The sequence below is a fragment of the Hevea brasiliensis genome, chromosome 1, assembly GCF_030052815.1.
Source record: "Hevea brasiliensis isolate MT/VB/25A 57/8 chromosome 1, ASM3005281v1, whole genome shotgun sequence".
Lineage (NCBI taxonomy): Eukaryota > Viridiplantae > Streptophyta > Magnoliopsida > Malpighiales > Euphorbiaceae > Hevea > Hevea brasiliensis.
Genome location: NC_079493.1, coordinates 54,899,586 through 54,971,674, shown reverse-complemented (window position 1 = coordinate 54,971,674; position 72,089 = coordinate 54,899,586). Strand labels below are relative to the sequence as shown.

The 72,089-nt window shown below is 35.8% G+C and overlaps 1 non-coding gene across 1 annotated transcript; it reads right to left on the bottom strand.

The window, feature by feature from the left end:
• Positions 1-34,347: 34,347 nt before the first annotated feature.
• LOC131169670 (small nucleolar RNA R71) lies at positions 34,348-34,454 on the bottom strand. The gene has a single exon (XR_009140566.1). It is a non-coding gene; the product is annotated as a small nucleolar RNA R71 (small nucleolar RNA).
• Positions 34,455-72,089: the final 37,635 nt, after the last annotated feature.

Sequence of the window (72,089 nt, the reverse complement as noted above, 5' to 3'; positions counted from 1 at the left end):
GAACCCTCTGTCCAAATCTTGGTACCTCAGCGTTGCAAAGCGACGCTAAGCATAAAGCTTAGTGGTGCAAATAATAAAATAGAAAGAAATAATATGCAAATAAAAATCATAATTTCTTAGCCATTGTGTTCATAAGAACTGAATAATTACCAACTTAATGTTTAGTCGAGGGCTAATTACGTTTTATGATATTAACTTCTTCATGAATTTTATTAATTATTTTCTTCATGATCTTGAGTTTCTTTGTATTCTATCGTAATCATTCCTGATATTTAATTTTCGTATTTTCTTTAACAATCAGTTCAATTACAGTTATACTTTTCCATGCCCAAGTAACCTATCTTTGGGCGATTGGGTGGATAACGGTCTTTGGCCTTTGGACACCGCGGTGCCTCGGGCCGTTATACTATGGGACGCAGAACGTCAACCATGTATGCAGTCAGTATGGCTAAAAAGACATGATTTCACATAATCGGGCATAAAAGCCATGCATACGGGCATAAAAGCCATGAATACAGGCATAAAGCCTTTCGCAGTACTGCTAAAACAATACCCTATTGGCATGCCAAACTATCCAAACCAATCACATTAGGCCTACTAGGGCATTTTGCACTTTTAAGTTTCACAATTTTTGAATTTCAAGTTTTCATATCACTATTCATTTCATTAGTCAACTAAAATGTTGACTTTTGCATAAACAATAGGTACATTGGTTTTAGTACTCCCAACATACCACATTTTGTATTCAAAACTTGTTGGTTTTGGTCACTTTCTCAAAGTTTAGGTCATTTTGGAAAAATTGCCAAATTTTGGTTTTGGTGTCACTATTCACCTCATTGGTCAACAAAAATGTTGACTTTTGGATAGAAAATAGGTGTATTAGTTTTAACACCCCAAACATACCACATTTTGTATTTAAAACTTGTTTGTATTGGTTGCCAATACCATTTCTAAGCTTAATGCTAATTGAACAAAATTTTCAGATTTGGTGCTTCATCTTTACTGTTACATTTGTTATTTTTACAGCGGGAATTTGAGGAAATGGTAAACATAAAAGTTGTTCCTTATTTTGTCTAGTTGAATTTCCTTTTTTGAATCACTCCATTTGGAGTTTTGTAGCTCAAGTTATGGCCAAAATAAGTTTACTGTTCACGTGCACTGTTCATGCTGCACTTTTGGGTTTTGGCAGATTTTGGTCCAACTTTGGTCAGTAATTTGATTAAGTTAAGTTTATAATTTGGCCTAGCTTTCTTCATATGAAATGTTCTACTATGCCTTAGGTTTTCATCGGTTCAAGAATCGCCTAAATCCGAGTTTTCTAGAGGGAGTTATAGCCATCCAAACATTACTGCTCAAACGAAAATTATGGAAATCTCAGTACAGTAAACTTCACTTTGCTCAATGATTTGATTAGGTTAATGGCATAATTTAGATTGGTGTCCTTCATGAAAGTTGTTTGTCTATATCTTATCTTGTTGCTTTAAAAATTTCAGGTCAATTGACCATATCTACAGTGAGTTATGGCCAAATGAACAGTTACTGTTCATTTGGTCATTTCTGCAGGGGCTGTTTGCAGGGTATCCGGATTGGGGCCAAGTTTTGGTCCTCTTGCTTTGGTCTTTTGGGCATGGTTTCTTCAGCAAAAATGTGCCATTATAAGCCTAGTTTCATGTCCAATTGGCCAAACACCAATTGGACCAACACAGCAAAGGATATGGCAGTCCAAACATGCTGGACTCACAGCCTCATTTCTGCTGTCTCTTGGCAGCCTCCCCATTTCAGTTTACCATGCATTAGCTCACTTCAAATTATGATTTACTTGCCTTAAATGGTCACTAATTGACCATTAGAATGTCCACTAATCATTCCATAAGCCAAATCAAATTTTCACTCCCAAAACCCTAGCTTAAATTCAAAATTTACACAATTTACCTTAATTAACCAACTACTTCATTATCCTTATGTTCATACACTTTAAACATAATCTCTAGTGCACTCCAAGTCCATCCAAACACTCAATCTTGTTCCTTCCTTAGGGGCAGCCAAAATCCATGGGCTTCATACACATGAGTTTAGTTCATTTATTTCACAATTTCTTACCTATTACACATCTCTAACATGGAATTAAGGAGTTTTAAATACATATGTGCACTAACCTCACTTTAACCTCTTGTAGGCAGATTTTTCCAAGTCCCAATCTTCACTTTCTTTCTTCTTCTTGGCTGCCAAACACTTCCCAAGAGGTATAGACAAGTTTTTAGTGAAAGGACTTAGGAGAGTTTGTGATGAAATAAGGATGAAAATGGAGCTTTGGTTGAGATTCAATGGAGGAAGAGGGGAGGGGGTGTAAAACGTTTTTCTAAGGAGAAGAAGGGCTGCTGATTTCTTTTGTTTTTGGCCATATTTATCTCTTTTTATTTATTAATTAATAGGTTGTTTAATTGTGATTGGTTGGAAGTAAGTGAGTGACATCATAATATGTCATAATTTGCTTAATTTTTTAGTTTTCTTTTCTTTTCTTTTCTACCACATTTCAATTTAATTTTTAGCAATATTTATTCATATTTTGAATCATAATAATTATTTACTTAACTGGACAAGTCGGCCAAAAATCACCTCTGAAGGCGAAATGACCAAAATGCCCTCCGTTTGGCTTAACGGGTAAAAATTGTCTGTACCGATTGAAAAATTTTTATAAGTATTTTCTTGGCATTCTAATGCCATAGGAACCTCAATGACCCTTCTCTGGAGTCCCAAAAATTATTTTATAATTTTTCCCCCGGGTCTAGGGCTCCTCGTTGCGAGAACCGCAACTTCCCTCTGAGTTACCCCTCGCTTGGGCTCCGGCTCATTTAACTTGGTTGTATTTTATTTCTAAAATTTTTCCTAAATTTTTCTTATTAATATTTGAGTTAATTATGGTCCCTCACTTTGATTTAAATATTTTTTCGGACGTTCTATCAGGGCCGACCGATCAAAGCGATGGTATGCGGAGTTGCTACCGGGAGGGTGTTACATTTAGATTGTTGATTATATGATTTAATTGTGTATTTGATCATGAGATCAAAAGATCATTGCTGGTTGCAAAGCAAGGTGGCGGCATATTTAAAAAAAAACACCATCAATGGTGCGCATGGTTTGGCTTCCATGGGTGGTTCAAGGTTTGGGTTTTAATTCTGCAATTGTTGTATGATCTAAGGCCTATTCTTTGACTAATTAAAGTTTTTAATTAGTAATTTTAATCACACAATTAAATTATGATTCAAATCAGAATTTTAAAAATTGTTTGAATGTGATTCAAATCTGAATTTTAAAAGTTGTTTGAATGTGATTCAAATCTGAATTTTTAAAGTTGTTTGAATCATATTTAAATCTGATTTTTTAAAATTGATTGAATAAAATTCAGATCTGATTTTTTTAAAAAATGTTTAAATGTGATTCAAATCTGATTTTTTAAAAAATGTTTGAATGTGATTCAAATCTAAATTTTTAAAGTTGTTTGAATGTGATTCAAATCTGAATTTTTAAACTTATTTGAATGAGATTCAAATCTGAATTTTTAAATTTATTTGAATCATATTCAAATCTGGATTTTTAAGTTGAATATGAGATATTTAATTTAATTTAAGGATGTATGTTTTATTTAATTGTTAAATAGTGATATGCATGATGGATGATCATGGACTATAAAAGACCAATGTGATTGGATTTATTTCTTTTATGTTTCTTTGGGATTGTAAATTAATTAATTTATTTTAATTTATTTTGGGCATGTATTATTAAGTTTGTAATAATTTTTGGGTTGTAATTTCATTTATTTAAGTTTTTGTAAATTCGCCTTGGTATGCCAAGGATTACCATGTAATATTGGATTGCAAGAAGTTCAAGGAGGTCAAGAGCATTGGTGGGACCAGTGGGAGGAATTCAAGATCAAGTGTTGATTATGTACTCCTTCAGCAACTCTTGTAAAATGAATGAATGAATGGAATGCACCTAGGAATGCCCTGATTCAATTCTTGGTGGCTCAGAATTGAATCCCTTAGAAAGTCCATGATCATACCATATTTATTGCTTATCCATGAATGCATGAGATGTATGGGAATGTATGCTATTATATGATATATGCATGCTAATTGGATAATGTGCAAAGTGAGACCTTAATAGTAATTAGAATGACCATAAAATCTTCCAAACAAATGATTAAGTTGGAAATGCTATAATTAAAGTAATTATGACATAGGCCCTCCATTGGGGCAATTATTTTAAGAAATTTTAAATAGTTGCATAAGATGCAATTAATTTAAGAGATTTTCTTAAGAATAATTGTTAAGCATGAGATGTTGTAAATATGTAAATGGTTTAGTGGCCAATATTGGATGTACCTGAGGACATTAAAATTATTTGCATAATTACTGGCTCAATGGGATCAACTTAACTAATGCAAGATAAGTCAATAATGGATGTACCTGAGATTTTGAGCATTAGGGGCTAGGTAAAGGATTGAACCTCACATGAGATGTGATGGGCAAGGAGTTGCTCACTTATAGTTTATTGTAATTCCAATAATGGATGTACCTGAGGATGATCAATAGAATTATAAGAATTCAATCACCCACTAGAAATCCATCCAACTAGGATTTCCGTTTTCTACTTTGGAAGTGTAGGATTCGCTAAGTTAGTGGGAGGACAAATTTAATTAAAAGACCATAATCATTTTGGTTAATTCCATGATACATTTACTAATTAATCTGGTTATTTCTGCAATTAATTTTCTGATAATAATGGGCACAGAACAACCACCACCATCCAATATCCTTGTAAGCATACTTGATCGCAATAGGTTGACAGGACCTAATCTCTCTGATTGGCTAAGAAATTTGAAACTTGTCTTGAACCTTGAACATATAGGATATGTTCTAGATTGAAATGTTCCTGGTCCCTTACTTCCAGAGGCCACACAAGAGGAACATGAAACTTTGGACAAGTGGAAGGAGCATGATATGAGAGCTAAGTGTTACATGCTTGCGTCCATGAGTAATGAGTTACAGAAGCAGCATGAAAACATGCAGAGTGTCAGTGAGATTCTCCTTCACCTACAAGAGTTGTATGGTGAGCATAGCAGGAATGCTAGGTATGAGATATCTAGACAGCTATTCCGCATGAGGGACAGAATGTTGGGGATCATGTCCACAAGATGATTCGGCTGATTAAGTAGTTGGAACATCTTGACTTCAACATGGATTTCTAACTACAGACGGATTTGATCCTTTAGTCCCTTCCTGAGTCTTTTGGGAATTTTGTGACAAATTTCCATATGACTAACCAGGAATGCACCTTTGCTGGTTTACTCAACATGCTGGTTATTGCCCAAAAGAATATGCCAGGCAATAAAGGAAAAGAGGTAGCTTTGATTGCATCTTCTTCTGCTGGAAAGTCCAACAAGAAGATGGGCAATAAGAAAAAGAAACCTCAGATTCCTGGTCCTTCCAAGAAGATAGCCAAACAAAAAAAAAAACAATGATCAAAGTTGACAAAGGTAAAGGAAAGTGTTTCCACTGCCAGCAGGAAAGTGTTTCCACTGTCCAGAGTATAGCAATCTAAAAGAATGTAATGCCATGATGAAAATCAACTCAAAAGTCAAAATATATTTGGCACTTAAGATTAGGTTATGTTGCAGAAGATAGGATTGCAAAATTGGAGAAAATGGGGATTTTATCCTCATTGGGCTCTGAGCCTACTCCAACTTGTGAATCTTGCCTTCAGGGCAAAATGACTAGATCACCCTTTGTTGGACAGGGGCTAAGAGCGAAAAGAATAATTGGTTGATCCCAAAGTCTATACTTGGAAAAGGCGTTAAAGAGGTTTAACATGCTTGATTCCAATAGAGGATTGTTACCAGTGAGACATGGTATCCATCTTTCTAAAGAGATGTCTCCAAAGACACCTGAAGAAAGAGATAAGATGGCCAGGATTCCATATGCTTCGGCTATTGGAAGTTTAATGTATGCAATGTTGTGTACTAGGCCGGATATTGCATATGCTGTTAGTTTGACTAGCTGGTATCAATCCAATCCAGATTTGGAACACTGGATAGCTGTCAAGAATATTCTTAAGTACTTGAGAAGAACTAAGGATTTATTCTTGATTTATGGAGGTGGAGACTTGCAATTGGATGGTTATACTGATTCTGATTTCCAATCAGATATCGATGATAGAAAGTCTACCTCTGGATATGTGTTCATTTGTAATGGAGGTGCAGTCAGTTGGAAGAGTTCCAAAGCGAGCACATTGCAGATTCCACTATAGAGGTTGAGTATATTCTTTGCATTAGATCTTTGCAAAGGAAGCTGTTTGGATAAAGAAGTTCGTGACAGAACTTACAGTAGTTCCTTCCATTGAGTCAGCAATTCCACTACACTGTAACAATAATGGAGCAGTCATACAGGCTAAGGAACCAAGGTCTCACCAGAAATCCAAACACATAGAAAGGCACTACCACATTATTAGAGAAATAGTTGGGCGAGGCCATGTAGCCATGCAGAAAATAGCATCAGCTGAAAATCCAGCTGATCCATTCACTAAGCCTATGTCACAGACTCAGTTAGACCGACATCTTGAGAAGAAAGGTCTAAGATATTGTAATGAATGGCTCTAGTGCTAGTGGGAGATTGTTAGTAGTATGCCCTAGAGCATATCATTTAGTATGTATCTTGTACATATTTTTATTAATAAAAGGCATTTCTACTTTTCCGTTTACATAATATATTTATGTGTAATAGAAAAGGTCCATTAATATTTTGTTATAAATATTATTCTTAAGTTGTTAAGAATATGAGTGACAATATTTCTAGCACAAAGTATCATAAATAGGTTCACAATCGAGGATACTTCATAATAAGGACATGACTTATCCAGAAAGATTATATTCATGTTTGTTCCCAAGTTATTTATATGAGATATAAATAAGATGGAATGGTGAGTCTCATGCCATATAACAAATATGATAGGCACTTATAAATGATAAGTAGGCCGAACCAGTGACACTTATGACAAGCACATGGAGTTTACTCTTGTCAATGTTTTGTCATAAATCATATCTGTGCATATAATCTTTAGACCTAAGATAGCACAGTTATCTTGTATATAGGTAGTTTGAGTTTGATAATGCTTTCATACTTGTACTGTGTATGGGTATATGGGCATGTGTTGGCTCCTACTAGTTATATATGGAGGTAGGTGTTGATCAAGATGGAATCTGTTCCTCTAAGTAAATAGAGATAAAATCCTATGTTCATTTAATTGTTCTTGATATTTCAAGTTCCTGGCCAGGACAGATAGATTTATTCAGAAAAGAGTTTCTGATGAGAAAATCTTTTTAATCAAGAACTGGAATTAAAAGAGAACATAATATTCATAGCAAATGGAGTTTGACATAAACCATGACTCCAGCTTGAGTTGGGATTTTGTAACAGAGAGATTCTAGTGCATGGTAACATATGATTATAGGTTCATTTAAGGTAAACCTTATTACTAATTGGATGGCCATGGCATGCTATGCTAGGTGTTAACCATGGTCTATGAGGTTCATAAAATGATTTAGAGAAATCATTTATGGTAAGAAAGAGTTCTGATGATATTAAGAGTTGATATCATGTCTCATTGCCAATTAGTGATGAGCCTAGTAAGTCACACACATACACAAGTTATCACCTATTTAAATATGATTTAATTAATTAATTAATTAAAGAGTTTAATTGATTAATTAAATAGGTTTGGTTTGCAATTAAATTGCAAAGTCCCTAGCATGACTTGAAACCAAATCTAGATTATTGGATGTATAATATAAGTTAAATTTATATTTAAAGTGTTTAAATATGAATTTAATTAATGAGAAATTAATTAATAGAGATTAATTAATTAATTTATATTTGATATAAATTAATTAGAAGAAGAAAAATAATTATTTTGGGTTGAGAACTCAAAATTAAGACACAGGGGCATTTTGGTCATTTTGCAGTGTGACACGTGACACCATGAGATGGTGACACATGGCATAACACATAAGCTTGCCAAATGTTTTTTAATCATGTAAGATGATTAAAATCAAGATTACATATAGGTTTGACAGTTGGCACAATGTGATTGGGTCACTTAAACCTAGAGCTAATCAAAAGGTGACATGTGGCAAGGGTTTAATGTGTTAACCTAGCTATTTAAGTGTTGTTATGAGAAAATAAAATACAAACAGCAGCCACACTCCTTGGTCACGCCATTTTGCAGCCCTCCCTCTATTCTTCTTCATCTCTCATCAATTCAAAGAGATTAGCCATCAATCTCTTGAATTAAGAACACTAGAAATTGTTTCTAGTGTCTTGTTTACATCTCTAATCTCTTAAAAGGCAGAACTTAAATTTCTAATTAATAGAAAAGGCTTTAGAAGTTGTTCAAGGGCTGCCATAGGTGTTCTTGGTGTGGACAAGCTAGAGGGACAACATCTGGTGTCCTGAAGATGAATCTCAAAGGCGCAGACACGCTGCAGTGCATTAAGAGGTTAGTGTAATTGTTCTTGATTTAATCTAGGGTTTTAAAATTAATCTGATTAATTTTAAAATCTTAAATGGAAAATACAGATCCAAAAACATATTAAAAGAGTTTTAATATGTTGTTTATCATTGAAATCAAATAGATAAAATAAATCTTGCATGATGCATGTGACCCTAGGTGAAAATTTTTGAATTCAATGGTATAAACTTGTTTTTTTCACGCTTCCATTCCTTCAAAGTTATGTTACTGAAACATTGTGAAATTATGTTTTTCAGTGGAAAAGAATACCGAGACAGAACCCGAGGAGTCGAGTCTAGGCCAACAGGCGACTCGTTTGAGGTTTGTGCACAACGTATACTTCATATAATCATCTTTTGCATACTGTTTTGAATAACGTGAAATATTGAATTATGGCATTCTTATGATGTTTTGATTTAAATTGTTGAAAGTTATTATGTATATTGAAATGACAATGTATAGCAAATTGTTAAGATAAGTTTTGAAACCACAGTGTCATGACCATATATTTGAACACCTCACTAGCATGACTAGTGGGGGTAATTAGTTTTGAATTTTGATTCCGTCTCTGGAGAAGTTTTGAGGTGTGCCAGTAGAAGAGGATGTGAATGGATATCCATATATTTGAGCTAGCTAGCCTTGTGATGTGATTTCTCTTTAGCCTCTGGCTATTGAGATTCTATTTGTTTCGAATGGCATGATCTAACTGTGGGTTTTATGAAATGTGATTTGATAATTCAAAATGGAATTGTTTGGGATTAAAATCTCGTAATGCATGATTTGTACTTAATTCTCATGTTTAGCAAAATTTTTTAATAAATGTGATTTAAGTTTTGCATAAAGATTATTTTAGTATGTTGTGCACCATTGAGTCCTAGTACACAGCGATAGCTTCTATTGCTGTCGCAGATATAGAGACTAGAGGAGTAGCAGACTGAGCTGCTGAGGTGTGAGGAGTTATCAGCTTAAAGTCATCGGGTATAATATATACCCTGATTGTAAATATTTATTTTGATGTATGTAATGCACAGAAATGTATGGACATGTGAAAATGGGTCTTAAGTAGCTTGTACAAAATCTGTATAAAATTCATAATAAATTTTAGTTTGGATTTTCATAATGTAAATTTTTGTATGATGTATATATAAATTGTTTATCTTTAAAGAAATATGAATGTATGAAATTGATTGACTGTACCTTAAGGATTATTGAATTTTGAACTTGAGAAATTGATTTAAATGATTGTGGAGTTGTTGAAATGGATTGAGTTTGATTGTGAAATTGAAGTAGTTGTTGAGGAAAATTTTTAGAAGTTCTTTTTACAGGTATTTGAAGAACTGGTTATTCAAAATATAGACAGAACTCTATCAAAATTTTCATAAAATTTGCGGAAAAATAAAATGGGCCAAAATTTCCAACTAGCTTTCAACTTAATTATATGTCTTAAATACTTATTTGTAAATTCCTACCAATTGTTTAAAGTAAGAAAATTGTTTTAAAATTCCTTGTAGGGTACTTAATGAGTTATCGGTAGATGAAGTATGGTAGTTCATTAGGTATTCTACGGGATCATGTTATGCCTTACAGAGGGGTAAGGTGTGATATAAAATTTTAAAACTAAGACTAGTGAGACAGATTAAAGAGGAAGTAAAGTATTATAATACACAAAAATGCGAAAAGACAAAGAGATAGTTGTTTCTCGATTATTTACACTGAGTAAATTTCGAGAACGAAATTTTTATTTAGAGGGAAAGAGTTGTAACATCCTCCCTGTACATAGTCTGTACGTTCTGTTGCTCTGGTGGCCTAATGTCTGTCCGAAAAAGTTAGGAAGTTTAGAACTACACTTTGGTGATAGTGAATAGACATATAATGATGAAATAAATAAAAAGAAAATACAAGAAAAATTAAAGAAAAATAAAAGAGAGAAAATAAAACTAAGTTAAACGAGCCGGCACCATAGCGATGGGTGACTACACCGAGAAGGCCATTGCTTACTCCAGGACGCGAGAAACCCTCAAAATTAAATTTTGAGACATAATTAACGGTTTATTGAAATGTAATTGACACTAGAAATATCAAAGAAAAATTAATAAATTAGTATAAAGAAAAATGAAAAATCGAGAAATAGACCAAAATTGGAGTTATCGCAAAATCAGGAATACAACTCGAAGAAGGGCATTTTGGTCATTTAACACTAAAAGTTACCTTTTGACCTTAATTTCCATTAAAAATAAATGATATTGCACTTTGAAAATATCATAAAAATTTAATTGTAGTACATTATATTAATAGTGAAAGAAATGGGGCATAAAATCTAATTTACGAAACTTTAAATAATTAAACATTAAAATGGAACTTAGTGCTCCACTAACTTGAATCTTAGGACACTAATATAAGCCTTGGGATAGCAGAAACCACTTCATCTTCAACCTTTCACAAACCAGCCAAATTCCACCATGGAAGAACTCCATTACCGTACCTTACTCCACCTCCATGTAATCATGTTCTAGCCATCCTTTCTCACTAATGTTTTCATTAAAACTTATACATTCAACATGAGGAAGTCATTGGCAACAAGAAAAAAAGGGATTTAGTGAGCTTTTAGCAAGCTCCAAAAGTGGTAAGTGTCCAAATCTCCTCCCTTGCTTTAGTAAACTTCATGTTTAGGTTGAGGTGAGTTGAAAGGTGAAGAGAATGGAAGAATTTATTGAGTTACGGAATTGTTCAATTTCGGCAGCCATGAGAACCTACATTGTTTGAGTTTTTCCTACCTCTAATGGATGGAAATAAATATTGATTTAATCATTTTAAAGTTGTAGTAATTTAGTTTCCATGTATATGTATATTGAGTACTTGAAATCAAGGGTTTGGAAAGCCATTTGAATACCTTAGCAAACTGTCACTTTTGGCAGCCTTTAAATTCATGAATTAATATTTGGCTTTATGAATTTTCTTGATGAATTATGATGAAGATGAATAGAGCGTAGTATATGTAAAGTAATGATTGGGAAGTATATGTAATAATTAAGTATTTTCATGTATATATTTTGTTGAATTTAACTTTGTGAATTAGGGTTGTATAATATACATGGAGCACTTGTATATTCTGTCCACCCAAATGGACATGATTGAGATATGATGAATGGTATAGAAGTGTTATGAATGTATATTTGTAGTTTTGGGAGGAGGAGAAGTATCATTTGAAAGTGTTATTTATGTGCAGATTGTGTATTGTGAAGGCAATAGGTAAATGAACCATAAGTGACAATTGGTGACCCCAATTGGTATGAGGCCAATGGGAGGTGAAACTAGACACAATTTAGGCGAAATTTCAAGTGGAAATATTGTCAAAATTCTGCCTAGAAATTGACCTTAAAAATGACCTAATCCAGAATTGGTAATGTGCAAGCCCAAATTTTTGACTATATGAACAGTAGTCACTAAGATGTCCATAACTCACTCAAAAGAGGTCCAAATGACCTGAAATTTTTACCATGGAAAGCTTAGACATAGAGCTACAATTCTTATGAAGACACCAAAGCCCAGAAATGCCAGAACCAAGTCAAATTGCTTGCCCAAGTTAGGGTACCAAAACTGCTAGAACTGAATTTGACCTAAAATTGACCAAATTTTGCACTAAATATGCAATCTATCCAGCTTTAGTAAATTGACCATATCTTGGTCTATACAACTCAGAATAACCTGAAATTTGTGCCAAAAGTTCAATAAGACATAGATCTATAATTTTTCTTCTTTGACCAAAAGCTAAAAACCAAGAGAAATAGGACATTAAGCTAGATCAATCTTGCACACTACAACTGAAAAATTTGACATTAGCATACAATGAAGCTTTGAAGTAATTTGGCAACAAATACCAACTTGTGAGAATTTTAAATTGCACTATATTGGTAGCATATTGAAATGCAAATTGTGATATGTTGATACTAGAATCAACTTATCCATGATATCTAAAAAGGTCAACATTTGCATTGACTTGTGAATTGCATAATAACTAGTAAACCCTAAAAATAAAGAATTAAACAATCAATTTGTAATATGCCCTAGTTTGCCTTGTTGACTAGTTTGGATAGGTTGGCATGCCAATAGGATTCTGACAGCTATTCTGTAAACAGCTTTACGTTGTGCTGTGTTTTCTGGCTTATTATGCCATACTATGATTTTAATAGCCTATGGCTATACGGATTGTGTTATTATACTCGGCTTAGTGCCTGATTTATTATATGGCTTTTTAGCCACATTGTTTGCACTCTGGGAGATACTTTGTGACCGATGGTGTGACGGCCTGAGGTACTATGTAACATTCCTATGTTCGGTAGTGCGTTCTACTGTTTGGGTGACCAGTGTCTGTCCAGACAGCTAGAATGCCTAGAACTAAATTTAAATATTAGTGAGGAGACATAAAATAATGAAATACAAGAAAGGAAAATATAAGAAAAACAAATGAAAAATAATAGCAATAAAATGAAACTAAGTTAAACGAGCCAGCACCGCAGCGATGGGTGACTGCACAGGGAAGTTACAGCGCAGCCATTAGCTGACCCTAGGACTGCAGGGAACCCTCAGAATTTAGTTTAAAGACATAATTAAAGACTTATTGAAGTATAAATGACATTAGAAATATCAAAGAAAAATTAATTAATTATTACAAAGAAAAACGAGAAATCGAGAAATAGACAAAAATTGGTGTTACCGAAAAATTGGGAATACAACTCGAATAGGTGCATTTTGGTGAATTGACACCCCGAGTTGTCTTTTGGCCTAAATGTCCATTAAAAATAAATGATATTAAACTTTGAAAATGTCATGAAAATTAAAATTGTGATACATAATATAAATAATGAAAGTTTGGTGTATAAAATGTAATTTATGAAAGCTTGAATCAATAAACATTAAAAATAAGTTAGTGCTCCACTAACTCAATCCTTGGACACCTATAAAACCACTTGGGATAGCAGAAACATTCATCTTCTACCTTAAGAAAAAACCAGCCGTGAGCCTTTATTGAAGAAAATCCATGGCCGAATGAATGGACCTCCATGCAACCATGAAGTAAGCCCCTTTTTCCTCTTGATTTCTTCACTAAAGTTTGTCTACACAACATGGGAAAGGGATAGGCAGCAAGAAGGAGAGGATTTGGTGAAGTTTTGTCAAGCTGAAATGAAGGTTAGTGTTAATTTTCCTTCCCTTTCTTAATTAATCTTTGAGTTAATGTTGTAATGAGTTGATTTATGGAGAAATTTGAAGAATTAGATGGGTAATTGGTGGACTTCAATTTTGGCAGCCATGGTGATTAAAGGAGTTTGGTTTGTTTTTACATGTATTTGTTGGGGAATGATGTTGATTAGAGTATTTAAATGTATAAGAGTTTGATTACCATAGGTATAGTTTGAATTGTGTATGTGAAGTGAGGTTGTGAATTGAAATTGGAAGCTTGATGTATATATGTAAATTTGGACAACCTTGGGACAGCCTTGATATGCTTAGGAAGGCCTTAATTTCATGTATCTTTAATGTTGATTTAATGACAATGGGCTGTATGTTATTGATCTTGGTTAGTTGGATTAGGTTTGAGCAATTGAATTGTTGTTAGATATAGATTTGATTAATTGAATGTGATGGAGACTTACTTGAGTTGAATTGGTATTTGGACATTGATTAAATTGCTAGACACTTGATTAAGTATATTGTGGCTGGATATTGATTGTATTAAAGTATTGTTGGACCACTGACCTAGATACAATGTGTATGGTGTTCATTAGAAATGTAAAATTTTAATGCAAAGTGTGGTTAGTAAGGGCAGTGTGTATTGTAGGTTATAAGTGAATTTTTGTAACTCCAATTGGTATGAGGCAAATTGGAGGTGAAACTAGACATAAAATAGGTCAACTTTCATGTAGAAATATTACCATAATTCTGCCTAGAAACTAACTTTAAAACTGACCAAATCCGGAATGGCAACCTTGCAAACCCAGATTTTTTACCATATGAACAGTAGTCATTGGGATGACCATAACTCACTCAAAACAGGTCCAATTGACCTGAAGTTTTTACCATGCATAGCTTAGACCTAGAGCTACGATTCTTATGAAGACACAAAAGCCCAGAAATGGCCAGAACCAAGTCAAATAGCTTGCACAAGTTTGGGTACCAAAACTGCCAGAACTAAAAGTGACCTAAAATTAACCAAATTTTGCACCAAAGGTGCAATCTGTCCAGCTTTAGTAAATTGACCATATCTTGGTATATACAACTCGGAATGACCTAAAATTTTTCCTCGAGTGCAACAAGACATAGAGATACAATTTTTCTTCTTTGACTAGAAGCTAAAAACCAAGAGAAATAGGACTTTAAGCTAGATCAATCTAGCACACAAAAATTGAGAACTTGACATTTACATATAATGAGGCTTGAAATAATTCGGCAATGAATGCCAACTTGTAAAATTGGTAAATTGTACTATATTGGTAGCATATTGAAATGCAAAATGTGACATATTAGTAACATTAAAATTTATTCACTTAGAATGCATCAAAGATCAACATTATAGGTTGACTAAGGGAATAGTACTAAGAAAATTTAGTTATTGGAATTTATTGTTAGAAACAATTTAACTGAGTACTGAAACACTTTAAATTGTGTGTTTCAGTTGAAAAGGATATTGAAAAGCATAAGGAACATTGAGTCAAGGCCTAGAGGCGACTCAAACCAGGTCTATACACAATACTTTTTATATTCACTGCTTTTATCAGAAAATTTATTTGGAGAAATGAGTTATGAATAATTTTTTATTGTTTTGGCTTTGGGAATTTTATTTGGAAATTATTGTGTTGCCTACTTTGCAAGTGAAAATTTTGAGATAAATTGCGTTTAGTGGTATCAGAGCAAAGTAGGGATGGCGATACATAACGCCTACGATTCCTGGGAACTCTCACGCATGAACCTGGGAGCTCGCAGGGATGGCGATACGTAACGCCTGCAAGTGCTCTGATAGGTATACTATATTCCTCCCTCTTTGACTTGCCAGTCTGAGGTGAGTATGGATGAGTTCTCATTAGCTAGCTAGCCACCTCCTTCATTGATTTTGATTAATGGGGTCAGTATGACTTGTCGTGGTGTACAACACGGCATGTTCAGAAAATTTGTGTCATATGAGCTTTGAAAATTGTGACATGAAATTATAAATCATTTGAATTGTGAATTGTCAATAAATGTTTTATATACGGCATTTTAAATGGTTATTGTGCACCACTGAGTAAATTTTACTCAGTGATAGCTTTTTTATTACTGTCGCAAGTAGACAGACAGACAGACAGAGCAGCAGAGTAGGCTGCTTGTTCTACACTTTGGGATTTTGTTGGGTATATTGAGTGTACGACTTCCTTGTAAATGTTATTTTAATGTATGTGCACTGTATGTATGTCACACCCTACCACTCTGTAAGGCATAACATGATCCCGTAGTATACCTAATGAATTACCAACTCCGTCTACTGATAACCCATTAAATACACTACAAGGGATTTTAAAAACTTTTCTTACTTCTTTTACAGTGGTGAGCACTATTTACAGGTATTAAAAACTTTTGTGAACTGAAGTGAAATAGCTAACTCCTTTGGATTATTTTGAATTTCTGTAAAAATTTTGGCAGAGTGCCATCTGTATTTTGGACAAAACAGTTCTTCAGAAAACCAGTAAAAAGCACACTTCAATATATTTCCAAATCTCAACTCCAACATACTTCTCAACACAACATTTTTCTCAATTCAAATCCATAGAAATTTTTCAAAGTCTGAGATAAGGAAATATGATACAATTTTTACAAGTTAAATAACTCATAATTAATTTACAACTTCAAGGTACAATTTGAATTTACAACTGCTCAAAACCAAAACAAAATATACATACAGTGAATATACATTACAGTACAAAATGCCAACTGTGATATACTCACTATACCCAAAAATCTCTCGCTGGCGGTACTAGCAGCCTAGTCTGTCTGTCTACCTGCGACAGCAATAAAAAGCTATCGCTAAGACAATGTCTCAGTGGTGCACAACATTAACCAAATACAACTTTAAATCACAATTCATAAACCATATAAATAGTGGATACGTAAAACCATAGTTAAATTCAAGACAATGAATGTCATAAGGAATTTAAACTCCAATTCACAAATTATCAAAATTCATAATAACACAATTTAGTCAAATAGTTTAAGAATACCGTATTGCCAATTCATACACAATTTGATCAAATTACTGAATAACACAGTGTTGCCAATCAATATCACAATTTGATCAAATAACTGAATAATATTGTTTTGCAAATCAATAACACAATTCAATCAAATAACTGAATAATATCGTTTTGCAAATCAATAACACAATTCGATCAAATAACTGAATAATATCATTTTGCAAATCAATAACACAATTCGATCAAATAACTGAAGAATACCGTGTTGCCAATCAATATCACAATTCGATCAAATAACTGCAGAATACAGTGTTGCCAATCAATATCACAATTCGATCAAATAACTGCAGAATACAGTGTTGCCAATCAATATCACAATTTAAGCCATGACACAATTTTTTTCGTACATGCCGTGTTGTACACCATGACAAGACATACTCACCCCAATAATCGAAATCAATGAGGGAGGAAGCTAGCTGAATAATGAGTACTCATCCACACTCACCTCAGACTGATAAGTCAAAGAGGGAGGAACATAATCATACTCACCCCAGACTGATAAGTCAAAGAGGGAGGAATAATCACACTCACCCCATTAATGGAGGAGGAACATAGTATCAGTGTCATGCCAATTGTGAGTCAAAACAATTCCAAACATTTTATTCAAATGATCCGTAAGAATCCAATAAATTTCCAAAGTTATAATTTCATTCACAAAATGGCAACACAATTCGTAATTCACTTCAATTTCCAGAAAAACCATTTACAGTGCTTTTCAATCAATAAGTATCCATCAATATCATTCAAATAATTTTTCACAGTTTCAAACCATTCACAATGTTTTTCAATCAATAAGTGTCCATCAAACACATTTCCACAATTTAAAACAATAATATACAAATAGTCAATATTTATTTCAATTGAAAAATTCAAGAGAAATAGTTGTTGTGCACAAACCTCTGATGACTGTCTTCCTGGTCTGGACTCAGTGTTTCCTTCCCTTTCCCTGAGTCTCAGTGCTAATTTAATTTGCCTCTAACAATAATGTTCGATAAACAATTCACTGAATACCTTTATTTGCTTAATCAACCCATATATCGACCCTCAATGTGTTCTAGGTAAATTAGGTCTTAACGTTATCAATATGTCATATTCGATAGTATTTTAGGGTTGGTACGTTTTACCAAACTCGTTTCCTTGTTTAGTGCATTTTAATGCAACTTGCTGGATTCCGGAATACTAGTTTGACCTAGCCGGACGGCCTAGTTCCCTCGGTTTTCGGGTTTCGGTCAAAATTACAAACTTGTAGATCTATGTCTTATGGACAGCGGTGCAAAATTTTAGGTCGTTCCGAGTTAAGTAAACCAAGTTATGGTCATTATAGTATTGCTGGTCAAATGGCATCAAATTAGGTCATTTTTAGGTCAACTTTGGTCAACTTTGGTTCGGCCAGTTTTTGGACCCGAACTTGTGTAAGCTTTTTGACTTCCTTATGGTCATTTCTGGGCTTTGGTGTCTTCATAAGACTTGTAGGTATGGGTCTTAACTATTCATGGTTAAAATTTCAGATCAATTAGACCTGTTTTCAGTGAGTTATGGCCTAAACACTCACTGCTGCCCAATTGATTATTTTTCAGGTCCTAATTGCACCTAATCCGAATTGGTCATTTTCTTAGGTCACCTTGCAAGCAGAATTTTGGTATGTTTTCTCAATGAAAGTTGGCACATTTTGTGCCTAGTTTCACCTCCAATTGGTTTCATACCAATTGAGGTTACACATTTAAACTTATTGGCTAAAATGTACACTGCCCTTGGTTACCTTGCTTAAACACACATCCATGACACATTTACCTTGCAATATGTTTACTTTCCTACCATTTCTGTTTTGGTTCATTACCAAAACCACATCCCACTTCACATTAACATCTCTTTGGGCAGATTACAATTATCTTCAATACACCAAATATAACTCTAATTCCCAAAGTCCAAACACAATTACACATACACATAACATTACTAGTTTTTACATACTCTTTACACAACAAGTTCATATACATATCCATCAATCCTTCTATGTCAATATTCTGCCAACACTTCCATGAATACATACATTTATTCAAGTGTCCCCAAGCTGCCGAAAATTGTCCTTCAACACCAAGTGTCCTACAATTCATTAAATCCCATTCCAAGTGCAAAAATCACCTTATACATGTGAAGTAATTCACTAGGTTATTAAATCATCATGATCAACATCATTTCTCATCAAATATATGCACAATTATTTCATCAAATACATGACTCCATGGCTGTCCAAAATGTACACAACAATAACTCTTCAAACTCAAAAATTTTCTTCACAAATCCAACACCCATAACATGCACACAAAACTTAACAAAGCTATCTTCAAAAATACTAACTTACCTTATCGTTGAAACTTGCCAAACCTTGATTAAACTTCTTAAAATTGGTATCAAACTCTTCCTTATGATGTGTAGACAAACTTTCATGAAGCAACCTAAGAGATTGGAGTTGAAATGGAGGAGTTAAGAGAGCTTGATTGAAAAATGGCCATGGAGGATTTTTCTTCTTCAATTCGGCATGGGAGGACCAAGTGAGGAAGATGAACATTTCAGCTGCATTATGGACTTACACCTGCCCCATTATGTGTTTATTTTATTCCCTTAGTGGTCCACTTACTCACTTAATCATATAATATGTTAAACTTTCACTTAATCCCACATTAAACCCTTAATTCTCACTATTTACTTTAGGTACCACCAAATTAATTTTTCATTTTATTTTCTAAGTGTAATATTATTTATTTTTAATGGAAATTTAGGTCAAAAGACACTTCGGGATGTCAAATGACCATAATGCCCCTGTTCGGGTTGCATTCCCGATTTTTAGTATCTGGGTTTTGTCCGTTTTTCGATTTCTCACTTTTCTTTGTACTAATTATTTAATTTTTTTTTTATTTTTCTAATGATATTTATACTTCAATAAGGGTCTATTTAAGTCCTAAAAATATTTTCCAGGGTTCCCCGCAGTCCAGGGCTAGTCAACGGTCCACGCCGTGACTTCCCGGTGTGGTTACCCATCGCTAGGGTTTCCGGCTCGCTTAACTTGGTTACATTTCTTTGCTATGATTTTTCCTTTGTTTTTCTTGTATTTTCTTTTCTTGTATTTCATTATTTTATGTCTCCTCACTCATATTAAAGTGTGGTTCTAGGCATCCTAGCTGTCCGGACAACACTAGCCACCGGGACAGCAGAACGCACTACCGAACATAGGGGTGTTACAATGTATATATTGTACTTGGTCTTGAGCAGTTGTAAACTAAAGTTATAAATTATTTTAGCTTGTGAAAATGTTGTACTATAATTTTCTTATCTCAGCTTGGAAATACTTAGTCATTTTGCATTCTATTTTTGAAACTACTGAAAGTGATGTTGAATTGAGTTTAACTTATGTTTGAGAAAATTGATTTGTGTTAAGCCATATTGGAGTTTGGGACTGAAACAAATATATTGGAAGTGTTTTCTATAGGTTTTTAAAGAACTGTTTTGCTCCAAATACAGACGGATCTCTACCGAAATTTTTACAAACCTAATATGTGATTTAACTTCGATTAAATTTTTAACACCATTCAAAAGTGCTCACCACTGTAAAAAGAAATAAGAAAAGGGTTTAAAATCCCTTGTAGTGTATTTAATGGGTTATCAGTAAACAAAGTTTAGTAATTCATTAGGTATACTACGGGATCATATTACATCTTAAGGAGGCGTAGGGTGTGACATACTAGGTACCCAGTGCTAGTATATTCGTTTATCCAGTATGGTCAGTGTATAGGCTAGACGGATAGTTAATTTAAGTATTATTAAATTAAGACCGTTAAACTAAGTGTATTGACATGCAATACAACTAAATTAAGTGTAAATAAAATATTCTCAATTAAAACATGAAAAGCTTTAGATGAAAAATCTTATTAAAGATTTCTGATGAATTAGTCTACAAAGACGATAGGCATCGAAAATCATAAACAATTAATTTATTTTATTTTAGTTTATTTCTCTTTATAATTGGCACCACTAAGCAAAATTGCTTAGCGCGTTACTTTTGTAACGCATAGGTATTGGAGACACAGCTAGGGAGCCTAGCAGACCTACGACTAGGTGAGACATTAGATCTGCACAGGAGTCCAGAGTCATCTGCACTGCATTGCATAAATGGTAGGACTTAGAATATCTTGTATTTTGTACTTCTGTTGTATTTTGAAATTCGGCCCTATATTTTGTAATATTATGAAAGCTGTAAAGTTTGTAATATTTTGTACATATTAAATAACATGGAGATTTTCTAGATATATTTGAATTATTATGAGCTGTATTATGGAACTGTTTAATGACTGTGAAAGTCTACTGACTTTACTGAGAAATTGAGACAGTGAATGAAATTATGATTTTGAGAATACTATATTGAGACTATTTTTTTTAATAAGTGCAGAACGACTGTTTGTGCAATTTACAAACGACACTTTGCCAGATTTTTGTTAAAAATTTTGCAACACTTAGTTTTATCAAAACATAAAATAATAAACAATCATGATATAAATTTCACACGACGGTCTCCTAAATCAAATTGAGTATTCAAAAAATAAGATAATCACAGACTAGGTGCTCCAGCACGCCGTGTGGCACACCTTACACGGCTACACTGTAGACGGATGAGAGGTGTTACAAGTCTTATATCTAGTCTTTCCAATAGTATAAAATTCAGGTCATTTGGACCTGTCTAGAGGGACTTATGGCCAAATGAACAATATTCATTTGGTCAAATTTATGGACTCAATATTTGGTAAGCCGGATTGGGATAATAATTAGGTCAAGATTTGGACAAAATTTAAGCATAGTTTCTTCATGAGAAATGGGGTATTTTGAGTCTAGTTTCACCTCCAATTGGTCTCATACCAATTGGAGCAACACAACTTTAGTTATAACTCAAAAAGTATACTGGACTCATAGGTCTGAATTCCTGCATAAGAGAAGCACTCCCAAAATTCATTTCTCCTTACTCCCAAACTACAATTTATCATTCATAACCCTTCAAATGATCAACAAATAGTCTCAACAAGATCAATCTGAAGCCATAACACTAAGGTACCAAAATTAATTCAAAACCCTAACTCAACATTTCACAACACATGAAATTCCCATTCACTTTAATTTCTAACATATACAATCTCATCACATGTCCTCACTAACCAATTTAAAACCATTAAAGTCATTAATTTCTCACAACCCTCATGGCTGCTGAAAATTTAAGTTCCCATATTCTCAAGATTTCTTTTAGTTTTCATAAGATTTACACTTAGTTTGGCATGCTTTTACTAGTTAAAGAAGAAGAGAAAGTTGTTTAGTGCACTAACCTCTTGGATCTCTTTCTTGGCTTGTATAAACCTTGGAATTTCTTCACTTTATGATAATCAAAATGTTCCTCTTGATGTGGGGATGAATTTTTGTTAAGGGCTTTAGGGATTTTAATGGATGAATTTAAGCTTTAAAATCAAGAAAATGGTGGGAAATATGTTTCCACGGTGGATCAGCTAAGAAAGGGAGAAGGAAGAAGAAGACCAAAGGAAATAAGAAGGCATTAAATAAAATTTGTCTTATATATATATATATATATATATATTTGTTTTAATTTAAATGGGCTAATTTTTTTTTTAATTAATTTATCTCTATGTCATGCTCATATGATTAGTACATTTAAATTTTTATTTCTTTCCTTTTTCCTTTTCTTTTCTTTTCTTTTTCTTATTTTCCTACCATAATTCATAAATTTTAATTTATTTTGTTCTCTCTTATTTTAATTAACATTTAGGTCAAAATTGAACTCTGGAGTTGAAATGACCAAAATGCCCTTCATTGGACTTACTGGGTTATATTTGTCTTCATCAAATTTTTAAATTTTCTTAAATTTTTTTCTTAGCATTTGTAGTGCCTTTTAAACCTCCTAAAGCCTTCAATTTAGTCATATTATTCATCTTATAGGGTTTCCCTAAGGATCTGGGATTGGTAACTGTCTCTACAATTGCTTCCGGGTAAGGTCACCAACGCCGCGACCCCCTGCTTGTTTAACCGAGTTGCACTTTGCTTCTTTTATTTTTCCTTGATTTTTCTTAATATTTATTTAGTCAATTTATGCCTCCTCACTCTAATTTAACTATGGTTCCAGACATCCTAGCTGTCCGGGTAGACGTTTGTCACCGGAACAGTAGAATGTATGGACTACCTAAAGTGAGGGAGTTACAACATAACACACATTTATTTTTATAAGCTTGTACTTTTTAATAAATATTATAGAAAAAATATGTATTTATTTAATTTTAAAATTAAATTATATTATAATGTGATCAAATATATTTTAATAACATTATAATAAAAGTTCATAGAATTTATTATTTGTTTAAAGAATTCAAAGCCCTTTTTAGTCATTTTAATAAGACCAATTGTGATGTGCTTAAGCATGGGGCATGTTCAAAATTTTCATCTTGGAATTCTAATCAAGATGAATGAGAGCTTTATTGCATGAATGTGCATGGGAATTGTTTATTATGCGTAGATATATGTTGTACTAATATGGAAGAATAAAGCTTATTTGGGAACACACTAATAGACCAAGTTATGAGCTACATATGTAGGCTTAAGAGGGGAAAGATCAAGTCCATGTTGGGAGGATTTATTAGGCATGTACAGGGCTATCTAGAATGGTTTGGTGTAGAAAACTCAAGCCCAAGTGCCATGAGAAGGTTACTTGGCATATGGGCCTAATTGGTTTGGGAATTAAAGACCAAGTAAGACTTAGACTTGGATAAAGTCAAGGTGGTGTCCCAAAGGGCTCCTTGAGCTTGAAAGAGTTTGACAAGTAAACATTCTTTGCATTAAAGGGAGAATCTTACTTTTTTAATAAAAGAATATTAGGTTTTAATAAAAGGAATCCTAAAGATTTTCTTTCAATTAAAGAAGCATCAAAAGGGAAGTTGACTTTTCAAATTGCACTCTTTTATCTCTCAAATTCATCTAACATGTGGCAGCCTACTTTTGGAGACTTCTTTATTATGTGGGACATGAGTCCAAGGCCATTCTTCAAGGGATTTCAACCAGCACTATTTTTGTGATACCCCTTACCCGCCTACAGTGTAACCGAGCAAGACATGTCACACTTGGTGCCGGAGCACTCTATCTTATCTTACTTTATTATTTTAGTAATTTTGAATTCGTTTAATTTAATATCAATTATTTTTCGATGGAGAAATTGATGGAGTTTCCCCTATTATATTATCGTTTGGCTCATTTTACTATTCACCTGCTTGAAATTTTCAATAATATTTTATAATAAGAATACCATTCATACTCATCATAGTCATCTTACATTAAATTCTTGCAACTCACATACTCATTTGTACAAATCCATTTATTTTCATACATTCCAAATCATGCTCAGTTCATACACAAAATCTTCAACTTCATTAATCTATATGATTTACAAACTATTTACATAATTTATAAATTACATGATATACAAATTAATTACATATGAAATAATTAATTTATAAATTTACATCACATAAATATTACTTACAAATTCCTAATTTACATTATAACATACGAAATATTTATAACATACAAAATACCTAGTGTGATATACATGGGCCTTAGCTACATGCATTGCTGAGGAGGTAACAACCTTCGACACTCTGCAGATCTGGACTCCCAAAAATCCCAGTCAATTGTCCACTTAAAATTTAATATGTTTTATCCTAATTAAGTCTTCTTTGGAAGTGTTTATTTCACAAATGTACAGTAATAAAGTACAACAAAAAATTAATCTAAAAATAATAAATTTATGCTTATATTATTATGTAAGTTACATTTGCAATATTTATTTATGTTATAATTTCCTTTGCTAATCTTTTAGCATTTTCTCAATATTTTCTAGGTTGTCTCAGATTATTTCATAATAAGTAAATTTTAATATCGGTCCAGTTCATTTAGATTCTTTCTAATAAATAACTATTCTAATTTATTTTAGGTCATCTTACTCATTTATTTTATTTAATTTCTAATATTTTTAATTACTAATATTCTTAACTTATTTCAATAAATTTCACTGCCCAAGTAACCTATGATAAGCTGACTAAACTTGTAACACCCCTCACCTAACTACAGTGTAGCCGAGCAAGGCGTGCTACATTCGATGCCGAAGCACCCTATCTTATCTTACTTTATTCCTTTAATAATTTGATCTTGTTATATCTTAATATCAATTATTTTTAGATGGAGAAACCAGAAGAGTCCCCTATTTTATTATCAGTTGACGTATTTCACTATTCACCTGTTTGAAAATTTCAATAATATTTTAAAATTAAAAAAAATCTCATCCATACTAATCATAATCATCTGATCAGTTAAAATATTCTCTATATAATTCAATTTCACATTCATTTCCATACTTTATCATTAATGCTCATCATATTCATCTCACATTTAATTCTTGTAGTTCACGTACTCAATTCATATGTAAACATTCTCAAATTACATAAGCAAAATTTTCAAATTTCCTTAATTTACATGATTTACAAAATAATTACATGATTTCATAATTTACATGATCTACTAATTAATTACAGTTCCATAATCTATATTTCAACATACAATTCATAGTTTACATTACAAATAATAACTAATTATAATGTACAAAATACATAATATAATCTATATGAGCCCTATCTACATGCATTGCTGAGGAGGTGACAACCTTGAACACTCAGCATATCAGACTCCAAAACGTCTGTTTGGTATTCGTTGGGCTTTAACTTTAGTACCTGCGCGAGGAAACAAATCCATCACGCTAAGCATTACTGCTTAGTGGTGCAATAATATAACAAGGAAATAATATAACAAGTAAAAATAATTGGAGTATATTTTCTATACTTAAGAATTTTACTGGGTTTATATGAAATTTTTCATACAATATATCTTTCGTCATTTATGTTGCTCTCTAGAATCACTTATTTCATAAGTTTACAATAATAATTTATATCATGTACAAATAAATCTAAAATTTATACTTATATTCTTATGAAAGTCACATTTGTAATGTTATTTAAGTTATAATTCTTCTGCTAGTCTTTTTTATCACTTCCTTGATACTTTCTAAGTTGTTTACAATTATTTCATAATGTTTAAAATTTTTAGAACTAGTTTAATTTACTTCAGACCATTCTAAGGAACAAATTTTTGGAGCTAATCTAATTTATTTCAAAACTTCTTACTCATTTATTTGCTTTCTAGCATTTTTAATTGCTAACATTTGTAACTTATTTTAATAAATTAGACTGCCCAAGTAACCTATGACAGGCTGACTAAACTGGATAACGGGTTATTGGCACTGGACACCGCAATGCCTCGGGCCATCATACAATGGGACGCAGAACGTCAACCACGTATGCAGTCAGTATGGCTAAAAATCTATGATAATACGTAATCGGGCATAAAAGCCATGAGTGCAGGCATAAAGCTATGAATACGGGCATAAAGCCATTAATACAAGCATAAAGCCTTTCGCAGTACTACTAAAACAATACCCTATTGGCATGCCAATCTATCCAATTGGATATATAATGTCTAGGCAATACAAGGGCACATAATATCATTAAATATTAATATAGTATGTTTTATGACTTCATTATTTCATAATAATTTTCAATTATAATATATACATTCATTTGATCATATATATGATCACAATTCATATCAATTATCCTTTTATATCATTGTACTCAAAGTACTTTTCCTTTTTACAATAATGAGAACTAATGTCTCATTCATACATTAATATGGTTCATTTATTCATTCATTATGTTATTCATATTGATCACAATTCAAAACAATGGTTCACATGTACCATTGTATTCAAAACATTTTTCCTTTCTTTCTTGATGGGAACTTAAATCCCAAATGGCACTTTCATCTCATTTATACATTCAACAATCCATTCATGTAAAGAACATTTCATACTTCAAGTTGTTTTGCTAATATATTATGAATTCTACTGGTGTTGGGAGTATAAATCTCAATTACCTATTCCAAGTAATCCATGAACATTTCATGGATTCCAAATTTCATACCTTAATTTCCTCTACCAATTTAGTTCTTATATTTTGTGTCTTTGTATTACTATTCACCTTACTATTCACTCAAATTGTTGACTTTTTTATACATAATAAATTTATTGAACCTAAATTCTCCAAGATAACACCTTTTGCATTTTATTTTTGTTGGTATTGATTTTCAATACCATTTCAAAGCTTAGTGTTAGTTATTCACAATTTTCAGATTTCAAGCACTAAGTTTACTGTTCCATTGGTCAATTGTACAGTAGGAATTTGATAAAGTTGTCTTCATGAAAGTTGTTCCTTATTGTGTCTAGTTACATTTCTTTTTTTGAATCACTGCATTTGGAGTTTTGTAGCTCAAGTTATGACCATTTTACCATAACTGGCGGGGTTGACCTGTACTCAGAATTTCTGGACAATTTGGTTCTGCCAGATTTAGTGACCTAAGTTTGGTTGGCAATTTGACTAGGTTATGGTCAGAATTTGACTAGCTATGTCTCAGCTTTCTGCTGGTAAAATTTTAGATCAATTGAACTTTCTACACTGAGTTATGACCATTTGAACAAACACTGTTCATTTGGTCATTCCAGGGATAACATGTTGGTCACCCGGATTAGGGTAATTTTTAGGTTAACTTGGTTTGGCTTTCTAGGTAGGGTTTCTTCACCAAAGTTGTGCCATTATGTGTCTAGTTTCATGTCCAATTGGCCTTGCACCAATTGAACCTATACAACTCCATTTATGGCTGTCCAAACCTGTTGGACTCATAACCAGTCCTGCAGGTTACCAAGGGCAGCATGCCTAAGTTCAACTCCAACATTCTTACTCACTTCAATTCCTCCTCACACACATTCAAATGGTCACTAATTGACTATTACAAGGTTAACATACCATTACATAATCAAAACTCTAATTTTTCACAAACCCTAATACCCAAAGTATCCATTTCATGCTATCCATGCCATCTAACATATCCAATCACAAATACCTACTAAGCATCTCCAATAAGCACATTTTATTTCATTTAAATACATCAATTCCCATAGGACACATGCTGACCAAAATTCTTCTTCCATCAAACATGAATAATTTCTCAATTTTTTTCTTGTAATTCTTTCCATTTTCATGCTTAAATTTAAGTTTACTAGAAGAATATGAAAGAAAATAGCACTAACCTTAGTTGATGGAATTCCCAACTTGATAAACCTTCAATTCTCCTCTTATTTTTTGTACCAACCTTCTCCCCAAGGCCAATTATCAAAGTTTAGTGTTAGGGATTATGAGTTTTATGGTGTAAATTGGTGGAACTCAAGGCAAATAAAAAGGAAAAAGGAATGACCTCTCCCATGGAGATTTTTGGCAAGGACGTCCTAAGGAGGAAGAAACTGATTTTTCTATTTGTTTTTATCTCCTTTTATGCTTTTTATGAGTGCTTGTTAAATTTTATTGGTGGATAGGTTCTTAATGACATCATATGATGTCATAATTACGTATTTTCTTTCATTTTCTTTTCTTCTTTCCTCTACTCATTTTCAATTCAATTTTCAGCAATATTTATTCATATTTTAGATCATAATAATTATTTACTTAACTGGACAAGACGGCCAAAAATCATCTTTGAAGATGAAATGACCAAAATGCCCTCCACTTGGCTTAACAGACTAAAATTATCTTTAATGACTGAAAAATTTTTCTAAGCATTTTATTGGCATTTTAATGCCATAGAAACCTCAATAACTCTTCTCTGAAGTCCCAAAAATTATTTTATGAATTTTCTCCTGGGTCTAGGGCTCCTAGTTACGAGAACCACAACTTCCCACTGAGTTAGCCATCGCTAGGGCACCGGCTCATTTAACTTGGTTATATTTTATTTCTAAAATTTTTCCTAAATTTTTCTTATTAATATTTGAGCTATTTATGACTTCTTACTCTAGTCTAAATATTTTTCCAGACGTTCTAGCTATCCAGACCAACACTGGTTACTGGAAAAGTAGAATGTACGGAATTGCTACAGTGAGGGTGTTACAAAACTGGATAATAGGTCGTTGACACTAGACATCGAGGTGCCTTGGGCCATCATACCATGGGACGTGTAAGCTCAGTACGTGAACCACTTATGCAGTCACTATGGCTAAAAAGGCATGATAACATATCAGTATGGCTAAAAGCCATGATAACAAGTAATCGGGTATAAAAGCCATGAGTGCGGGCATAAAGCCATGAATACAAGCATAAAGCCTTACGCAGTAATGCTAAAACAATACCCCATTAGCATGCCAATCTATCCAATTTGACACACATGTCTAGGCAATACAAGGACACATAATATCATTATTTTATTAAATACTATGATCCTAATTTATAGTATTTTAACTTTTATTCATAGCAAAAGCATAAATACCCAAATTTCATTCCTACACAATTTATACAATTCATTATACCATTTATGATAATTTCAATTCACATCAATCAATTTTCATGTACCATTTGTACATCGAAATATTTTTCCTTTCTCTCATGAGGAGAACTAATGTCAAATTTATACATCCATTTATTTATTACCCTATTTATGTAAATTATCATTCATAAATTTCATTTATATAGTTCATTATTTATCAACCTCACTATCTATTTATCATTTAGCTAATTTATTACACCAATTTACAGGTGCCTAGGTTCAAGCATTTTCATTTATATGTACCTAGATTTAAGTAATTTCATTTGTATTCATAAAAAAAGCCTAAGTCTCAAATATTATTTGCACATCTTTTATACCTTTAATATTTCATCTATAGTCATTTATAAATCACATTTTAAATTAAATTAACAATATCCCCTAAGTTCTATTTGTGATGAGAATACAAACCTCATCTACACATTTACATAATTTAAACATTCATTAAATCATTTAAGTGGGGTACCTTTCACTACATTAATTTTGGTTGTTGCTATTCACTTGGCCATTCCTACACAAAAGTTGACTTTTTAATTCATAATAGATTTGTTAAGCTTAAGTTTACCAATATACCACATTTTACATTTTATTTTTATTGGCATTGGTTGCCAAACTCAATTCCTAGTCTCCTAGGTTTTATTTCAAATTTCAAAAATTTGAGGTCTATGTTTACTATTCCATTGGACCTTGCTGTAGTGAAATTTTGACAAAACTTTCTTCATGAAAGTTGTTCCTTTATATGTCTTCTTTAATAACCTTTTTGAATCATTCCATTTGGATTTTTTTACCTCAAGTTATGGTCATTTTACCATAACTGGCCGGATTGACCTGTACCCAGAATTCTGGGCAGTCCTGGTTCTGCCAGATTTGGTGTCCTGACTTTGATGGGCAATTTCATTTAGTTTTGGTCATAATTTAGAGTTATGGTCTTGAAGAAAGTTGTCCTAAATTGTCTAGTCTTTCCATGGATATAAAATTTAGGTCATTTGGACATTTCTACACTGAGTTATGGCCAAATGAACAAACATTGTTCATTTGGTTAATTTTCTAGGGTAGTATGTGTGTTACCCAGATTAGGTCAATTTTTAGAGCAACTTAGGTTAGTTTTCTAGGCATGGTTTCTTCACCAAAAATGTGGCTTAAGGTCTTAAATTTCATCTCAAATTGGCCTCACACCAATTGGAGCTGTCTAGCTCTACTTATGTTCATTTAAACACACTAAACTCATAGGTCTAGAATTCCCTGCACAAATATAACAATTCCAATACCAGCTTCCCACACTACTACCATCCGCAAATCACATTCCATGCAATTCAATTAGTCCATAATTGGTCTCAACATCAACAATTTATCAACATATCATTAAATTCCTAATTTTTATATCAAACCCTAGCTTCAATTTAAGATTTACTCAACACGTATCACATTAAACATACTAATCAATTTTTAATTGAAGTCTACACATCAAACACCATTTCTAAACCATTCAAATCCATCAAAACCCTCAAAATATCACTCCCATAAGGATGGCCAAAATTCCATGAAACCTAAGTATGCATATTTACTTCATTTTTCAACAATTTCTAACCTAACTTAACTTGAATTCATGATTAAAAGGGTATAAAGGCAAGAAATATGGTACTAACCTCTTTGGTGATTTTCAAAGCTTGTTCACACCTCACTTTCTTTCACTTTCTCTACTTCTAATTGCTGCCCAAGTCTTGCTCTAGTGGTAAGGGTAATTTTCAGTGAAGGGAGGATGAGGTTTTGAGGTGAATTGATGTGGGAAATGAAGCTTGGTTGGAAGATCAATGGAGGGAGAGGGAAGAGAGGGTCACGACTGGATGAGGAAGAAGAAACCAGAAATGGGTTTCTTAATTGGACTCATTTTTCCCTTTTTAAAGAATTTTAATTGTGTTGTTGAATCGTGATTGGTGGAGGGCATAATAATGACATCATGCTTACTTAATAAGTCAAATTTACCTTCATTTCTTTTCTTTTCTTAACTACTCATTTTCAATTTAATTTTTTATCAATATTTATTCATATTTTATATCATAATAATTATTTACTTAATTGGACAACTTGGTCAAAAATCATCTTTGAAGACGAAATGACCAAAATGCCCTCCTTTGGCTTATTGAGCTAAAATCGTTTGTACCAATTGATAAAATTGCAGAAGCATTTTCTTGGAATTCTAATGCCATTAAAACCTCAATGACTCTTCTCTAGAGTCTCAAAAATTATTTTATGGAATTTCCCTCTGGTTTAGGGCTACTGGCTGTAAAGAAAGCAACTTCCCGTTAAGGTCACCTATCACCGGGGCACCGGCTCATTTAACTTCATTGTATTTTATTTCTAACATTTTTCCTTAATTTTTCATACACCTATTTGAATTATTTATGACTTCTCACTCTAGTCTAATTATAGTTTCAGACATTCTAGCTATCTCGACAGACATTGGTCACTAGAATAGTAGAACGTATGGACTACCTAAAGTGAGGGCGTTACAATTCTTTCCCTCTAACAAAAATTCCATCCTCAAAATTTACCTGACATTAGTAGCCATGAAACTGCAACCTGATAAGTACATAATTTATTAATTTTACTTCCATCACACTTAATGTTTCTAAGATATCTTTATGCCTAATTCAGTTGATTAAAGTATAGTTATCTATTAGGCATATGTTTAGAGAGTTATTGTAATAATTATGTTAAATGAAGAAATTTTCAACATTTGTATTAATTTGACTCTTGCTATATTTTTCAGGGATTTTGTGAAGTCCCAGAACATAGAAGTGTGGAAGAAAGCTCAGAAAGGTCAAAGGATTGAGAAGCGTTGCTGATACAAAGTACACGAGTCGTGTAAGGACAACCACGGATCTGTGTAACATTCTGCCAGAAGAAATCCAGAGAGCCGAGGAAGAAACAAAGTACACAAGCCTTGTAACTTGACCCGTGTAAATCTTGGAGACCCGTGTAACCTTCTGTGCTAATGCAAGACATACCCATTCAGCTCCAGTAAGTTACACGGCCCTAGGCCGTGTAGTGATACACGGGCCCTGTATCCATCAATAATCAATTTTCTGATTTCACTTTAGTTGTAGTTTTTAAAAGAGAGAAAGATTCCTAATACCTCAGGGACTCTGGAAACCTAACCCTAGGCCATTTATTATAAATAGAAGAGGCAACCTTCATTCGACACATTCTAGATTTCTTCAATTTTCTACTTTATTTTTCTATAAGCCATAAACATGAGTGGCTAAGTTCTAAATTTAGTTCAAGGGATTCTAATTCTTATGCATGATTTGTGATACTAGATTCTTAATTTAATTTATGTCTTTTGAATATCTATTGTTTTCTAATTTCATTGTCTTTGATCTATTGAATGATTTGCTAAAAAGTCCTATTAGTTAATTGTTTGATGTGATCAATTGCTAGTTCATCTTCATAATTCGTAATTATTGTGAAAGATTGAATATGAGTAGCAATTAGATTTTATTGATTATGATCCCAATTTTCGATAATAAACTAAGGAAACAATAGGGTGAATTAAATGATTTATACTTCATAAATTGTTATTCAACTTAACTACTTCCTATTCTTAAAGCAGTTATTAATTTGATAAGGACTTCTTAATGCCAATGCAGTTAATAATTAGAGTCAACAAGAGTGCTGGGCTCGAATTGATGAGTATAAGGAAGTTAGAGATTTTACCTCGCTATTTTTGTAAATCTACGTTAAGTATTCAATAAGAGATAATTGTATTTATTTTGTTTATGATCAAATCAATGCATTAGAATGTGAATTACCTTCGACTGAAGTTTGTTTAATTTGAGAGTTTCATATTTAATTTTAGTTCTTAATTTCTGATTTTTTATTTCTTCTTTGGACGGCGAATTACCCCCCAACCTTTGTTTCTTTTTCCATTACGCAAGTGCACGAAATTTAATAATTCAGTCTTTAGGGTTCGACCTGGATTTACCATTTACTATAGAAAATATTTTATAACTTCTAATTTCAGTTAATTTAATTTCTGGTGGAATCGATAACCACCAAGAATTTTGGCATTATTACCGGGGATTGAAATTTTTTGGATTTCGTGTTTTAGTGTTAGGATATTCTGTTATTAATTTTGCTTGTGAGTTGTTGTTGTTTTCAGGTTTTAAAAAAAAAATTACGGTGTTACTATTCATTGACAGTTTTTTGGTTGAATTAGGAGGGCATCACATACTTATTTTGAAGAAAATGACGTTTTGATCAAGACCAATCAATCCATAGCATTCTTTGGCCCCACCCTCTTGAGGCCAAATTTCATCATTTTCTAGGGTTTTGAGGCATTTTTCTATTTTTACTTTGATTTCTTTTTGTATATGAGAAGAACTTCTCAATTTAATGAGTTGATCTTTGATCCAAAAGTAGAAAAAATAGCTAAACAGTTGAGAAAATTGGCTAAACAGCCTAAGTAGATTCCAAGTGCATCTGAAGGAGTCCAATCTCCAAGGGAATAAAGTTCGGATTCATATTCAAATTCCAAAAACGAAACCATGGCTGCTATAACTTTGAAAGAGCTGGCTGCTATAACTTTGAAAGAGCTGGCTGCTCCTGATATAAACCAATAGCCTTTGTGTATTCAATACCCTGCTTTAAATGTTACTTTTGAGTTAAAAGCTGGATTAATCCATTGTTGCCCAAGTTTCATGGTCTTGCAAGTGAGGATCCACATAAGCATTTGAAGGAATTTCATGTTGTGTGTTCCAACATGAAACCTCAAGGAGTTTCAGAGGATCAAATTAAGCTTCGAGCTTTTCCTTTCTCCCTAGAAGGCACAACTAAGGATTGGTTGTATTACCTTCCTTCCGGAACTATGAACTCATAGAATGGGATGAAATAGATATTTCTGAAGAAGTATTTTCCTGTTTCTCGTGCTGCCAACATAAGAAAAGAAATTTTTGGCATCTGACAGTACAATGGAGAGAGTTTGTATGAGTATTAGGAACAATTTAAGAAATTGTGCGCAAGCTCCCCCCATCATCAAATAAGTGAGTAGCTCTTGATTCAATATTTCTATGAGGGACTTCTACCAATGGACCGCAGTATGATAGATGCTACTAGTGGAGGAACTTTGGTTAATAAAACACCAGAAGAAGCAAGGAGGCTGATTGCTAACATGACAGTAAATTCTCAGCAGTTTGGTATGAGAATGGATCACACACCTCTAAAGGTTAATGAGGTAAGTACATCTAACCTTGAGAAATAGATTTCTAATTTAACTTCTTTAGTGAGGCAGTTAGCTGTAGGGAACATGCAAACTGTTAAGGTATGTTGAATTTGTTTAGGTTTGGGTCATGCTACTAACATGTGTCCTGCTTTACAAGAGGATGAATCAATGCAACATGCTAATGCAGTAGGACATTATGGACAGCCACAACGCAGGTATGATCCCTTTTCTAATACTTATAATCTAAGATGGCAAGATCATCCTAATCTAAGTAATGGGAATCAACCGGTGCAAAACTGATACCAGCAACAGAGACCACAAGTGAATCAACCACCTCCACCTCTCTCAAATCAAGGTATGTCACTTGATGAAATTGTTAAGGCTTTGACTAACAATACACAATAGTTTTAACAGGAGACCAAAAATAGCATTCAAAACATAGAGAGGCAGATTGGTCAGTTAGCCTCATCTGTGAGTAAGCTGGAAGCTCAAGGTTCTAGAAAAGCTTCCATCCCAAACAGTCATGAACCCCAGAGAAAATGCGAGTGCTATAGTGTTGCGAAGTGGGAAAGAAGTTGATAACCAGACTCCACATGAGCCAATGAAAAAGAAGAAGCAAAGAGCAAAAGAATCTGAAGTTCTTGAAGTTGAGGTAAGTACTGAACCTAAACTAAATAAGGTTAATAATTCCATTCTTCCTCCATTCCCTTGCAGGTTGGCTAAGACTAAGAAAGAAGAACAAGAGAAAAAAATTTTGGAGACTTTCAGGAAGGTGGTGGTTAATATACCTTTACTTGATCTGATCAAACAAGTTCCCAGGTATGCTAAATTCCTTATGGAACTATACACTACAAAGTGCAAGTTGAGGAATAATAAGAAGATCAATGTGGGGAGAAATGTGTCGGCATTAATTCAGCAAAAATTACCCCCTAAGCATAAGGATTCAAGTTTGTTTTCTATTCCCTGCAGAATAGGTAATTCTAAATTTGAACGTGCAATGGCAGATTTAGGAGCATCTATTAACGTTATGTCAAATTCAGTTTTTCAAATTTTAAATTTGGGTCCTTTGAAAGAAACTAGTGTCATTATTCAGTTAGCTGATCATTCTAATGCTTACCCATTGGGAGTAGTGTAGGATGTGTTGGTGCAGGTTGGAGAATTGATTTTTCCTGCTGATTTTTACATTCTGGATATGGAGGATAGTGTTCCCACATCAAAGTTGTATTATCCTCACTTTAGCTAGTCCATACAATCTACTGTTTCGATGACCAGTGTCGATCTGGACAGCTAGAACGTATAGAAAAATATTTAAACTAAAGTGAGGAACCATAATTAACTCAAATATTAATAAAAAAAAATTTAAGAAAAATTTTAGAAATAAAATACAACTAAGTTAAATGAGCTGGTGCCATAGCAATGGGTAACCTAGTGAGAAGTTGCGGTTCTTGCAACTAGGAGCCCTAGACCCGAGGAAAAAATTATAAAATAATTATTGGGACTCCAGAGAAGGGTTATTGAGGTTCTTATGGCATTAGAATGCCAAGGAAATGCTTAGAAAAAATTTTCAATCGGTACAGACAAATTTGGCCCGTTAAGCCAAACGAAGGACATTTTGGTCATTTTGTCTTCAGAGATGATTTTTGGCCAACTTGTCCAGATAAATAAATAATTTATATAACATAAAATATTACTAAATATTGTTAAAAATTTAATTGAAATTAATTAGATAAGAAATGGAGAAGAAATGAAAGAAAATAGCATTATGATGATGTCATTAAAGTTTTTCCAACCTATCCAATATGGACACATGGCATCAACTTATTTTAAAGAGAAACAATGGGTTGAAAATGAAACAAAAAATCATATTTCTCTTCCTCATATCTTCCTTGCCGTGAACCTCCACCATTGTTACCCATTTGCAAGCTTTTCAAAGCTTGCTTTTCCCTAGCTTCCACACCAGAAAACCCTAATCTAGCAACACAAAAAAGTGTTCTTACACCTTGGAGATTCTTTTGGGAGCAAAAAGAAAAGGAAAGAAAGAAATCTAGCAAGTGGAGAAACTTCACTCCCTAAAGGTTAGTGACCTAAACCTTGAATTTCACTTTAAATTCATGTTTAAGAACTATAAATGTGTGCAAATGACAAAGAAATTTGATGAAATACCATTGGTATGCTAACCCTAAATTTTAGTAGCCATGGTTAAGGTAATATGGTGACGATTTTTGAGAGCTAACATGCTAGTATGGCTGCCCTTAATGTGTATCTCATAAGTGAATTGATAAATGCAATTATAATGCATGGTTTTGTAATGTTGAGTTAGGGTTTGGGGTGGAAAAATGAGACTTTGACCATGTGATGATGGAAGTAGGTTTTAATGGTCAATTAGTGACCATTTGGTATTGTTTGAATAAAAAATGAAGTGCATTGTGTAATGGGATTGGAGCTTGGTGTGGCTGCCCTTGGCGACCTGCAGAATTAGGCATGAGTCCAGCAGGTTTGGGCCGCAATAACTTGAATTATAGAGGTCCAATTAGTGCAAGGCCAATTGGACATGAAACTAGACACATAATGGCACAAACTTTGTGAAGAAATCATGCTCAAAAAACCAAACCAAGTTGACCAAAAGTTTGCCCTAATCCGGGTGACCTGCAGTCTGCCTGGGCAAAATGATCAAATGAATAGTGTTTGGTTATTTGGCCATAACTCAGTGTAGAAAGGTCATTTGGTCATTCTGAGATATAGACCAACAACTTTCATGAAGAAACCTAACCCAAATTATGACCAGAACATTTTCAAAGAGTGTGTTGTAGTCACTATTCCTAACACTGTAGATTTGGTCAGTCCAGAAATTTTGGAAAAAATTTCAATCCGGCTAATTGTGGTTTTTGGGCCATAAATTGAGCTACAAAACTCCAAATTTAGTGATTCAAGAAAGGAAATTCAACTAAACCAAATAAGGAACAACTTTCATGTTGATCATTTTGCCAAACTCCCACTGCAAAAATGACCAATGGAACAGTAAAGACAAAGCATGAAAACTGAAAATTCTGCCCAATTGACATTAAGCTTGGAAATGGTATTGGCAACCAATACCAACAAAATTTGAATGCAAAATGTGGTATGTTGAGAGTATTAAAACCAATGTACCTATTGTCTATGCAAAAGTCAATATTTTACTTGACTTATGAAATAAATAGTAACATTCAAACATGAAATTCAAAAATTATGAAATTTAAAAGTGTAATATGCCCTAGTATACCTAACAAAATTGGTTTGGATAACTTGGCATGCCAATAGGATTCTGTTAGCAGTGCTGCACATGGCATTATGCCATTCTGTGATTTCATGGCTTTTAGCCATTCTGACATCGTGTTGAGACTTGGCCTTGTGCCTAATGTTATTACAGCTTATTAGCTGTTCTGTTACACACCGGGAGACACAATGTGACCGACGGTGTGATGGCCGAGGTACTTAGTACCCAGTGCCAGTTTACCCGTTTATCCAGTCCAGTCGACTGGTATAGGTTACTCGGGCAATGATAATAAACCTTGCCAAATCTTAATTGAATAACACTGCAAATAAATATCAAAAATTAAGTCTACCAAAAAATGTAATCATACATTCTGCATACTTATTTTTATTTTATTTTATTTTATTTTATTGTCACCACTAAGCAGAATTGCTTAGAGCGCCGCTTTTGCCAAGCGTAGGTACTGGAGACCTAGCTGGGGAGCCCAGCAGACATCAGACAGGGTGAGCCTTCAGAGCTGCATCCGGGGTCCAGAGTCACCTCACATCTGCACTGCATATGGTAGGACATTAGGATTTTGGGTAGCATTTTATATTTTGCATTAGTTTTGGGATTGTATCTATCAACTCTTGTAATTATGTAATAATGTAAATATATGAAATTTCATGTCATCGAAATTTTCTGTATAATGTATGTTGATAAATGAAATGTTGAGAAATATTTATGAATATGCTTTCAAGTGATGAAGTGAACAGAAAAGTTTTGAAAATAGTATTGTGATTTGAGATTGAGATTTTGAGATTGACTTCAAATGTGTATAATGGAGTTTGGATTTGGAAATTATATTGGAAGTGTTTTTAAACAGGTTCAGAAGAACTCTTTGTCCAATTTACTGCCGGCACTCTACCGGATTTTCTATAAAATTTGCAGAAAAATTCAAATTTATAAAAAATTATAAGTAAATGAATTAAAAGGGATAAATTGTAGTAGAAACATGAATTGGTGCTCCGGCACACTGAGTGGCATAACTTGCTCGGCTACACTGTAGACAGGTAAGGGGTGTCACATTTAGTGGTATCAGAGCATCGGTTTAGGCATTTCTGGGCCTAGATAGAGTGCATACCATTGCATTGCATTTGTAAGTGTTGAGGTGACACTGATGCAGATATGTTTTTTTTTCTTATTTTGAATAGGATATGGATCCTGCTTCGGAAAGAGCAGTTGATGAAGAGGTGGAGAGTCATGCTCCACCAAGGGCTAAATCTGGGGGCAGGGGAGAATCTGCTATACCAGCAGCTGAGGCACCTACCCAACCTCAGTTTGCTCTATTTCAGCAAATGACTGAATTCTATCGGTAAATGATGGGGACAATTCCACCACCACAACCATAGCCACAACCTCCACCAGTACCACAGAAATCTCATCTGAAGAAACTGCGAAAACATGGGGCTGTGGACTTCTTTGGGAAGAGGGAGGATGATCCCATGACTGCAGAAAACTGGTTGGATAGAACCATCGAGTCTTTGAAAGCGACTTAATCGCACCCCGAGCAGAACACGGAGGTCTTTGTGTCCCTACTTCAGGATGATGCATATTAGTGGTGGGACACAGTAACTAGTGAGGTGCAACCTGAACGGATCACCTGGGAATTCTTCCTCATAGAGTTCAGGAAGAAATATCTTAGCAAAGTGTATTTAGAAGAGCGAAGAAGAGAATTTATTAGTCTAAGACAGAGGCAATTATCAGTGGTTAAGTACGAGTGTGAGTTTGTTAGACTGAGTCGATATGGGAGGGAGATAGTCCCTACAGAGGCAGAGAGGAGTAGAAGGTTTGAAGAAGGACTCAATGAAAATATCAAAGTCATGATCACGGCATTGGAAATCACAAATTTTGGTAAGCTAGTAGATGCTACATCAAAAGTGGAAAGGGTCAAAATCAATGAACAAAATAGGAAAGATAGGTAGCGTAAAAGGGAATTTGGACCAGGACAATCAAGTATACCGACTGATAGTAAGAAGTTTAAGGGTTTTGGTTCACAAGATCAGACACAGGGCCACAAAGGCTAGATTGGAATATCTATAGCTAGTTCCCCGGGCACAATAACAAGGGGATCAGCCCCAACGCCTGAATGTATGCATTGTGGTAGGAGACACAGAGGGGAGTGTCGACTGTTAACTGAAGAGTGTTTCAAGTGTGGGGCTACAGATCATTTCATAAGAGATTGCCCTCAGAGGAGTGGTTCAATAGCTCCGGTACAAATTGATAGACCTTCCCCTACAGTTCAAAGGGGTAAAAGATCGGGTAGAGCAGAAACGGCTAACATTTCACAGAAGATTATTTCTGAGACAGTTGAAAAGCCCGAAGCTAGGGTGGCACCACAAGTATATGTTATGGAAGCTCAGGAAGAGCCAAACCCAGACACTGATGAGGTGATACAAGGAAGTGAAGAAACAAGGAGGTAGCAACTCCTCGATTACTTAAGTCAGGTAAATTTCGAGGATGAAATTTTTATTAGAGGGGAAGAGTTATAACATCCTCACTTTAGCTACTCCGTACAGTCTACTGTTCCGGTGACCAATGTCGGTCTGGACAGCTAGAACGTCTGGAAAAATATTTAAACTAAAGTGAAGAACCATAATTAACTCAAATATTAATAAGAAAAATTTGGAAAAAATTTTAGAGAAAAAATACAACTAAGTTAAATGAGCCGGTGCCCTAGCGATGGGTAACATAGTGAGACGTTACGGTTCTCGCAACTAGGAGCCCTAGATCCGAGGGAAAAATTATAAAATAATTATTGGGACTCCAGAGAAGGGTTATTGAGGTTCTTATGGCATTAGAATGCCAAGGAAATGCTTTGAAAAAATTTTCAATCGATACAGACAATTTTGGCCCGTTAAGCCAAACAGAGGGCATTTTGGTCATTTTGTCTTCAGAGATTATTTTTGGCCAACTTGTCCAGTTAAATAAATAATTTATACAACATAAAATATGACTAAATGTTGTTAAAAATTTAATTGAAATTAAGTAGACAAGAAATGGAGAAGAAATGAAAGAAAATAGCATTATGACATCATAATGATGTCATTAAAGTTTTCCAAACCTATCCAATATGGACACATGGCATCAACTTATTTTAAAGAGACAAAATGGGCTAAAAATGAAACAAAAAATCAGATTTCTCTTCCTCATCTCTTCCTTGCCGTGAACCTCCACCATTGTTACCCATTTTCAAGCATTTCGAAGCTTGATTTTCCCTAGCTTCCACACCAGAAAACCCTAACCTAGCAACACAAAAAAGTGTTCTTACACATTGGAGATTCTTTTGGGAGCAAAAAGAAAAGGAAAGAAAGAAATCTAGCAAGTGGAGAAACTTCACTCCCTAAAGGTTAGTGACCTAAACCTTGAATTTCACTTCAAATTCATGTTTAAGAACTATAAATGTGTGCAAATGACAAAGAAATTTGATGAAATACCATTGGTATGCTAACCTTAAATTTTGGCAGCTATGGTTAGGGTAATATGGTGATGATTTTTGGGGAGCTGACATGCTAGTATGGCTGCCCTTAATGTGTATCTCATAAGTGAATTGATAAATGCAATGATAATGCATGATTTTGTAATGTTGAGTTAGGGTTTGGGGTGGAAAAATGAGACTTTGACCATGTGATAATGGAAGTAGGTTTTAATGGTCAATTAGTGACCATTTGTTATTGTTTGAATAAAAAATGAAGTGCATTGTGTAGTGGGATTGGAGCTTGGTGTGGCTGCCCTTGGTGACTTGCAGAATTGGACATGAGTCCAGCAGGTTTGGGCAGCAATAACTTGAATTATAGAGGTCCAATTGGTGCAAGGCCAATTGGACATGAAACTAGACACATAATGGCATAACTTTGGAAGAAACCATGCCCAGAAAACCAAACCAAGTTGACCAAAAGTATGCCCTAATCCGGTGACTGCGATGCACAGGCAAAATGACCAAATGAACAGTGTTTGGTCATTTGGCCATAACTCAGTGTAGAAAGGTCCAATTGACCTGAAATTTTACCAGAAACAATCTAAGATATAGACCAACAAATTTCATGAAGAAACCTAACCCAAATTATGACTAGAACATATTCAAAGAGTGAGTTGTAGTCACTATTCCTAACACTGTGGATTTGGTCAGTCCAGAAATTCTGGAAAAACTTTCAATCCGGTTAGTTGTGGTTTTTGGGCCATAACTTGAGTTACAAAACTCCAAATGGAGTGATTCAAAAAAGGTAATTCAACTAGACAAAATAAGGAACAACTTTCATGTTGATCATTTTGCCAAATTCCCACTGCAAAAATGACCAATGGAATAGTAAAGACTCAGCATGAAAACTGAAAATTCTACCCAATTAACATTAAGCTTAGAAATGGTATTGGCAACCAATACCAACAAATTTTGAATGCAAAATGTGGTATGTTGGGAGTATTAAAACCAATGTACCTATTGGCTATGCAAAAGTCAACATTTTAGTTGACTAATGATATGAATAGTAACATTCAAACATGAAATTCAAAAATTGTGAAATTTAAAAGTGTAATATGCCCTAGTATACCTAACAAGATTGGTTTGGATAGCTTGGCATGCCAATAGGGTTCTGTTAGCAGTACTGCACATAGTATTATGCCATTCTGTGATTTCATGGCTTTTAGCCATTCTGACATTATGTTGAGACTTGGCCTTATGCCTAATGTTATTACAGCTTATTAGCTGTTCTGTTGCACACCGGGAGACACAATGTGACCGTTGGTGTGATGGCCGAGGTACTTAGTACCCAGTGCCGGTTTACCCATTTATCCAGTCCAGTCGACTAGTATAGGTTACTCGGGCAATGATAATAAACCTTGCCAAATCTTAATTGAATAACATTGCAAATAAATATCAGAAATTAAGTCTACTAAAAAATGTAATCATACATTCTGCATACTTATTTTTATTTTATTTTATTTTATTTTATTGTCACAAGTAAGCAGAATTGCTTAGCGCGCCGCTTTTGCCACGCGCAGGTACTGGAAACCTAGCTGGGGAGCCCAGCAGACATCAGACAGGGTGAGCCTTCAGAGCTGCATCCGGGGTCCAGAGTCACCTCACATATGCACTGCATATGGTAGGACATTAGGATTTTGGGTAGCATTTTGTATTTTGCATTAGTTTTGGGATTGTAACTATCAACTCTTGTAATTATGTAATAATGTAAATATATGAAATTTCATGTTATCGAAATTTTCTGTATAATGTATGTTGATAAATGAAATGTTGAGAAATATTTATGAATATGCTTCAAGTGATGAAGTGAACAGAAAAGTTTTGAAAATAGTATTGTGATTTGAGATTGAGATTTTGAGATTGACTTGAAATGTGTATAATGGAGTTTGGATTTGGAAATTATATTGGAAGTGTTTTTAAACAGGTTCAGAAGAACTGTTTTTCCAATTTACAGCCGGCACTCTACCGGAATTTCTATAAAATTTGCGAAAAAATTCAGATTTATGAAAAATTTTAAATAAATGAATTAAAGGGGATAAATTGTAGTAGAAACATGAATTGGTGCTCTGGCACACTAAGTGGCATAACTTGCTCGACTACACTATAGACGGGTAAGGAGTGTCACAAAAGTCAGCCCTGATTTTATTTGGAAAACCTTTCCTAAAAAATGCTAAGACAAAAATTGATGTGGATGATGGTACCTTAACTATGGAGTTTGATAGAGAAACTGTCAAATTTAATATCTTTGATGTCATGAAGTATCCTGCTGATGACCATTCTATTTTTTCTATTGATATTGTTGATACATTTGTATAGGATGTTTTTGAGTTAAGCATGGAGGATGAGTTAGAAGGGTTGATTAGTCAAGGAATTCAAGAAATCAGTACCAATCAGCCATTAAGTATAGAGGTTCAAGATGCAGCAATGACACTGCAGTCATTTCCTCTGTGACACCCCTTACCCATTTACAATGTAGCCGAGCAAGATATGCCACACAGTGTGCTGGAGCACCAAATCATATTTCAATTCATTTTACCCTTTTTACTTATTTATTTACAATTTTTGATTAATCTAAATTTTTTCGCAAATTTTATAGAAAAGCCGGCAGAGTGCCGGCTGTAAATTGGAAAAACAGTTGTTCTGAATCTGTTAAAAACACTTCCAATAAAATCATCACATCATTCTCAGTCAACCACCAATATATTCTCAATAATTTCTCAATTGACTTCAGTATCTCAAATTTTAATTCAATTCATATTACAGTCAACTCAATGAGAAATGCTAACATTATTTATTACTGAACATAGTTCATAGATTATTACATCAAAAGCCAAATTACATGAATTTATAATATACATTACAGACGTTTACAAAATAAAAAATATCAAAATATCAAAAGTGGCCTAATGTCCTACCAAATGCATTGCCATGTGAGGTGACTCTGAACTCTGAGTGCAGATTTGAAGGCTCACCCTGTATGAGGCCTTCTGGACTCTCCAGCTATGTCTCCAGTACCTGCACGTGGCAAAAGTGACGCGATAAGCAATTCTGATTAGTGGTGACAATATAAAATAAAATAACGAAAATAAAGTAAATATGCAGAATGTACGTTTACATTTTTGGTAGACTTAATTTCTGATATTTATTGCAGTATTATTCGATTAAAATTTGGTAAGATTTATTATCATTACCCAAGTAACCCATACTAGTTGACTGGACTGGATAAATGGGTAAACTAGTACTGGGTACTAAGTACTTCGAACCATCACACCATCGGTCACATTGTGTCTCCTGGCGTGCAACAGAATAGCTAATGAGCTATAATAATTATCAAGGATATAATTCAAGTATAATAACTCAATTACCATAGCCAAAGGCTATTTTATCACATAATGGCATGGGAGGCCATGAAACATAGAATGGCATGAAGCCATATGCAGTACTACTAACAGAACCCTATTGGCCAACCTATCCAAACCAATCTTGCTAGGTATACTAGGGCATATTACACTTTTAAGTTTCACAATTCTTGAAATTCAAGTTTTGGTGTTACTATGCAATTCATTAGTCAAAAAAATGTTGAATTTTACATGGACAATAGGTACATTGGTTTTAATACTCCCACCATACCACATTTTGCATTCTAAAATTGTTGGTATTGGTTGCCAATACCATTTCCAAGCTTAATGTTGATTGTTTAAAATTTTTAGTTTTCAAGCTCTGTGTTTACTGTTCCATTAGTCATTTTTGCAATAGGAAATTGGCAAAATGATCAACATGAAAGTTGTTCCTTATTTTGTCTAGTTACATTTCCTTTTTTGAATCACTCCATTTGGAGTTTTGTAGCTCAAGTTATGGCCTATAAACCACAACTGGCCGGATTATAATTTTTCCAAAATTTCTGGACTGACCAAATCTATAGTAATTTGAGTAGTGATTGCAAGTCACTTTTTGAATATGTTTTGGTCATAATTTGGGTTAGATTTCTTCATAAAAGTTGTAGGTATATATCTCAGCTTGTTGCTGGTAAAATTAGAGGTCAATTGGACCTTTCTACACTGAGTTATGATCAAATGACTAAACACTATTCATTTGGTCATTTTACCCAGGCAGATTGCAGGTCACCTGGATTAGGACAATCTTTAGGTTAACTTATTTTTGTTTTATGGGCAATGGTTTCTTCACCAAAGTTGTGCCATTATGTGTCTAGCTTCATGTCCAATTGGCCTTGCACCAATTGAACCTCTACAACTCCAGTTATTGCTGCCCAAACCTACTGGACTCATGCCCAGTCCTGTAGGTCACCAAGGGCAGCCACACCAAACTCAATTCCCACTGCACAAACCACTTCATTTCTTATTCAAACAAAACCAAATGGTCACTAATTGACCATTAAAACCTAATTTCACCATCACATGATCAAAGTCTCATTTGCATCCCAAACCCTAACTCAACTATCTCAAACCATGCATTATAACTTACATTTCATTACTCCACTTAAGAGATTCATATTAAGGGTAGCCATACTACCATTTAGCTCCATAAAAGTCATCACAATCTTACCCCAACCAAGGCTGCCAAAAATATGGGATGGGCATACACATGGTATTTAATAAATTTCTTTGTAATTTGCACTCAATCTTAGTCATTTAACTTGAATTTAAAGAGAAAATCAAGGTTAGGTCACAAACCTCTAATGGAGTGAAATTTCCAACTTGCTAGGGTTCTTCTTTTTTTTTTTTCTTCCTTTTTGCTCCCAAAAGACTCACCAAGATGTAAAAATAAATTTTTGTGTTGGGAACATAGGGTTTAGTTGGGTAAAAACAATGAAAATCAAGATTTAAAAAGCTTGATAAAGGTGGCCATTGTAACACCCCTATGTTCGGTAGAGCGTTCTACTGTTCCAGTGACCAGTGTTGTCCTTACAGCTAAGATGCCTAGAACTACACTTCGATATGAGTGAGGAGACATAAAATAATGAAATACAAGAAAAGAAAATACAACAAAAACAAAGGAAAAATAATAGCAAAGAAATGTAACCAAGTTAAGCGAGTCGAGAACCCTAGCGATGGGTGACCGCACCGGGAAGTCACGGCGTGGACCGTTGACTAGCCCTGGACTGTGGGGAACCCTAGAAAACATTTTTAAGACTTATAGAGACATCAATTGAAGTATAAATGCCATTAAAAATATCAAAGAAAAACATTTTTAACACTTTCTAAAGAGATGTCTCCAAAGACACCTGAAGAAAGAGATAAGATGGCCAGGATTCCATATGCTTCGGCTATTGGAAGTTTAATGTATGCAATGTTGTGTACTAGGCCGGATATCGCATATGCTGTTAGTTTGACAAGCAGGTATCAATCCAATCCAGGTTTGGAACACTGGATAGCTGTCAAGAATATCCTTAAGTACTTGAGAAGAACTAAGGATTTATTCTTGATTTATGGAGGTGGAGACTTGCAATTGGATGGTTATCGATTCGATTTCCAATCAGATATCGATGATATAAAGTCTACCTCAGGATATGTGTTCATTTGTAATGGAGGTGCGATCGGTTGGAAGAGTTCCAAGCGAGCACGATCGCAGATTCCACTACAGAGGTGAGTATATTCTTTGCATCATATCTTTGCAAAGGAAGCTTTGGATAAAGAAGTTCGTGATGTAACTTACATAGTTCCTTCCATTGAGTCAGCGGTTCCACTACTGCGTGACAATAATGGAGCGATCATCTGAGCTAAGGAACCAAGGTCTCACCAGAAATCCAAACACATAGAAAGGCGCTACCACATTATCAGAGAAATAGTTGGGCAAGGCAATGTAGCCATGCAGAAAATAGCATCAGCTGAAAATCCAGCTAATGCATTCACTAAGCCTATGTCACAGACTCAGTTAGACCGACATCTTGAGAAGATAGGTCTAAGATATTGTAATGAATGGCTCTAGTGCTAGTGGGAGATTGTTAGTAGTATGCCCTAGTGCATATCATTTAATATGTATCTTGTACATATTTTTTATTAATAAAAGGCATTTCCACTTTTCTGTTTACATAACATATTTATGTGTAATAGAAAAGGTCCATTGATATTTTGTTAGAAATATTATTCTTAAGTTGTTAAGAATATGAGTGACAATATTTCTAGCACGAAGTATCATAAATAGGTTCACAATCGAGGATACTTCATAATAAGGACATGACTTATCCAGAAAGATTGTATTCATGTTTGTTCCCAAGTTATTTATATGAGATATAAATAAGATGGAATGGTGAGTCTCATGCCATATAACAAACATGATAAGCACTTATAAATGATAAGTAGGCCGAACCAGTGACACTTATGACAAGCACATGGAGTTTACTCTTGTCAATGTTTTGTCATAAATCATATCAGTGCATATAATCTTTAGACCTGAGATAGCACAGCTATCTTGTATATAGGTAGTTTGAGTTTGATACTGCTTTCATACTTGTACTGTGTATGGGTATATGGGCATGTGTTGGCTCCTACTAGTTATATATGGAGGTAGGTGTTGATCAAGATGGAATCTGTTCCTCTAAGTAAATAGAGATAAAATCCTATGTTCATTTAATTGTTCTTGATGTTTCAAGTTCCTGGCCAGGACAGATAGATTTATTCAGAAAGAGTTTCTGATCAGAAAATATTTTAATTAAGAACTGGAATTAAAAGAGAACATAATATTCATAGCAAATGGAGTTTGACATAAACCATGACTCGGCTTGAGTTGCGATTTTATGTAAGAGAGATTCTAGTGCATGGTAACATATGATTATAGGTTCATTTAAGGTAAACCTTATTACTAATTGGGTGGCCATGGCATGCTATGCTAGGTGTTAACCATAGTCTATGAGGTTCATAAAATGATTTAGAGAAATCATTTATGGTAAGAAAGAGTTCTGATGATATTAAGAGTTGATATCATGTCTCATTGCTAATTAGTGATGAGCCTAGTAAGTCACACACATACACAAGTTATCACCTATTTAAATATGATTTAATTAATTAATTAAAGAGTTTAATTGATTAATTAAATAGGTTTGGTTTGCAATTAGATTGCAAAGTCCATAGCATGACTTGAAACCAAATGTAGATTATTGGATGTATAATATAAGTTAAATTTATATTTAAAGTGTTTAAATATGAATTTAATTAATGAGAAATTAATTAATAGAGATTAATTAATTAATTTATATTTGATATAAATTAATTAGAAGAAGAAAAATAATTATTTTGGGTTGAGAACTCAAAATTAAGACACAGGGGCATTTTGGTCATTTTGCAGTGTGACACGTGGCACCATGAGATGGTGACACATGGGATTACACATAAGCTTGCCAAATGTTTTTTAATCATGTTAGATGATTAAAATCAAGATTAAATATAGGTTTGACACTTGGCACAATGTGATTGGGTCACTTAAACCTAGAGCTAATCAAAGGGTGACATGTGGCAAGGGTTTAATGTGTTAACCTAGCTATTTAAGTGTTGTTATGAGAAAATAAAATACAACCAGCAGCCACACTCCTTTGTCACGCCACTTTGAGGGTTTTCTTCTCTTCTTCTTCATCTCTCATCAATTCAAAGAGATTAGCCATCAATCTCTTGAATTAAGAACACTAGAAATTGTTTCTAGTATCCTGTTTACATCTTTAATCTCTTAAAAGGCAGAACTTAATTTTCTAATTAATAGAAAAAGCTTTAGAAGCTATTCAAGGGCTGCCATAGGTGTTCTTGGTGTGGACAAGCTAGAGGGACAACATCCGTGTCTGAAGACGAATCTCAAAGCGCAAACATTTGCAGTTCATCAAGAGGTTAGTGTAATCGTTCTTGATTTAATCTAGGGTTCTAAAATTAATCTGATTAATTTTAAAATCTTAAATGGCAAATACAGATCCAAAAACATATTAAAAGAGTTTGAATATGTTGTTTATCATTGAAATCAAATAGATAAAAATAAATCTTGCATGATGCATGTGACCCTAGGTGAAAATTTTTGAATTCAATGGTATAAACTTGTGTTTTTCACGCTTCCGTTCCTACACTAAAAGTAAGTTACAGTAATAGAATTACTCTAGATGAGGGCAAAGATGTTACTATTAGTAATTATTAATGGATATTGTAATCAGAATCGGTTTAGGATATTAGTGGATTCGAGAAAGATAAGATGTTAGAAAACCTAATCCATGAGGTTATAACGTAGTGACTATATAATGTTCTCGATGTTTGTATTGTAAGCTGCAAATTATAGTACTGACACGAGATTATTGTGTAGAGCTACGTGCTTCCTCATGGTTTAATAAATTAAGAATATTTGTAAGTAATCTATAAATTGATACTGTTGCACCCGAATAGAGTACTATTACTGGAAATAAATGTGAAAATTTTAGTCAGAAATTTAAAACTTCAGAACTAGCCTATCAAACGACTACACTTGTAAGGTAGCTAGAGTCAGTGACTCAGTTATATTAATGTGAATTACCTGTACCACAGTAATTGCTATAAGCTTAGAGATATCAGTACGACTTATCATCCTCAGACGGATGGACAGTCGAAACAAGTGATTCACGTAAATTTTGAAACTCGTTGAGTTTCTATAAATAATGAAATGAAATGATAATAATAACCTGTAAAATGTAATAAACCCTCGAGAATATACTGAGAACTTCTGTCCTTGAATCCGAGGGGAGATGGGACAGATACATCCCACTAACAGAATTTGTATACAATAATATGTATCAAGCTAGCATACAAACGGCACCCTATGAAACACTGTAAGGGAATGGATAACTGTGGATTTTGTGATGAGACTTCCGAAGACACAAAATAGTCATGATGCAGTATGGGTTATAGTTGACAGACTAACCAAGTCTAATCACTTTTTGCCAGTCCGGATGGACTATAGCCTGGAAAGATTGGCCAGGTTGTACATATATGAAATTGTAAAATTACATGGAGTGCCAATATCGATTGTATCTGACAGAGATCCTAGGTTCACTTCTAGATTCTGGGGTAGTCTTCAGAGAGCCCTAAGAACTATATTGAACTTCAGCACAGCATTCCACCCACAGACAGATGGCCAACCTGAAAGGGTTATTCAGATATTGGAGGATATGCTACGGGCTTGTATGATTGAGTTTGAAGGTAGTTGGGATACACACTTGCCTTTGATTGAGTTTACTTATAACAACAGCTACCAATCAAGCATTGGGATGCCTCCATATGAAGCTTTGTATGGCAGAAAGTGCAGAACTCCCCTGTGTTGGGATGAAGTTGGTGAAAGAAAGATGATTGGGCCAGAAATTATTCAGCAGACATAGGAAAAGATCAAATTGATCAGAGATAGACTCAAGGCTGCGTCAGATCGTCAGAAGTCTTATGTTGATCTGAAGATAAGAGATATTGAATATGCAGTGGGTGATAAAGTTTCCTCAAAGTTTCTCCTTGGAAGAGGATTATGAGATTTGGCAGAAAGGGGAAACTAAGTCCTCGTTTCATCGGACCATATGAGGTTCTGGAAAGAGTGGGTCCTTTGGCATATCGGTTGGCATTACCTCCGGAGTTAGCAAGGATACACAGTGTCTTTTCATATGTCCATGTTAAGGAGGTACAGATCAGACCCATCTCATGTACTATCAGTTGAATAGATTGAGGTAAAATCTAGACCTCTCATTTGAGGAAGAACCCATAGAAATTCTGGCTTATAAGGTGAAGAAGTTGAGGAATAAACAGATACACCTGGTTAAAGTGCTGTGGAACCATCATTCAGGCCAGGAAGCTACTTGGGAATGTGAAGAGGATATGAGGAGATAGCACCCACAGCTGTTCAGAGATTAATGCCAGGTAAAATTTCGAGACGAAATTTATTTTAAGGGGGGGGGGAATTATAACACCCCTATGTTCGGTAGTGCATTCTACTGTTCCAGTGAGCAGTGTTGTTCGGACAGCTAGGATGCCTAGAACTACACTTCGATATGAGTGATGAGACATAAAATAATGAAATACAAGAAAAGAAAATACAAGAAAAACAAAGGAAAAATAATAGCAAAGAAATGTAACCAAGTTAAGCGAGCCGAGAACCCTAGCGATGGGTGACCGCACTGGGAAGTCACGACGTGGACCGTTGACTAGCCTTGGACTGCGGGGAACCCTGGAAAACATTTTTAAGACTTATAGAGACATCAATTGAAGTATAAATGCCATTAGAAATATGAAAGAAAAATTAATTAATTAGTACAAAGAAAAGGGAGAAATCGAAAAACGGACAAAACCCGGTCTTACTAGAAAAATAGGGAATACAACCCGAACAGGGGCATTGTGGTCATTTGACATCCCGAGTTGTCTTTTAACCTAAATGTCCATTAAAAATAAATGGTAATAAAGTTTGAAAATGCCATAAAAAAAAGAAATATTATGTGTTGTATGAATAAGAAAAATTATGGGTTTAATGTGGAATAAATGAAAGTTAAACATTAACTTCAATTCTTTAATCACTTAATGGACCACTATGGGATATCTTAAGCATAAGAAAAACAGAATTGGTCCCACTCACAATCTGCAGCATTCTTTCTTCCTCAAATCCTCACTTTGCCGAATTCAAGCATCCACACAAACGACCATTGTTGGCCATGGAAGGACCTCCATGCAACCTTGATTAATTCACCTTTTCCACTTGATTCCTTCACTAAAGTTGTTCTACACAACATGGGAAGTAGATAGGCAATAAGAAAACCAAGTTTTGGAGAGGTTTTGAAGAATTTCCAAAGTGGTAAGTTTGTGTTTTTGGTTATTGCTTCATTAAAGTTTGTAAGGATCTTATGGGTGTTTGATTTATGGAGAAATTTTGGAGGTTTGATGTTGAATGGGGATGTGTACTTTTGGCAGCCATGGAAACACTTTGAAGGCAGTTTATTCTTGCTTGTAAATGGTGAATTAAATGATTGATTAAATGTATATTGTGTAGGAAATTGTTTGGGTGATGTATACTTAGTATATGTAAATGTGAATTGAAATTTGAAGCTTGGAAATTAATGGAATGTAAAGGTACCATTGCGGCAGGTTGTTAACTCTTGAAGAATGCTGGAATTCATGCTTGGTTTATGGTATATTAATGTTGAATTGTGTTGGATGTTAGGGCAGTTTGAGTGTATATATGATGGTGTGAAGTTGGACATGAAAAAAGTGTTATGGTTAGGTGATTGAATTGTTGTAAATTGAGTTGAAAAATTCTGCACTTTATGGTGTATGTTGAATGTAATTGTAAGCTGCCAAAATGACCTATAATGTGTTGTGAATTATGTTTAGGTTATGGTACAAACCAGAATTGGCTTGAATGTTGAGTTTGGTAAGTGTTAAAAGTGGTATTTGATGTGTATAAAGGAAATGCAATAAGGCAGTTTGAGTTTTAGGCCTAGAACTTCAAGTGTGTGGCTCCAATTGGTATGAGACTAATTGGAGGTGAAACTAGGCACAAAATGTGCCAACTTTCATGAAGGAAGCTTGCCAAAATTCTGCATGCAAGGTAGCTTGAAAAATGACCAAATCCGGATTAAGTGCAATAAAGGCCTGAAAATTTACCAATTGGGCAGCAGTTAGTGTTTAGGCCATAACTCACTCAAAACAGGTCCAATTGACCTGAAATTTTAACCATGAATAGCTAAGACCCATATCTACAAGTCTTATGAAGACACCAAAGCTCAGAAATGACCATAATCAATTCAAACAGCTTGCATAAGTTCGGGTCCAAAAACTGGCCGAACCAAAATTGACCTAAAATGACCTAAAATGACCAATTTTAGCGCAATTTGACTAGCAATAATAAAATGACCAAAACTTGGTCTACATAACTCAGAATGATCTGAAATTTTTCCCCGGGTTCCATAAGACATAGATCTACAAGTTTGTAGTTTTGACAAAAACCCGAAAACCAAGGGAACTAGGTCGTTCGTCTAGGTCAAACTAGTATCCCGAAATCCAGCAAATTGCAAGAAAATGCAAGATACATGGAAATGAATTTGGTAACATGTACCAACCCTAAAAGACTATTGAATGTGACATATTAGTAATATTAAAACCGAATTTACCTAGAATGCACCGAGGGTCGATATATTAGCTTGACTAAGCAAATAATAGAATTCAGTGAATTACTTATCAAGCATTATCGTTAGAGATAGTTTAATTAAGTACTGAAACACTTCAAATTGTATTTCTCAGTTAGCAAAGTATCAGGGAAGGAGAAGGAAACACTGATTTAGAGCCAAGAGACAGTTATCAGAGGTTTGTGCACAACTAGTTTTTAACTGATTTTGTTTTGAATATTTCATATGATTAAATGACATATTTTTCTTATGTATTATGTTTAACAAGCATTGGATTTAATTCAATGATTATTGAAAATTGTTATAGTATGTATGAATTTAGCTTTGTGAAATGGTATTTCCATAAGTATTAAGAATTGTTATGGATTGAATAAATTATGTTTTGGAAAATTGTGATAGAACATGTTTTGAATTCTGATGGTAATTTTCAGGGAAAATGCAAATTTATGATTTGAATTGTGATGAGCATAAAAATTATTAGATATTGGAATTGAGTTTGAATCGAATTATATTGTGATTTATGCTCACTAAAAGGATTGTGACATTGTTTCATATCTCACTATAGATGCTTGACTAGGTTATTACCCGTCTCTCTCATTTGTTGAGAAGACAATGGAGTTAGTTGTGTTTTGAATACCATGGTACGTGCACAGGCTTAGATTTTCCTCTGATTTGAGGTTAGATCTAAGTTTATTTTATCGTTATATTCATTATTGTGATGGTACTGTGCATGATGATTCGACCTCCCCGACCATAGGGAGTTAGAATCACATCGAATATGGCCCTCTCGGATTAGTCTTGCATAGTTAGTGAGATAAAGAATGATTTTTGAGATCTGACATGGTTTTGAGATCTGACATGGTTTTGAGATCTGACATGGTTTTTTAGATACAACATGATTTTTGAGACACATAATGTTTTTGAACAGTAAAGAATTATGATTTCAGTTATGATTTATGTATAATTGATTTTGTTGGAACTACCTTAAATGGTTAGTCATGATTTGATAAATTGAATTTTGTGATCAAAGTCATTTTATACAAATGATTTACATTATTGGCAATGAATATTTTGAGTTTTGGAATTTGATGAGTATTCAGATTTCCAAATTATTTACTGTAAATTTTGTCAATGTATATTGTACTATGTTTTAAATTATAGTTGTGCACCACTAAGTTCACCACTCAACGATAGCTTTGTATGCTGTCGCAGGTAAGAAGAGCATAGAGCAGTGAGTAAGTTTCTTTGAAGACACATTCAAATCAGCTCCAGGTATATCATAGGTATACCCATGTACATAGGTTTTGATGTATGCATGTAATAATGTGTATGTAAATTATTTAAACAATTGTATAAAAACTCTTGTCAAACATTTTGGTATGTAATTAAATGTAAATTATTGTAAATGTAAATTTGAGATTTCATTTACTTGAATAGTTTTGTAATAAAAATTTTGAGTCTTATAATCAATGAAATATTTCTTCATGATGAGATTAGTTTGAAAACGAATGGATTGTTTATTGAGAATTGAATTGTGAATTGAAATAAAGTTTATTGGAGTTGTATTTGAGAAAACATATTGGGAGCATTTTCTTTTGCAGGATTGAAGAACTGTTTTCTCAAAATACAGCCGGCACTTTGCCGAAATTTTGAAAAAAATTTTATAACACCAGATTTTAATCTATGACTTAAATTTCCCAAAAATTATTTTAAAATCCCTTGTAGTATATTTAATGGATTATCGGTCGGAGAAGTACGGTAATTCATTAGGTATACTACAGGATCATGTTACATCTATAGGGGAGTAGGGTGTGACAGCCATGGAGGGAGAGTGAAATGGCAAGAAGAAGGTGCAAGAGTTTTCTGATTTTTTTTTCTTTTGTTTTCTACCCATTAAGTCTTTTTAAACAATTTAGTGCCATGTTTCAACATGTGATTGGGTGGGAGAATAGTAATGACATCATAATGATGTCATAATCCTCTTTTTTTCTCATTTTCTATCATTTTCTTATCTTTTTAATTTCAATTAAATTTTTAACAATATTTATTCACATTTTATGTCATATAAATTATTTACATAAATGGACAAGTTGATCAAAAATCATCTCTGAAGATGAAATGACCAAAATGCCCTCCGTTTGGCTTAACAAGCCAAAATTGTGTGTACCGATAGAAAAACTTTTCTAAGCATTTTCTTGGCATTCTAATGCCATAAGAACCTCAATGACCCTTCTTTGGAGTCCAAAAAATTATTTTATAATTTTTCTTCCGGGTCTAGGGTTGTTAACGGCCTTCACAGTCACTTCCCCTTTGGGTTACTCATCATTGGGGTTTCGGCTCGTTTAACCTTAGTGCATTTCGTTTTTTAAAATTTTTCCTTGATTTTTATGAACATTATTTAGTTTCTTTATAACTCCTCACTCTAGTCTATTTATAATTTCAAACACTCTAGCTGCCCGGACCGACGTTGGTCACTAGAACAGTAGACTGTACGGACTAGCTAAAGCGAGGATGTTACAATTATTTCCCTCTAATAAAAATTTCGTCCTTAAAATTTACCTGATGCAAACAGTTGATGGAACTATTGCCTCATTGTCTCTTCGCTTTCCCAAGTTCCCTCTTCAGTGTTGTGGTGCTTCCAAAGCACTTTCACTAGTGGAATTTGTTTATTTATCAGTTCCTTCACTTCCCGAGCTAGGATCTGTATAGCCTCTTCTGTATATGTCAAGTCCAGCTGGATTTCAATCTCTTCCATGGAGAGGACATGTGAAGGGTCTGAGCGATATCTTCTCAACATAGAAACATGGAATATATTATGAATTTTATCCAGTTCTGGTGGTAAAGCTAGCCGATAGGCCACTGGTCTCACACATTCAATGACTTTAAAATGAACCTAGGGCTTAACTTACCCTTTCTTCCAAACCTCAGTACTTCCACAGTGAGACTTTGAGAAACACTTTATCGCCAACTGCATACTCTATCTCTTTTCTCTTCAAGTCAGCATAAGATTTCTATCTATCTGAGGCAACCTTCAAGTTAGCTTCGATTATCTTCACTTTCTCCTCAGTCTATTTCACCAGGTCTGGTCCTACCAGCTTATCTTCGCCCAATTCAGTCCAACACACTAGGGTTCTACATTTCCTCCCATAGAGTGCTCCATACGGAGCCATTTGAATGCTAGCTTGGTAGCTATTATTATATGCAAATTCTGCCAGTGCGAGGTATCTATCCCAACTCCCCTCAAACTCAATGACACAACTCCTCAGCATATCCTCCAGGATCTATCACATAATTCACATTGTTACTATCATTTCAATTTATTAACGATGAAAATTCAATTAGTTCTTAGGTTTACCTGGATTACGCATTCTGACTGTCCATTCGTCTGAGGATTAAAAGCTGTGCTAAAGCGGAGTTGTGTGCCCAAGGCTTCTTGCAACTTTTTCCAGAATCTCGATGTAAACCTTAGGTCTCGGTTAGATATGATTGTCGACACCATATTTTGGCCGATCCCTGAAATCTATAAACTTTAAAGTCGATCCCCAACACAGTCTCCCTTTGCCAACTAACCACATTTCTGATCTCTCCTCAAAAGGGATCTAATCAATACTAAGTTTCCATATCATTTAAAGCCTCACCGATCTCTCAAGCTAATTGTCAAGTCCCCTAATCAGTCCATTATATTTCCGATCTTTCATGTCAAACGAGATCGAACCTACATTAGGCCTTCGTGACACCATTCTTATTGCCGATCTCTCATTTAAAAGTTTGGGAATAATAAAGTTAAGGTTTCGATCCGGTTCGATGGTGATCCCGATCTTAAGTGTTCAAGTCAAATTTCCAATTTTAATGAAGTCCCGTTTAGCGTTGGTTCCCAGCCGATCTCATGCTTATTGTGTTTTCCGACCTCTTACACTTAGATTAATAATCACTTTTAGATGTTGTTCTAATATACTCAGACAATCAAGTGCTTATGCAATTTAGAGATTTTCCGATCACAATCATTCGTTAAACAAAAGGGAATTTCATTTCATATTAAAATTTATACAAGTCATTCGGCTGGAGGATCACCCCCAGCTTGATCTACATTTTGTTCGCTCCCTCTCTCACCCTCGGCCTCCTCTTCACTATCCTCTTCGTCTTGGGGAGCCAGGTCGACCATCCAGGAGAAGTCCTCCTCGGGGTAATGCTTCTTGAGCTCGGCCAAAAGATCCCTGTGAGCATTCACATAAGCGCTGGCCTCCCTTGACACCGCCTCTTCCTCTTTTGCTCTGAACTCCTCAGTGAGGTGAGCAACTTCACTGGCTCGGAGCGCTCGAACTTCTTCAAGAACATGATCTCGCTCGGCCAGAACATGAGCTTGCTCGGCCAGCTTATCCTCGTAGAACTTCATTCACCCTTCAATTTCAGATATGTAGTTCTGAGCGGATGATATTTGGGATCAGAGGGAAGCCACTTCATGACCCATCTTCTCAACCTCCTTACCCAGGCGGTGAGCCTTCTCCCAGACGATGTGTTGGTTCACCAAGCACTCCACGTTTAGGCTCATAGATCGGGTGAGGATGTCATTAATATTGTTTGGAGACAGCCTATCCCGATCCTCCCGGAGGCAGATAGAGGACCCCAAGACCTTAGCAAAACCCGGGTTCTCTCGAACCGTGCGGTTCTTCTCCAGTGAATGGATCAAGATTTGGGCACCACGGGAAAGGGTCCTTACAGGAGGTTGAGAAGGACCCCTTTCCGCACTTGAATCAACTGGAGGAGGTGGAGGCGGCTCTTCTTGGCGAGGAGGAGATCGGATTACTTCAATGACCGGCAGTCCCGAGGGTTGAGATGAGCCTCCTTGTATTTCCCCAGGTTCATGACCGGGTGTTTGAAGTAGCTCGGAACGCTTCATCTCCCACACCTTCCGGGAGACCTCCCTCTTTCGCTTTCGGCTCTCCTTAGAAGCATCGCCGCTTGCCATACCTACACAAAGAAGAGGTCAGTGAGATCGCTAAGGTCCAAAGATCTTAGATATAGAAAAATACCGATGCCGAGGTCAGAGAGCTGAAGCCCGCGATCTTCACCAGTGATCAACTCCATTGTCCAGTGATGCAGTTCGGTAGTCACTATATCCAAACAAGAGAACTTCTCTCTGGCCGCCTGATCTTTCAGCTCCATCACCATCAGGCCTTCTTCCCTATTTAAGGTGAGGCAATTCGAAAGTAAAGGGCCCTGGTGCAGCCAGCTGCGAGGGAAGCCCTCAAAGCGGTTCGAAATTTTGCTCCTCAGAATAAAGAAGCGGTTCTTCCAATTCTTTAGGGAGGAAGGCAGATCAGTAAAAAGCCCGCAATGTGGCTTTGCCTGGAAGAACCAATACTCGTCATCCTTTCGATGAGTTAATCTATGAAGTTCGGCGAATACCTTAGCTGTAGAACAGAGTCCCTTAGCTCGGCAGAGCCCTCAGAAGCCTACTAGGATCCGCCACGAGTTCGGGTGAACTTGGGCGATGCACACTTGGTGAAATTTTAGGACTTCCTTGAAGAAGTCATCGAGAGGGAATCGCAGCCCGGTCTTCAATTGTTCTTCGTATATCATGATCATATCGTTCTCCTCGAAGAAATGATCGGCACGAAGATCGCCGCGACACTTAATCAGCTCGTATGAATCAGGCCGGATGTTGTACTCTTGGCTGAATGACTGCAGGTCGGTTTCTTGCAGGATTGATGGTAGCTCGTCCATGGGAAGATTTTCTCTCCCTGAAGAAGATACATGCCTTGATGGTGCTACTTGCCCCCAAGCTAGAACGGAGACCCTAGGAGGTTCAGGTCGCAAGCTTGGTCCGACTACCTCCACTTCATCAGACGACCACGAGATCTAAACGGAAGGGGGGCTTGTCGCTCTCTGACCCTCGGCGCCTCTCATTTTCAAAGGAAACAAAGAATTTAAACTAAAAGAAGGATCAAAACCCTTACCAGAGCTTGATTGGTGTCGGAAGAACTTGAGAAATCGAGAGAATTTTGGATTTGCTCGCGGGATGCTGAAAATGACATAAGAGAGCAACTAGCTGACCCATCCCCTATTTATACCCGTCTGAGCATTTAATGCTCACAGTGTTCCAGGTGGTGCATCAGTTAGTGGGACTTGCCAGCTTTTCTGACATGTCTCACGAATATTCCAAAAATTCCATAAAAGAGATCGGCTAGTTAGAGATCGGCTAATTAAGGCAAATGTTTGGAAGTGCGAATCAGTTAAGGGTTGTTCAGTTAGGAACCAGATCGGATAAACACATCAGAGATCGAAAAATAATCAAACTAATAATAATAAAATGACAGTTGTCAAAATAAAATTTTATTTCCGAAAAGGTCAGATTACATCATTTGGGCGATCTCTAGAGATCGGATTACATAAAAGTTGAATTACATCATTTGGGCGATCTTTAGAGATCAGATTACATTGAAGGTCCGATTACATCGTAGGGGGTATCTCTAATAAAGGCATATGTCAAAGCTTAGTCTCGTGGCTGAATCAAAAGATGTGTTTGATCGGGAGACCGGCCATTGACATCATATTGATTACAGCTTAGATGGGGTGATTATGACTCTCATGAGGATAGAGAGTCATCCCCGCTGTCATCGACCAGAACCGAGCTGTAGTCGGGATGCCCGATGTGGTGAGGAGCCAAATGAACTTCAAGGGGCAGCCACCGATGTTAAGGGGAATATTAGCAGTCTTCTCGCCTGAAATCGCTTCGCCGATTATATCGGTCGAACGACTCGAGATCGACACGATCGAGGTCCTCGATCGAGATCGGTTAATTAGTCCAGTTCTCTCACTGTCATCAGGTAGGGTCATCATGATTCTTCGATCCCTGGGATCATAAACTTTCAGACGAGGGACAAAGAAGACCATCGAGAAAAGATCAAAAGTGGCCACCATGGCCGGAATTGTTGCCGAGGCAGCTAAAACAAGAAAAGTGAGAAGGAAGGAGGAGAAAGTCAAATGAGGAAGGGCTTCCCGGTTGAAGGTATATATATAGGGAAAATTTGAGCATTTATTGCAAGCAGAAAACGAAGCGAATGCCTCGGGAATCAAAGGAATAAATGCTTCGACTGAACCGAACTAGAAAGAGGAAAAGATCGGAGCAAGAGAGATCGGAAGAGAGGAGCCCGGTATGAGAGATCAGAAAAGGATCATGTTGAAAAGATCGGAAGGGAGGGGAGGTCGGAAGACAAAGAGAATAAGACAACTTCTGCTAACTATCGTCATAATTAGGGCCGAGGTAGTTAGAGCGTCGCAGACAAAATCTCCACCGCACACCCCAGAATCCCCTGCATTACTGACATGCGCTAGAGTATGTCATGACAGCGCTGTACATCCTAATCTCCACCATTGATCTTACTTGTAAGGACGAGCTCGGAGCCCATGGATCAAAGAAGAAGACGATAAGATCAGCGCCTTTCACTCCTAGCCCTCGGATAGCTCTTGACAAGAAAATTTTTGGCAGTCAGATTAGAAGAGAGAAAGGATAAATATTTTGGAAGGGATCTTAGCCGTCCGTTTGGATTCTCTTTAATTCCCGAGCCTCAGATCATGTCCTTTAAAATCTTAACCCTCCATCTCCCTCAAAACAAATCCTGACCCTTCATGGGAAGCACCCGGTTCCTATAAATACCTGCATGAAAACCGTTCAAAGGGGGACGAAAAAGAAAAGGTTGGTGACTATAGCGGAAGAACTCTGAAACTTAATTCAGTTCGTTGCTCTGCTATTTTTAAGCTTTCACAAGAAAAACTTTTGAAACCAGTTTTCTGAAGTGTTTTCTTGCAAAAGGGATTTTTGAATACTGAAACTCTCTATTTTCAGTTCGTTCATTATCCTGTGACGCTCTCACTTTCAGTTCTTTATTATCTTTATTTCCACTCCCATTGTCCAAGCTCAACTTCATCTAAACTAGGTTATTATTTTGACCCGATTGCATTTTAGTGAAGCATTCTTCATTTCAAGGCGAACCTTAGCCCTCAGGCTATCAGTCCGCAGTCCCATTACGTTTTGTGATTCTGTAGCTAGTTCAATAGATTCGACTCCCTACAGGTGAGTGCTCATATTGCCGTTTTATTAAGTGCTCGTTCTTGTTTTACGTATTTCCTTTGTTCTTTTTATTTATGTAATTTTCTCCAAGTTTATATTGCGCTAAAGAACACGAAGAAGGTTATTCTCGAGTTTACTTCCTTGTTGACTGGTCCATTCTTTTTGTTAGTCTTTATTATTTCTGAATGTAAGTCTTCTAGTCCCGAGTAGCGTATAAGTGATTGGATAAAATGTAGGTAACTGTATCTTAAGTGTCTCTTTAAAATAATGAAAGGTCCGAATAATAAGCCAGGAAAATAGTAAGGCCGAATCACTAGAATAACACAAAAGACAATTGGGTAAGATGTCACAAGGCAGAGTAAAACCGAACCTTAGATAAATAAATGGAATAGATCGAGTATCAAAAGGTACTGGTAAGGCGACCACATAGGAAGGTCAGAGAATTCAGTTTGGTGTCCCCTGTCTAGTCACAAAGTATCGATGTGTTAAAAGAAGTCTTATTCAGGTCCCCGGCATCTTTGAATGCCAGAACCCTTAGCCTTAGGCTCTCTCGATATGTAAGATTTCAAGAGGTCAAAAAGTCCTTATCCGACTCCCATTTAATTAAAGGAGATCGGAGGAGAGTTCTTATCCGATTCTCAATCTAAAATTTTAAAAAAATATTTAAAAGAGATCGGAGGAGAGTTCTTATCCGATTCTCAATCTAAAATTTTAATAAATATTTAAAGGAGATCGGAGGAGAGTTCTTATCCGATTCTCAATCTAAAAATCTTAATAAATATTTAAAAGAGATCGGATGAGAGTTCTTATCCGATTCTCAATATAAAATTTTAACATATATTTAAAAGAGATCGGAGGAGAGTTCTTATCCGATTCTCAATCCAAAATTTTAAAAAATATTTAAAAGAGATCGGAGGAGAGTTCTTATCCGATTCTCAATCTAAAATTTTAACATATATTTAAAAGAGATCGTAGGAGAGTTCTTATCCGATTCTCAATCTAAAATTTTAACATATATTTAAAAGAGATCGGAGGAGAGTTCTTATCTGATTCTCAATCCAAAATTTTAAAAAATATTTAAAAGAGATCGTAGGAGAGTTCTTATCCGATTCTCAATCTAAAATTTTAACATATATTTAAAAGAGATCGGAGGAGAGTTCTTATCCGATTTTCAATCCAAAATTTTAAAAAATATTTAAAAGAGATCGGAGAAGAGTTCTTATCCTATTCTCAATCTAAAATTTTAAAAAATATTTCAAAGAGATTGGAGGAGAGTTCTTATCCGATTCTCAATCCCAAATTTTAACAAATGTTTGAAGGAGATCGGAGGAGAGTTCTAATCCGATTCTCAATCCAAAATTTTAACAAATATTTGAAAGAGATCGGAGGAGAGTTCTTATCCGATCTCCAATCTAAATTTTCACCCTAAAGGAGATCGGAGGAGAGTTCTTATCCGATTCTCAAATCAAATTTTAACAAATACGTAAAATGATCTCCCCTAAAATAAAACTAATACGCAACAACAACTCACTAAGGTTGTCTCATTTACTTATGTACCTGGGTAATCCGAGTTAGTGAAAAATCAAATATTCCTTTTTGTCAAAAGGATTAACATTTCCAATTCAAACCCTCCTAAATATCAATTCTAATTTATAAAGAATGCGCAGTTAAATTTGCTTACCCTCATTAAGGGACGAGGTGGGGTGCCTAACACCTTCCCCATCCGTTTACGGACCCCGAACCTAGAATCTCTGTTTTTGAAGTGGTTTCATTTTAATTTATTTTCGCAAATGGTTTTCTTTAATTTTCCTCAAAATTAAAGTGGCGACTCCTCACTCTTTCCCACTTCGGTGAGTGTTCGTCCAGGCAACCGCAAAACCCCTTGCGATAGCTTGGCGACTCCACTGGGGACATTGACTTAACCCCGGTCCAGAGGTCCAAAAGTAGATTTAATTTTGCGATCAAATCACAATTAGGTGGGCCCACTCCGCAAAATTTTATACATTAATTATTATTATTCCTGCTAACTTTTTTGCTTGTCTTGCTTGTTTTACTTCCTACAGCGCTCTTCGTTTAAAAGAAAAAAAAGAGAAAATTCCCCCATACTGGGAAGAGGTAAAGGTGTCCCTTCACACACTGAACACTCACACGATGTCCTTACACACTTCAGCCCTATACCCGGGCTTTCTTACTCTTTTAGGAATTAGGAGGGGGTCATGTAGCGGTACCCGTGGGTTTTACCCCGTTAGTATCCGTGAAGGCTTCTGCTCATATTGAAACTCATTCTATCTACTGTGATACCCGTGGAACTTTCCCGACAGTATTATGGGGGATAGAATGGGGCTCTACTGTTTGCAGTAAGGGCAATTTGGGAACCTGTGGCTTTTAGAAGATTAGACCTTGAGCTAAACTGTCACGATAGTTGGAAGCCGTAGCAAGCTACCTTATAAGATAGAACTATCCAATTAGGTAGTACCTAGCCGATACTAGGACTTTCCTTATTTTAGGACAAAAGGGGCATACTTACTCCTACCCTATTCTGCTTGTGTTTTAATTAGTTCTTATTTTTGGGGGTAATCTTGAATCATACTGTTAAGAAAACCTACACACTTTCTTACTTTGATAAATGTGTTGGTGTCACTCTGCCAACAGTATAATTCAAGATTACCTGAATTTATCATGCTAACAAGTTTTTCCTGCAGGCATCACCAAAATAAGGTCTTTAAAAGGATAAGCATCATTTTTAACATGGCATCCTCGAGTCAGTTGGCAGAAGAAGTTCTTAAGTCATAACAGAATGCTAAACCATGGCCCGAATCATCTCATAGCTCAGTGCCCTCACAAAGGGATACTAGCTCATTACCTCCATTGGACTTGAGTAAGATTAAAGTCAGGATGAACAGTCTCGAGGGTTTGGCTAATGGTTGGAAGTCATTTCCCGATCAGGTCAAATCACAATTTGAGAAGAGATATGGGAGGATTGCAACCTTGATGCGAGTTAAAGTTCAAGTCCCGGAATTAAATGCCATGTTGCCAGTTTGGAACCCTAAGTTTGGGGTGTTCTTTTTCAACGATATCGATACTGCTCCCACTATGGAAGAATATCAAGCATTGCTAGAATTCCTTATGTAGCGCAAAATCGGATTTACCTACACCTCAAGCATAGGCAGACCTGGAAACGGTTCGCACATATGCTGGGGATTCCACCAGAAGAAGCAAAGGCGAGGAAAACTGTCAAAGGGAACACGCATGAATGGTATTGGACTTATGTCAAAAAGGGGTTAGATCAATGCATCCAAGATGAACAGTGGGATCGAGCTTCATTAATGCTTGCTTTAGCAATCTACGGCCTGATTTTGTTCCCTGGACCTTCCGGAATCATAACTTGCGGCGTTGTGGAAATGTTCTGGGCAGTAGAGAAACAGAAGGTTAATCCAGTGCCGGCAATTCTTACCAAAACTTTCTTAACCCTTACTTACTATAGACAACAAGGCAAGGGGTCAATTAAGTGTTGTTATCAATTGTTGCATCTCTGGATTATCAGTCATATGTGTCCTGTGGAGACGAAGGGATTAACTTGGTACCTTGACCAGCCTCTCATCGAGAAAATGACCCGATTAGTAATCAGCCCGAAGGATGAGCCGCATTGGCAAAAGCAGATTTTGAGCTTCAATAGCCATGACTACTGTTGGAGGAAATTGTGGACGTCAAGTCAATCCATTTTGATTAGCACGGGGGGTAATCAATCGGTATCCCTAATCGAAGTGACTGGATACACAAGTTACACTCCGGCATTAGTAATGAGATAGTTTGGCTCAACACAGTTCAGAATCAACATTGAAGAATACCACCAAGGTCATTTCTACCATGAGCTCAAGGAAGAGGAAGGGTTGAGAATAGCTCGCAAATCTTAGGAAAACATCACTCTGACGGAGAGGTCACCTAAAGGCCCGAGTGCCACGGGCGATTATCTTAAATGGAGGGCTGACAGGGATCAAGAACACTTGACTGCAGATTCAACAAAATTCGAAGACAGCAACCCTTGTCGAAAAATCTTATTAGAAGAAGCTAATGATCATCTGACCGAATCCCTACAAAAGGCAAACACTGAGAACTCGCAGCTGCAAGAACAAATAAAGTAGTTGGAGGACCAACAGCAGAACATTAAAAGAAAAGTGAGAAGGCTCAGGGAAGAGGCAAGGGCCGAAAAGATGGGCTTCGAAGAGCAAGAGGCACGGTGGGAAAAGGAAAAAAGCTCTCTCCAAGCTGTAATAAAAGAAGTAGAAGTACAGAATAGTAAGCTTCAGGAAAAAATGATATACCAAGAGATACTCATAGAAGAGTATAAACAAGAAAACAAAAAAGAAAAAGCTCGAATTGAAGGAACAGGCACTACTCATCAACGATATTCTGAAAGAATGTGCTAAGGAAAGGAAGGAAAAAGAAAGACAAGCTGCTCTCTATCAGGAGTTGAAAGAGAATGTTGACCAGCTGGAGAGAACGATAGCACAGGGAAAACAAGAACTCCTACCCGAATCCGAGTATGCTCTGAAAGCGTTTAACCCTACCAGATAAGAAGAAAGGTTATATGAGTATCTCAGAAAATGTCATCTCATTATAAAGAACCTCCTTGAGCCTAGGCCGATGTAAAGAATGCTGTGCACAAATTATTCAATTAATAGAATGATTTTTGGACCATTGTTTAGTAAAATTGTGAATGAATAGTATAACTCCCGTAGGAACCCCCTCGCTAGGGTTATGCGAAAAATTGGATGTGCCATATGGACAGGTATCATAGATGCGCATTCAATCCAGTCATTCACAGTCAGACTATCGAACGATGCCATGACAAAATTGATGCGATTATCCTTTTGCAGATTTCATTTTGGCTCCCAAATGCCACTGTATCCTTTGTCCGAACCAGGACCTTTAGTTTTTTTTACGAATTTCAAAATTCATTAAAAACTTTTTTCTACTTCCCTACAGAAAAATCAACATTGCTTCAAACAAAGCAAGTCTGACCAGGCGCATAGTTCAACCCAAACGAGTGCATTTAGCAAGATCACAAACAAAGATTATAATGGAAGACCAGGAACAAGTCCAGAACCTACAAGGACAGGTTTCCGAATTGAAAGACCAAGTCTCGGAGCTCATGAGACTAATGAGGGAGATGTCCCAAAATAAACCTGCTTCAGTACCTAACTTACCACTACCTCCCCCACCACCTACAACAATTGATCCTCATCAGGCTTCAACCTCTTTCACCTTTCAGTCACCTATCCCGAATCCGACAATCACTGTCAATCTGGTTACCATAAATAATGACCTACCTTTCTCCCATTACCCAGCCGTCTCAAATGTCGACCCATACCCTTCAATACTAATTCCTCCAGTTCACTCCACTCCTCATCTCCCAACTGGGGGAGCATTTCAGACAGTAGGAGGAGAAAATAAGACCAGGGAAAATGAGAAGCTGTCTGCTCTAGAGGAGAGATTGAGAGCAATAGAGGGGCTGAACATGTATGGTTCAGTCGACGTGGCGTCACTGAGATTGATGCCAGATGTGGTGGTACCACCCAAGTTCAAAATCCAGGACTTCGATAAGTACACCGGGAACTCAGACCCCCGCATTCACCCGGCAACCTACATTGCCAAAATGTCTGCCTTGACAGAAGATGATAGACTTCTCGTCCACTTCTTTCACGAGAGTCTCTCTGGGGCAGCTCTGAGATGGTGCATACAGTTGGACAGGAGCAAACTGCGCTCCTGGAAGGATTTGGCTGATGCTTTCCTGAAGTAGTATAAATTTAACTGCAATGTAGCCCCCACGAGAAGAGACCTCCAAAACCTGGTGCAGAGAGACAGGGAAAGCTTCAAGGAATATGCCCAGAGATGGAGAGAGAAGGCTGTAAAAGTATATCCTCCGGTAATCGACAATGAACTATGCTCCCAGTTCATCGAGACATTGAAGGCTCCTTATTTCAATCTGATGATTGGAAATACCTCCAACAGCTTCTCAGACATCATCCAAGCTGGTGAGAGAATAGAGGCCAACTTAAGGATGGGTTGACTACAGGAGTTGGCCGAGAACCCTGCGAAGAAGATTGCCAGTTTTGGTAAGAAAAAGGAGGGTGATGTGCATTCCATCACCCGGCAGAACAATTACTCCCTGCTTCCACAAAATAACTACTGGCCATATCTTCCCCCTCATGGCCAAACAATTGCCAACATTCCTCCCCCTTTTCCAAATTATCCTCACCCACGCCCACAATACCCACCACCTACAAATTACCAACCCAGACCACCTCCTCCACCTGCTTGACCAAGACCACCTCAAAACAACCCGAGACCACCAAGAAATCCTGATCCACCCCTTTCCCTCCCACTCAGCGAAATATACCGATACCTTGTCGGTATAAACTAGATAGTACTGGTTTCCCTTGACCCAATTCAGCCACCATACCCCAGGTTGTATGATGCCACTGCCCATTGTGAATATCATGGAGGGGCACAAGGGCATTCAACTGATAACTGCGGGGCACTCAGGGGAAGGGTGCACGCCCTCATCAAGAATGGGTGGTTGAAGATTGAAGGGAATGGTTCCCTCCCCAATGTCACGTCAAACCCATTGCCCACTCATGGTACAGGCAATGGCGTGAATATGATAGAACCTGGGGATGAAAGCAAAGAGTTTCCTTTAGAACCATCCATTGATGTCATCCATCTTGATTCCTTGTATGAGGCTCTAGTCTCGCCGATAGCTGAAGGGCAAGACCTAGACAACTGGACAGCAAAGAACATCCCTGTACTCAATTTCGAGCAAAGTACTTTTGGTTATCTACACTTGATCATTTTGTCCATGGTGGCAAGTGTAATATTATAAATGGACTCTTTTCTTATGTCATAAATGTTAATGAATTAATAACGCATTTTATATCCAATTCTCTTTTTCTTTCCTTTTGAAATCCATCCTTATAATATATTCCATTTTCATTCATTCAGGACAATTCATCAATTAACACCTAATAATTCAATGGACTCAGAAATTCCTCTGGTTAATTTTGAAATACCCATAACTTCCATTACTTCAAGTGATTCTGAGGTGGAACTCACAGAAGAAAGGGATGAAAGAGATGAACCTTCCCTAGTGTCTTGTGGGGACGAAACGCGCACTATAAACTTAGGCATAGAAGAAATAAAAAGGGAACTTAAGGTTGTGGAGAGTGAAGAATTGGGAGATATGATCAGTTTGTTCAAAGAATTCCTAGACGTGTTTTCCTGGAGCTATGATGATATGATTGGTTTGGACCCTCATATAGTGATGCATAAAATTCCCCTAATTCTGGGGACAATCCTGGTAAAGCAAAAATTAAGAAGAATGAATTCTGACACACTGCTCAAAGTTAAGGATGAGGTCAAGAAACAGTATGATGCTGGGTTCCTGGAAGTAGTCAAATATCCCCAATGGATAGCTAACGTTGTCTCGGTAATGAAGAAGGATGGGAGAGTCAAGGTGTGCGTTGATTATAGGGATCTTAATAAAGCGAGCTTGAAAGATGATTTCCCTCTCCCTCACATTGATGTGTTAGTAGACAATGCTGCGGGATTGGGCAGGTGTTCATGTATCGATGGGGCATCGGGATACAATCAAATCCCAATGGATGAGGAAGACAAGGAGAAAACTGCTTTTATCACTCAATGGGGGGTATTTTGCTATCGGGTCATGCCTTTCGGGTTAAAGAATGCTGGCGCCACCTACCAACACGCTATGGTCACATTATTCCACGATATGATGCACAAAGAAGTGGAGGTGTACGTGGATGATATGATCATCAAATCCAGGAGAGAAGAGAGCCATGTGCAGGTGATGAGGAAAGTATTCGAGAGACTCAGGAAATATCGGCTGAAACTGAACCCTGCCAAATGCATATTCGGAGCTAGATCTGGGAAATTATTGGGATTCATAGTGATCGAGAGGGGAATAGAAGTTGATCCGGACAAAGTTCGAGCCATTCAAGAGATGCCATCCCCAAAAACAGAAAGGGAGGTGCGCAGTTTCTTGGGGAAGTTAAACTACATATCAAGGTTTATTTCCAATCTCACCTCTAAAGCTGAGCCTATTTTTAGACTACTCCGAAAGAACAACACCACTCAATGGGATTCAGTTTTCCAAGAGGCTTTTGAGAAAATCAAGCAGTATCTGTCCAACCCACCAGTATTGGTTCAGCCGGTAGCAGGAAGGCCTCTAATTCTGTATATGGCAGTCCAACAAAGCTCAATGGGGTGTGTTTTGGGGCAACATGATGATACCGGCCGAAAGGAAAGGGCTATTTATTACTTGACCAAAAAGTTCAATGATTGTGAGTCAAGGTACTCTTTCCTAGAGAAAACTTGCTGCGCGTTAGCCCGGACCGCAAATCGCCTCAAACACTACATGTTGAATCACAAGACATGGCTTATCTCCAGGATGGATCCTATTAATTATGTATTCGAAAGGCCATTCGTGCTAGGAAGGATAGCCAAATGGCAGGTCATTCTCTCCCAATATGACATTGTTTATATGACTCGGAAAGCAGTCAAAGGTAGCGTGATCACTGATCTCCTAGCAGAAAACCCTATCCACGATTATGAAGCTCTGGATTTTGAGTTCCCTGATGAGTATATTAATGAAGTGGACTGCGGAGAATAAGAGCCAGCTAATGTATGGGAAATTTATTTCGACAGAGCTGTCAATTTGTCCGGTAATGGAATCGGAGCTGTATTGGTGTCCCCGGATGGATTACACTTCCCGATAGCTATCAAGTTGAGATTTGACTGCACCAACAACGTCGCAGAATACGAAGCTTGTGTGATGGGTTTACAAGCTGCCATCGAAATGAAAGTCAGGAAGTTGGAGGTATATGGAGACTCAGCCCTGATCATTTATCAAGTCAAGGGAGAATGGCAAACCAAGGATCCGAAGCTAATCCCATATTAGAAGTACTTACTGGAGCTGATTAAGAAGTTCGAAGAAATCTCTTTTACTCACCTTAGTCGAGACAAGAATCAATTTGCAAACACCATAGCCACCCTGGCTGTTATGGCTCAAATGGAAGAAGGGCAGACGACTCAGGTATTAAAGATTTAAGCAAGGAGTGAGCCGGCTTACTGCTTCATGATCGAAGAAGAACCTGATGGTAAACCTTAGTACCACGACATCTTGCTCTACATCAGAACCAGAGAATTCCCCTTAGGGGCAAGCAAAAACGAAAAGAGGATGATTCGGAGATTAGCATTGGGATACCTCCCCAGTGGAGAAACCCTATATAAAAGGAGCTCCAACGGTGAATTATTGAGATGTGTGGATGCAAAAGAGGCGAAGAGAATCCTTTTCGAAACTTATGAAGGAAACTGTACAACCCACGCCAATGGGCACATGATGGCTAAGCAAATCATGAGATGAGGGTATTTTTGGACTACCATGGAAAAGGACTGCATCGAGTATTTCCGAAAGTGCCATAAGTGCCAAATCTACGTGGATCCGATAAATGTTTCGCCTCACCAACTGTTCAACCTCGTTTCACCATGGCCTTTCGCAATGTGGGGCATCGATGTGATTGGTCCCATCAACCCTAAGGCATCCAATGGGCATAGATTTATCCTGGTGGCTATCGATTATGTTTCTAAATGGGTCGAAGCGACATCATATGCTCACATTACACAGAGATCATTTCTCAAATTCCTCAGAAATAATATCATCTGCCGACACGGCCTCCCCAATGAAATCGTCACTGACAACGCCAAGAATTTGAATGGTCTGAAGATTCAGAAATTATGTGATCAATATAAAATCCGACATTTCAATTTCTCACCATACCGTCCCTAGATGAATCGAGCAGTGGAAGCCGCAAACAAAAATCTCAAGAGAATAATCCGAAAAATGACAGTCACTTACAAGTATTGGCATAATATGCTTCCCTACGCCCTTCATGCATACCGGACTTCTGTAAGGACATTAACTGGAGCAACTCCATACTCACTGGTTTACGGGATGGAAGCTGTACTACCTATTGAGGTAGAAATTCTGAAAGAATCGGGGATTGATGAGTTAGAATGGATCCAGTCAAGGTTGGACCAGTTAAACTTGCTAGATGAGAAGAGACTAGCAGCGGCTTGTCACGGGCAACTATACCAAAGAAGAATGGCCAGGGCATTTAACAAAGGTGTTCGCCCACGTGAATTTCAACCGGGGGACCTAGTCCTGAAGAAAGTGCTTCCGAATCAAAACGATCCCCAGGGTAAATGGTCACCAACCTACGAAGGACCCTATGTGGTTAAAAAGGCATTTTCTGGTGGGGCCTTGATCTTAACTGACATGGACAGTGAAGAATTTCCAAGACCTGTGAATACTGACACCATCAAGAGATACTATGCCTAAAAAAAAAAAAAAAAAATCTAGGGGTGAAAACTCGAAAGGGCATCCCAAGAACCAAAAGGGAGAAATAAGGAAAGGAGCATGAAA